This window comes from Lissotriton helveticus, chromosome 8 (genome assembly GCF_964261635.1).
Source record: "Lissotriton helveticus chromosome 8, aLisHel1.1, whole genome shotgun sequence".
In the NCBI taxonomy this organism is placed as follows: Eukaryota; Metazoa; Chordata; class Amphibia; order Caudata; family Salamandridae; genus Lissotriton; species Lissotriton helveticus.
In genome coordinates this window covers 137,577,748-137,649,836 of record NC_136069.1, presented here as the reverse complement: position 1 = coordinate 137,649,836, position 72,089 = coordinate 137,577,748, and the positions used below count along the sequence as shown (strand labels likewise).

General features: G+C 44.8%; 1 long non-coding RNA gene across 1 annotated transcript; it reads left to right on the top strand.

Annotated features, from left to right (window-relative positions):
• The first annotated feature begins 20,329 nt into the window (after positions 1-20,329).
• Positions 20,330-47,209, top strand: LOC144771509 (uncharacterized). Its single transcript, XR_013599315.1, has 2 exons — positions 20,330-20,544; positions 45,291-47,209. It is a non-coding gene; the product is annotated as an uncharacterized LOC144771509 (long non-coding RNA).
• Positions 47,210-72,089: the final 24,880 nt, after the last annotated feature.

Here is a 72,089-nt window from a genome sequence, read left to right as displayed (position 1 = left end):
ACCCTCCGCAAGGAGTATGATGCCCTGGCCGCTACAGTGAACAGCATCCTGCCGTAGTGTCCCTTGCCCCTTTTTTAGAGACTTTTGGGGGGTGGGATTTGGGAGTTGGGTTCTTTTTGGGACTTTTGAAGGACAATAGTTGGGGTTAGGGAGGGTCTTGCTGGAGATTATTTTGTTAGGGCTATACAAATATACTTTTTGAAACTTTATCTGAGCATACCGGTTTTTTACTGCTTTTGAGTCTGGTGGGTGGGGGTTTAACAGTAAGTTTGTTTTCCTGAAACTTAAGTCTGTGTCATTTTCTTCCTTTAAGTGTAAATGGCTAAGGGCCAGATGTAGGTAAATCTCATTTACCGATTCATAAATACCGAATGTTACCGATTCGGTATTTATGAATCTGTAAATGAGATTTAGGTAAAAATTCGGTATTTTTAACCGGAATCGGTAAGATTCGGTATTTACCGATTGAAGCCCATAGGATTCAATAGCAAATACCGATTTGGTATTTACCGAATCGGTAAAAATACCGAATTGCTAAGGGGGACAGGGTGTCACTTTGACACCCTGTTGCACCCCTGTAACTGGCTTTTGCGCCATGTGGCACACAGACATGCCCTAAGGTGTGCATGTACACAAGAATTTGTAATTTACCATGCAATTGTATTGCATGGTAAATACCGAATTCTTAAGGCCCTGTAGCACTGTTAGAAGTGCTACCTACATCTCGAAATACATATTCGGTAATTTTACCGAATGGTAATTTTACCGAATCAGTAAACTTTACAGAATCGGTAAAATTTTATTTATTTATTTATTTATTTTTTTGAAAACCTTTATTGTGCACGAAAAAGAACAAATACGGGCCCACAACCGTCAGGCCGGCCACGACACTTTGAAGCACAATTGCAAGCAATACATTTCCTCAGCGGCAGCGGATGACATAGCAACAATTAATAAACGTTACACTGAATAGAATCATGTCACCGAGGAAAAGGAGCATTAAAGGTTAATTTTAAGTTCGTTCCCAATCTAAACATAAATCAGTAAAGAATAAGAGATAAGGGGAACTGAGTCCACACATTAGAATCACAACATAGGCAGGTGGCATCATCATTGAGAACAACAACGGAAAATAAGACCACAGACAGTATGGCGGTGCAAAGTAAAACAACAAGATAATTAGCCAGCATTTACGCCCCACCTACAGCGCCACCCACTCCCCATCAACCCCTACCGCGGACCCAGAACAGAAACAGACCAAGAAAGCGCAGAAACATAGAAAAATAAGGCCCATAGAAACTAAATGAAAAATAAAACCCCTCCCCCCACCCTACACCAATGCGGAGGCTACGGCCTACCCCCCCCCGGCAAAGTGTCTGTCGCCCATTAAAGAACCCGAAATATAGACCAAGAAAAAAGGAAGAAAAAGGAAAGAAAACCCCTCACACTTGAAATATAGGGAGTGAGAAAAGAATAAACCAATCCACAACTCCCAGAAAAAGAGAAGGTGGGGAGGAGCCCACCCAATACCAGATCTCCCGGACTCCCAGCCATACAAAACCGTCACGCCGTGCAGAGCAGTAGATGCGGAAGAGATAGGTCCAAAAGAATGGCAGAATCAGTCACACTCAGATCCCCGGCCAGCACAAAGTACGCCCCCCCATCAGCAAGAGTAAAGAACATGACATAGCAATTACAAACTGAAGTGGGGAAAATCAGCACATTCAACGCAAGAAACATAGTAAAATGTTGTGCAATCTGGGTCCCCCACAGCCGGGCTAGCAAAACAAACGGGGAAAACACCCACAGCCCCGGCCCGTACAACAAAACCCCCCCAGGCATAGCCTCACTAAGAAGAGGGCCAAATCTATATGCTCTCGGTCACCCCGGCCACAAGTAAATCGTCCACCCCGAACACAACAGGACAGCCCTAAGCACACGAGAGAGTGGGGAAAGTCAGCACAGAGAACAGCGACACACAATGAAGAAGCGCCCCAGCCCGAATCCCACCCGCCAATCAAGCACACGGCCATAGAAAAAATGCCCCCTAGCCCTGGCCCGTCCGCAACCGTATCCCAGAACATGACTCCCTCAGAGGGCCCGCCCCCACTGAAAACAAAGAGACCAAATGGCCGTACTCAACATAAAGGAGATGGTCCTAGACAAAATGGACGCCACCGTTCCCAAACAGCGCCATCAAGCAAAAGGAGCTGCGCATTCAAAGCATCAGTGCGTTGCAAAGTACAATTTATCGATAACATCACAGAATAGGCGCAGTCGGCCAGGATAACCAGTTATTGTAGCAGCGGCTCCATGAATGCTGAGGGCGAGGCTGTTGGCCGCCTAGGGCAAGAGACATCGTAGTAGGGCTGGGGTAGTAAGATCGCAGTCCACAAAACCTTCCTCCCTGAACACCCAGTACAGTAGTAAATAGCAACACTAATACAGGCGGAGAAAGTCATCACGCAGTGCGCGCTCGAGGCATGTACAAAACAGTCCCATTCCCGTTCTCGCCAGCCAGGTAGTCGATGGCAAAGAAAAGCAGCCTAGCCTATCCCAATCGTGGATGCAACCCTGCATACAGTCCCCCAGGGAAACCCATCCCCTCGGATACAAAGAGACAATATGGCCGGCGAGAAAAGGTGAAACAGCAATTCACAGCGGTCAAGTAATCTGGATGCCAAAAAAACAAACAATCCCAGACCCCGGTCAACCAGCCAAGAAGCCGATAACAGGAAAGGCAGCCTAGCCCTGGCCCGAACGTGGATACACCCCCAGATGCGCTTCCCCAGAGAGGCCCACCCACCGCAGAACAAAGAAGCAAAATGGCGAGAGATAGAACGAAAGCAATATGGGAGCGCAAAATGGCCGCAAAGAGTCACCAGGAAATCCGTCGAATGTAGCAGAAAGTTCCACAGAGACACCAGGAGTACACGAGTTTGTAGGCAGCAAAGTCAGGGGGCACAACACAGGAGCAGACGGTAGAACCAGCAATGCCACAGATAAATCCCGAGGCGCACACGATAATAAGTCCAGCCACAATGTATCACTCTTCACTGTAAGGGAAAACAAAGTATCCCGGGTGGAGTTGTCAGGCGGGCGATCTTGGGTGCCAACAAAATAGGAAGCGGGCTCAGGTGTCCAACAGGCCGGAGAAAGCGCTGTGTCCTCGTGCAGTGTAGGCGGGGGCAGGCGGCAGCTTTGCGGAACCAGATCGTTATTGTCCCACCGCAGCGCAGACGCCATGTCATCTAGCTTGCCTCCCAATCTTCCGTAGCAGTGGTGCATCTTCGCACGGAGGTCGCACAGAGCGGACAGAACGGTGCCAAGAGAAAATATAGGCTGTCCCACAGGTCCCGGGGGAATCTCTCGAACCTCGGGCTCACCTACAGGCGGGGCAGCACAGGTCGCTGGCGAGGACGGGCGCATCTCCCCACAAAACATGTCAGCACACAAAGCCATTATGGCAAAACCCCGGGACGTTCACCAGGATAATTAAAGCACTAGTATACGCCCTTTTAATGCTGGCGGGGTGCTATGTGCCGTGTCAGGGAGACACGCAGTGCAGGTTAGGCGCCCCCTGACAATCCCGGATAGAGAGGCATGGGGTCAGGCAGTCCTGGGCAATCCAACATGGCCGGGCAATCTTCTCCCCGTACCTTCAGCCTCAAACAAAGGCGCCGTTCCGATGGGGTAATGCAGCTTCGTGAGCGCCGCCGTCCCTCCGCCCGCTTTGAATCCCTTCAGGTGGTTGGGCTCAGGCAGCGCCTCTCAAGGGTCACGCCGGTGGTCCAGCAGCCAGCGCCGACGGAGCACTCCGGCCGACAGCAGGTCTCCGAGGCACGGCAGGATGAGCCCGTACAAGCGGGGTCCAGGGCTACGGACTGGCAAGTGGCTATCTCCGGTTGCCGGGCAGGTCGAGGGTCCGGGAAAGCACCGCCGGGATCAGCGCCGCATCGCACCCACTCTGCCGTCAATTCCGCCAGGATCAGAATCAGGATATCGGCACGGCTGAAAAGGACTGGCGGAGCCGGGAGCCTACAGGTCTGCTCCGGTCGCCATCTTGGCTCCTCCCCCATCGGTAAATTTATCGATTCTGTAATCTGTAAGTGCCTCTCACAGAGTAAGTGATCCCCCCTTTCCCACCATGGATTTTCTTCAAATCACTTGCAATCAAAATTTAACATTCCCACGAGTGCTCTAAGACCCCAGAACTCAGTTGCAAAAATCAAGAACACCCCGAAACACATCCAATCCTGCTGCTAGGGCTAACCCTAACGAACCCTAAGTTACAAAAAGTGCCAAAAGGCTTTCCCGCATGGATGTTGTCCAAACCAGTTTTATCCAGTATTAGACCTTCCCAGCAATGGCCCCAGAGCCGTCAACCCAGGCGAAAACAAGTAGAAGACCCCCAAACGGCCAAAAAGCAAAAGTACAAAAATTGGGACTTAGTCACTTTTCTGAAAATTTCCAAAATCACTCAGTGCACGCTCTGCAGCTAGGCCCTAACCCCCTCTGCCTCCATGGATTTCCTTCAAACCTCTTGCTATCAACACTATTCATACCCAGCAGTGCTCCCTGACCCCGAAACCCACCCACAAACACCAGGAAGCCCCCCAAACAGGCCCCCGAAAACGCTACATTGAGCGAAATGTCAGAAAATGCAAAAACTTTTTCCTCATGGATGTTGTCCAAACCAGTTTTATCCGGTATTAGACCTTGCCAGCAATGGCCCCAGAGCCGTCAACCCAGGCGAAAACAAGTAGAGACCCCAAAACGGCCAAAAAGCAAAAGTACAAAAATGTGGACTTAGTCACTTTTCTGAAAATTTCCAAAATCACTAAGTGTGCGCTCTGCAGCTAGGCCCTAACTCCCCTCTGCCTCCATGGATTTCCTTCAAACCTCTTGCTATTAACACTATTCATACCCAGCAGTGCTCCCAGACCCCGAAACCCACCCACAAACACCAGGAAGCCCCCCAAACAGGCCCCCAAAAACGCTACATTGAGCGAAAAGTCAGAAAATGCAAAAACTTTTTCCTCATGGATGTTGTCCAAACCAGTTTTATCCGGTATTAGACCTTCCCAGCAATGGCCCCAGAGCCGTCAACCGAGGCGAAAACAAGTAGAAGACCCCCAAACAGCCGAAAAGCAAAAGTACAAAAATTGGGACAGTCACTTTTCTGAAAATTTCCAAAATCACTCAGTGCGCGCTCTGCAGCTAGGCCCTAACTCCACTCTGCCTTCATGGATTTCCTTCAAACCTCTTGCTATCAACACTATTCATACCCAGCAGTGCTCCCCGACCCCGAAACCCACCCACAAACACCAGGAAGCCCCCCAAACAGGCCCCCAAAAACGCTACATTGAGCGAAATGTCAGAAAATGCAAAAACTTTTTCCTCATGGATGTTGTCCAAACCAGTTTTATCTGGTATTAGACCTTGCCAGCAATGGCCCCAGAGCCGTCAACCCAGGCGAAAACAAGTAGAGACCCCAAAACGGCCAAAAAGCAAAAGTACAAAAATGTGGACTTAGTCACTTTTCTGAAAATTTCCAAAATCACTCAGTGTGCGCTCTGCAGCTAGGCCCTAACTCCCCTCTGCCTCCATGATTTCCTTCAAACCTCTTGCTATCAACACTATTCATACCCAGCAGTGCTCCCAGACCCCGAAACCCACCCACAAACACCAGGAAGCCCCCCAAACAGGCCCCCGAAAACACTACATTGAGCGAAATGTCAGAAAATGCAAAACCTTTTTCCTCATGGATGTTGTCCAAACCACTTTTATCCGGTATTAGACCTTCCCAGCAATGGCCCCAGAGCCGTCAACCCAGGCGAAAACAAGTAGAAGACCCCCAAACAGCCAAAAAGCAAAAGTACAAAAATTGGGACTTAGTCTCTTTTCTGAAAATTTCCAAAATCACTCAGTGCGCGCTCTGCAGCTAGGCCCTAACTCCCCTCTGCCTTCATGGATTTCCTTCAAACCTCTTGCTATCAACACTATTCATACCCAGCAGTGCTCCCAGACCCCGAAACCCACCCACAAACACCAGGAAGCCCCCCAAACAGGCCCCCAAAAACGCTACATTGAGCGAAATGTCAGAAAATGCAAAAACTTTTTCCTCATGGATGTTGTCCAAACCAGTTTTATCTGGTATTAGACCTTCCCAGCAATGGCCCCAGAGCCGTCAACCCAGGCGAAAACAAGTAGAAGACCCCCAAACAGCCAAAAAGCAAAAGTACAGGTGATTAAAGTTTTATTTATATTAACTGTGCAAAACAAAGAAAGACAGAAACACAGGAATAAAAGTGAATAAGTACGAAAAAGAAAATTTCTGATTCATTGGCTCATTTTCAGGGCTCGGTGTCAGGGAAGAAGAGTTCGTCCTCATACTCTGCAAATTCAGACAGGAGTAGGTCAGTGTCACCTAACACAGAAGAAATTCCCTCATCTAAGTTGCTGTCCTCCTCGTCTTCTTCCGTCGTGCAATCTGGTACTTTGTAATCTGGTGGTATGAGGTGCTCATTCATCTTGATCATTGTTAACCTCTCCACATTTTTGGGCGAGAGGCGGGTCCGTTTGCAAGTTACAATGCCACCAGCAGCACTGAAAACACGTTCAGAAGACACACTTGCAAGTGGGCAAGACAAGTAATGTATAGCCAGGTTGGTGATCTCTGGCCACAATTCTTTTTTCCCATGCCAATACGCCAATGGGTCAGCATTAACATAGACCTCTGTTGAGTCATTCAGATAGTCCTGCACCATCGACTCAAGGTTCTCCACGTTTCCTCCACTTTGATTACTTTTTGCTCCGACCTTTTGAGAACCAAACCCAAGCTCAGCTAGCCAATCCTCTTCATCACTCGATATTTCTGTTGTGTCTGGTGCAGATGATCCGTTTGCCGGTGTCTTTAACGGCTGAGAGGTCACTTCTGCCACAGCCACAGGTGCAAAAGTGGAGTCTTTTGACTGGGGATGGCCTGCTGATGCTGATTTACTGCCTCTTCCTTGAATTTGCTGCCGTTCTCTTTCAAACCTCATGGCTGACAAGGCTAGCCAATGTTTGTACTTTGTAACATCTTCATCACCAAAAGGAAATAATGCACTGCCTGCCAGCGCCTTTTTGTAGCGTGGATGCAGAATAGTAGCACAAATGTAATCCTGTTCTGAGTGGATATTTTGAAGACGTTCATCGCCAAGTAGGCGCTCTAATAATTTCTCCGTCAAAACATAAGCTTCTTGCTTTTCTTCATCTTTTTGAAACTTAGAAGACACCGCCTTCAGTTTGTGCTCCAGCATGCGCAACAATGGGATAGCTTTTCCCAAATTACAGTCCTCCCTGCTGACTGCACGCGTGAAGACCTCAAAAGGACGAAGCATGTCTGTCAGGCTTTTAACTAGCTCCCATTGCTCCGCATCTAGCCTCAGGTCCTTCTGAGCTGTACCCAGTGTTAAGAAATACTGATCGAGTACCGTAAACTGCTCATACAGACGCTCAAGCATGTAGAAGGTTGAGTTTCAACGTGTTGGCACCTCCTGGATGAGTGCTTTCACTGGCATTTGACGTTCATGTAGCAGGCGCCTCAGATGCTTCCGGGCCTTAAAAAAATGGCTGAAATGGTTGCAGATTTTTCAGCAGGTGACCACTAACTCGCATGCTGGACTGTCTTTATACAAGAATTTTCTAACAACCAGGTTGATACAGTGCGCCAAACACGGCACTCTGAAATAGTTACCCAGATCCATGGCCTTAACTACATTGGCGCCATTATCCGTGGAAACATAACCAATCTGCGTTTTTTTGGGGACAGCCAGTCAAAGACCTTTGTGTTAAACTCATTCAAAATGTTTTCTGCTGTATGACGTTTCTCCAAGCCAAACATGGCTAGTGTTGCATGTTTCCGAGCAGCTTTAAAAACTTGGTCCAGGTCAGCACCTGCGTTTAGCTTTGCTTTAACCCCTGAAAAAGAGACCCAGTGTGCAGTGATGCACATGTAATCAGTGCCTGCGCCACTGGTCCACATGTCTGTTGTCAGATGTACAGTGTGAACAGCACTCTTCTGCAAAGCTGCCCCAATCACCTTCAGCACATCTTCATGTAGTGCTGGAACCGCAACTCGGGCAAAATAGAACCAGCTAGGAACCTTCCATTTAGAGCAGAGCGCTGCCACTAATTCTAGAAAACCAACCCCTTCTACAAACGAAAAAGGGAGAAGATCCAGCGCTAGCATTTTAGCCAGCTTAGTGTTATAAAGACGCGCCGTTGGGTGGTTGCGTTCATATGGCGCGTCTGAAAACAACATGGTTCTAATGTTGCCCTGGACCATTTTACGGGATGATGATGATGACTTCTTTGACCCAGTTACGCTCGCTGATGACCTTTTTCGCATTGGTGTCTCACTCTGTCCCACACTCTTAGTGTGGCTCACAGGGGGTGTGCTGACAGGGGTACTGGGTGTAAGTGAAGCGTGTGACGCTTCTTCCTCCTCGTCATCATCAGATGGAACATCAACGTTTTCTCGACTTGCAATTCGGGCTTTCTTGATATCCTCTAGGTGCGCAAATCATTGGACAGTGTGCTGTCTCTCAAGATGACCTCTCTGGCCTCCAGTCCCATAGTTGGTACCAAGCTTACCACGACTAACTGCAAGCTTACAAATGCTACAAATGGCTCGGTTTTCCTTTTTTGTGCAAATACTAAAGAAGTCCCAAACTGCGGACTTGAAATGTCTGGGGGGACCAGAGGAGGCGATACTGGTGGTGGGCATGCTGCTAATGCCAGATGAAGTGGAGGATGAGTTTTACTGAACTTTACTCGGTTGTGCACTTTGCTCACCACTAATTGAGCTCGAGGTGGAATGGAGGTCCCTTCTGGCGAGGAAGAAATATGGAAGCGGTAGGTGGTGGTGTACTAGTTAACTTCAATGATTGTGGTGTTCCCATTGCCTCCTCGTCGACTTCATCATCACGCTCAGCAGCTTGTCGGGCTAGGGTCAAAATGTCTGTTTGCTGCATGCCCGCTGGGGCTTCAGTGACGTTAGTGATGACTGCGTCGTCGTCGTGAGAGTCTTCAGCAGCAGGAGTATACGCCACTTCTTGTTGAGCGTCATCACACTCCATAACTATGAGAGTTTCGACGACCTTCCTTTTACGCTTAGCTACCTTTGTCAGATCATGGTGTGCCTCAGCCTCACTCTCAGACGGCAGTGGTGCTGGTTCCCAAGTAAGATCCATATCATCAGAAGGAGGTGGGCTTGAAGAAGATGTAGACACCACCACCCTTGATCTTTTCCTTGCTCGGGATGTGGAAGACAATGAATGATCATCAGGAGGAGTGGCTTCCTCGAATGATACCTCGGCTTGATTGTCGATTTCCAGATGTGCCCCTACTTCGGGAGGAACAACTATTGTGGGCACTTGTGCCGCTCCATGCACCTCTGCTTGCTCCTCTCCTTGCGCCGCCTCTCCTTCCACATGTACTTGGGCTTGTACTTGCACATGTGGTTGTTGTTGCGGCTGTGGTTGTTCAACACTCGTCAGATGAGTTACAACAACCTCTGTTGATTGAGGGACATTGCTGCTACTTTCTTGCGATGAGCCAACATCACTGGTCGATGGTGATTGAACAAGTAGACTGGCTGCCTCTGCAGCACTCAAGGGCTTGGACGTGGGGGTGGTGGCACTGAGCCCAATGGAGCGGGGGTGCTGCTCCCCGCTTGCTCCCCAGCAGATCCCGCTGCTGCTGCAGGCGTACTTTTTTTTTATTCCCAAAAAATGTGGCGGGCGGCACACCAGTTTGCTTGGTAACTTGCTTCTTCTGCTCCTTTCTGGCATCTTTCTTGCTAGAGGAGCTACGGGGAACTTTTTTTGGGGCCATCTTCTTCAGATGTCACTCAGAACAGCAGGCCGCAGTTGCACAAGTTGCAGAGTTGTCTGTGGCCACACGTGACGTTGTGCTGCACACACACCGCAGCAGGACTTCTTCCTGGCACTGGTTGTTCTCTTGTGCACCTAAAAGCAATGGAAGACAGAGGAACATCAGCTATACAACCCAAAAAATCGACAAAAAACACAAAATTCAGCACAATCCCAGCCCACCCATGCCCTCAATGATGTTTAAATTCAAGAAGACACCCCACAGAAAGACTAGGCCCATGCACCACTCACTACCCCTGGGCATAATGGATGAAAGCTAGGCAAAATGGGTGCACCCCAAGCACATGTTGCCTGTACCAGCACTCAAGATGGCCACCACCACCCACATGGCCAGTCCACATCAACAGTACACACCAAAAAATCGAAAAACATACAAAAATCACCACAATCCAATGCCATCCAGGATGTTTACATCAAAGAGAGTGAGAGCCCACAGGCAGACTCAGTCCCTGCACCACCCACTACCCCTGGGCAAAAGGCCCCACCAGCAGCCCCAAAAAATCGACAAAAACCACAAAATTCAGCACAATCCCAGCCCACCCATGGCCTCAATGATGTTTAAATTCAAGAAGACACCCCATAGAAAGACTAGGCCCATGCACCACTCACAACCCTTGGGCATAATGGATGAAAGCTAGGCAAAATGGGTGCACCCCAAGCACATGTTGCCTGTACCAGCACTCAAGATGGCCACCACCACCCACATGGCCAGTCCACATCAACAGTACACCCCAAAAAAAACGAAAAACACACAAAAATCACCACAATCCAATGCCATCCAGGATGTTTACATTAAAGAGAGTGAGAGCCCACAGGCAGACTCAGTCCATGCACCACTCACTACCCCTGGGCAAAAGGCCCCACCAGCAGCCTAAAAAAATCGACAAAAACCACAAAATTAAGCACAATCCCAGCCCACCCATGGCCTCAATGATGTTTAAATTCAAGAAGATACCCCACAGAAAGACTAGGCCCATGCACCACTCACTACCCCTGGGCATAATGGATGAAAGCTAGGCAAAATGGGTGCAGGCCTCAGACACTGCCTGTCTTCAAAATGGCCCATTGCACCCCAAGCACATGTGGAGGGCCTGCCTGTACAAGCCCTCAAAATGGCCACCACCACCCACATGGCCAGTCCACATCAACAGACCACCCCAAAAAAAACAAAAAACACACAAAAATCACCACAATCCAATGCCATCCAGGATGTTTAGATTAAAGAGACCCCACAGGCAGACTCAATCCATGCACCACTCACTACCCCTGGACAAAAGGTCACAACAGCAGCCCCAAAAAAATCGACAAAAAACACAAAATTCAGCACAATGCCAGCCCATCCATGGCCTCAATGATGTTTAAATTCAACAAAACAGTTGTATCATGCACCCATAACTAACCCTGGTCCTACTGGATACTGTGGCTACCCACAATATATTTTGTTTAATATTCTGAAAAAGTTCCAAAATTGTAGTTGCAGCAACTGTAATGCCCCAAACAAACTTACTTGTGAAAGTTGATTTCTAATCCATAAGTGATCCAAAGAAAGTCAAAAAGGCCTTAAATCCAAATATCCAGCAGCATCCACAAAGAGTAATCCTTCCAGGTCAAGGTCCAAATGAAAGTGACCAGCACATGAAGAAAGCACTGGAAGGAGCCTGCTGTACAGGAGACTGTGGGGCACTTCCTTCCAAAATGGACTCCTTGCTAAAAAAAGTGCAGGCAAATGTCAACCTGAGGAGTGATTCTGATAAAAATCCTCATTTTCTGAAGGTTTATGCTGTTTGCTGGTGGATTTTTTGTGCGAAATTGCAAAATCTGTATTTTGCGAGTGCGAGATTGTTGCTGCCCGCCGCACCTACGTGTTCGCAATTGCGAACTCTCGCGATGCGTGCTGCTGTGCAAGGGGGCAAGGCGCGATGACGTAATCGCGGTCGACAAACTCCCGTGGGATCCCGCAGCAAGATCCAAAATGGCACAGCACTAGCAAAATATCGAGAAAAACAACTCGGCAAACGATGAATGACGGTAAGTGAACGCCGCTCGCCGCAAAATTGTATCACCAAGAAAAAAAATCCGCCGCGTGCGAATTTACGGATTTTCGGCAAATTCACTAGAGTTCGCGGATTGCGAATTTGCCGAAAATCCGGAAATTCCGCGAGCGGAACGGATTTTACGCCCATGCTTAATAGCAATGAATGTTTTCGCCTTGTTTACTCTGAGGTCTAATGAGGCCATAACTTGGGTATACGATGTTATAAGAGACTGTAAGGCCACCCCTGTCCTGGCAATCAGGACGCCGTCATCTGCATACGCCAGAATCGGTAGGGGCCTGTTTTCAAAAATAGGGACGTCCAAGGGAGCTCGAGACAGGGCGGCCTCCACCCCGTTAGTGGAGATGGAACAAAGAAACGGGGCGAGAACACAGCCCTGCTTTACTCCTCTCTCGATTTTAAATGGGCGTGTGCATTCCCCATTAGCACCATATCGAATAGATGAAGGGGCATTGGCTTATAACTGGCAGATGAAGCGAATTATCAATGGGTCGAACCCCATCTGTTCCAGCATAAGCCACAACGTTTGATGGGAAAAACAATAGAAAGCGGCAGAGAGGTCTATAAACGCCATATAAATTCTTCCCTTTTCATTTTCGTATGCTTGTCAATACAAAGTGACAGATTTAGACATTCGTCCGCCAACCCCTTTCCCTTGTGGAACCCATATTGCGCTTGTATCAATATGTTATTTTCTTCATCTCAGTTCTTCAATCTGGCTAATAAAAGCCGGCCCATAAGCTTTGCAGTGGTATCCAGAAGGGAAATGGGGTGGTAGTTCCTTGGAGAACCCCTATCCCCTTTCTTGTATACAGGAACTATGACACTTTGATTCCAGGATCCTGGGGGACCCTCAACTGCTATTTTATTGAAGACCTTTGTTAATAAAGGGACCCATAAGTCATAATGCTGCTGGATAAGATCTATTGGGATCCCATCAGGGCCGGGTCTTTTCCTGGTGGGCAAGACTCCAAACCTCTTCTAACCTCTTTTAGTGAAAATTTCAGAGAGCCTGATGGCATTTCATCAGGATCAGCTGAAGCTGGAGGTGAAATATGTTTTATCCAAAACTGCCTTCAAAATGGGCCACCCAGTCCTCCTCGCCTACACGAGAAGCCAAAGAAGGATCCTTAGAATCCTTAAAATAAGGGGCGTTTATGACTCTCCAAAAGTCCCTACTGCTGCCCATGGTCTCGACTTGCTCCTAGTCGCCCCAGGCCTTTTCCCTTATCTCCTTCTGTCTTTTTTCCCTGACCTGTTTATAATTAATGTGCAACAGTTTGAGCTCCATGGGGTCTCTGCAGTGGGCTTTAAGGGCCTTCTTAAGCGCTGCCCTTGCTGTCGAACATTCATGATCAAACCATCCTCTTTTTTGATTCGATTTCAGCAGTTTGGTACTAGTAAGTGCCATTCTTAATTTTCATAAGGAGTGCTATAAAGTGGGTAACTAGATGTTGGGACGTAGTATCCTGAACCAGACAAAGTATGATGTCTTCCCTTACTTGCACTAGTATCTTGTTGTCCAAGTACAGCTTCTCTACCTGTGCCCATTTTGACTGGTATCCGTTGTTTCTGGATAACAATAAATTCTCTGCTAACTGTTGGTGATTTTTTGCCTACAAGGAAGCTCTAAGGAACTAAGGAGGATATTGTGGTCGCTGTATGGTGTAAACATGCTCTCTAGATGGACAACTTTACGGCTTAGTATGGAAGAAGCTAAAATATAGTCAGTCGTTAACACCTGAGTGCCCCGCCTAAATGTTTCCCTTATCTTGCCAGATTTTATATTGTTAATTGTACCCAGGTCACTTAGATACAGGAAATTATTCAGTGGATCCATTATACCACACACCTTAGAGTTAGCGCATTTACATAAGTGAGTGTTAAAATCCCCCACTCAGATAATATGTGGTAGCTTTTTTTCCTAGTTCGAGCAACTCCCTGATTAGATCTTCGTCTACTTTACTCTTATTTCGCCCGAATTCATTGTTGTAAAATTTATTAGGATCCACGGTACCTCGATTTTTTAATTCAAGGAAAAATAACTGAAAGTAGATATTTGGAGAGCCAACTTGCCTTTTTTGGACTGGAATGGTATTAGAGATCAGGATTAATAGTCCCCCCTTTGCTCTACCTGATGAAGAGGGCACTGCGGGAGAATGAAAAGTGCGAAAACCAGGAAAAAAGACCGGTTCCCTAGCCCAGGTCTCCTGAAAACAAATAATCTCCATGGAGTACCATAGGTTAAATCACTGGTCATTATCTGTTTTAGATGTAATTCCTGCCACGTTGCAGGATGCTAAAGTAATCTTATTGTTATCCTTGTTACACTGGGTAGGGGCAGTCAGAGATATTGCCTGAGTTCCATTTGATAGACTAGCTGACATAGCTATTCTACCAGGAGGCGATGATGGTCAAAATTTCTAGATCAGAGAGAGGAGCAAGTCCATTGTGTAGCCTTACCCCCTGGGAAGTATTGGCGCCATCCACATATGTAGTGGGGAGACGGCCTAGCCTAAACCAACCACTGTTCCCTGCTCCTGGGTTTGGAACATATTTATAAAAGAAATGCAGTGGTAAGGATGTAATTTGAGTACTCCCAGAGGGCGACCTGTGGGGATTGGCTCGCACAAGAAGACCCACCTGAGGGTTGTTGAAATTTATCACCACACAGTCCCCCGAAATTGTCTTTGGAGAACTGCCTACCCACCCCACTTCCTGGCCATGATTTTTTTATTTGCCTGGTAGTGATTACTTATGTCCGAGTACCATAGATTATACTAAAGCCAATGAAGGCATTTGTCCATCAGTTGTGACGTTGATTCCAACTGATTTTCCCAAAGGGGTGGTACATTTGCCAGGACCAATACCAGGGGGGAGGTCTCTGGTGGTAAGTGGAGGACTATTGGGGTACAAACACCCATGCGGTCTTCAACAGGGGGGTAACAAGTGCCACATATACCATGAACCTGGTGAGGGGTCCATAAGATCTCCCCTGATGAAAGTAGTCGGTGACCTATGGGCCCCCTGTGCCGTGACCTGGTGGTTATGTGCCTCTCTTTGCAGATTTACATGACCGCCTATTATAGAGGACGGCCCGCTAGCCCTGATAGCCGTGGTATGTGTATTGGCCAGTGGTGGAGCAGATGGGATAGGTCTGACCTCACAAGGGAGAGTTGGGGATGCATCTGTAGGTGTATATGAACAATGCGCTCTGGATGATTTAGCCAAAGAAAGAGGAGGTATGTTACATGTTGTTAGGCTGGCCAGTCGTTGTTCGATTTGAGTTGTGTAAAAAAGTAAGTAGCCTCTTTGTATAAAAAAGGTAATTTATTCCAAGTTAAATAGAGGGAAGCACAGCACATCCGTTAGGTAACAGGTACAAGGTAATAATAACAGTTGGGACAGAATCTGGAACCAAGGATGTAAGATGCAGGCACGCATCACACATTCCAGGTTCCAGCACAATGGTAATCACAGTAAAAAACAAGCAGTGGAAAGGCAAGGATGCTACACATCTTACCCCAATAAAGAAGAAAATTAACACAGATACCTGCTAGGAGTTCTCTTGGGTCTAACATCAGATTTAACCCTAGAAGCAACAGACAAATCATTACGAGTAAAACTCTGGAGTGGTACATTAACTTGCACATGAGGAGAAACATTGGCATGTGCGGGAGAAGGCATATTGATCTGCGCTTGTGATGGTGGTGGAAGAGAGGTAGAAGAAACAGGACATCTTGCAACCCTACGAACGTTCCAAACCCTCCCATCTTGTGTGGCAACACAGTTTTTAAATACTTTGACCACTTTAATAGGAGGAAAAAACTTGGAGAAGCCTTTAACCAAAAAACCAGGTTTCTTTACTCTCACCCATTCCCCAACAACAAAATCATGAAGTTTAACATTCATTTTAGAATCAAAAGCCACTTTCATACACTGTTGTTTATCTTCAACACGTTTGGCCACACTTTCAATATCAACCCTAGGGTCATTTCTGTTAAGCTTTTTGACCCACCAAGGGCAAATGACAGACGATGGTTCTCTACCTTTCAAGAGTTTGAAAGGGCTCACACCAGTGACAGAATGAGGCGTGATGCGGTAGACCCAAAGTCTTTTCCTGACAACATCCAACCAAGAATCATCAGAAGAACCAATCCCAGAAATACAATCTTTGAGGACCCGATTAAAACGTTCCACCTGACCATTCTCCCTAGGTTCGTACAAAGATACAGTATGATGTTTAATACCACAGCAGTCAAGAAACTGTTTAACCTCAGAGGAGATGAGTTGTGTACCGTTATCAGTGACAAAAGTCTCTGGAAAACCTTCCCTGGCAAAGGTCTCTTTCAAAAAAATTAAAACAACTTGAGAAGAAATGCTATTTACAAACTTAACTTCCGGCCATTTAGAATGGTAATCAACCAAAACGAGGGCAAAGCGGGCATTGGAAGGTAACTGTTTAAAGGGGCCTGAGATGTCAAAAGCCACCTTTTGCCAAGGAAATTTGGGCCAAGCCACAGGTTTAAGGGGAGCCGAAGACAAATGAAGCATTTTGTCGCTGCTGATACACTGAGAACATTCCCTAACCATCCTATCAACCATTTTGTCAATGCCAGGCCACCAAAAGTTTTCTCTAACCAGGCGTTTCATGGATGACATGCCAATGTGACCTTGGTGAGCTAACAACAAAATCTTCTCTTGCAAAGAAGCAGGGGGAATTAATTTACCAGTCTTGAACAGAAAGCCACCAAATTCCTCAATTTCCGAAGCAACTTGGGAAAAGGAAGCCAAATCAGAGGGAATGGATTTAACATTAGGCCATCCACCCTTCACAAAGTCTAAGATTTGTTGACAAACAGAATCCTTTCCCATTTCTTTAAACCATTCCTCCTCGGATAAAGTGGAAAACTCCTGAGATATACAATCATCAATAGAAGCAACAACATCAACATCCTGGTCAATGGTAGAAACCTTATCAACACTGCATGGTAACCTGGACAAAAAATCTGCAGTCACATTGCTTTTCCCAGGAACATACATGATCTCGAAGTCATATTCCTGAAGACGTGAAGACAAACGAGCAATCCTTGCTGTCGAGTTCCAACCACCACCAGGGGATAGGATTCCAACGAACGGTTTGTGGTCCGTTCTCAAAACAAACCTGTTTCCCCAGACATAGTTTCTAAAATGTTCTACAGCCCAAATACACGCTAGCAGCTCCTTTTCAATAACGGAGTATCTCCTTTCAGTGGGGGACAAGGTTCTGGAAGCAAAGGCTACACACCATTCATCTTTACCCGCAGTTTGACTCAACACAGCACCAATGCCATACAAACTAGCATCAACAGTGATAACACATTTCTTACTAATACAGAAAGATTTAAGAGTAGGGGCATTAACAATCTCACTCTTAATCTGCTTGAAAGCAATGTCTTGCTTGTCAGTCCAGACAAACTTGGCTGAACTTCTGGTCAACTCTCTTAAAGGTTCCATCTTGTTGGCGAAATTTTGAATGAATTTACTATAATATTCGCACAACCCCGCGAAGGAAAGTAACTTTTCTTTACTATCCGGGGCTGGTGCCTTCATAATGGCGTCAACAAGATTCTTCTTCGGTACCACCCCCTCCCCAGAGAGAGTATGTCCCAAATACTCAACAGATTTGCAGAAGAACTTACACTTACTGGCTTTAATGGTCAAGCCAAATTGTTCTAACTTGGAACAAACTTCTTTAAGATGAATATGATGCTCATCATTATTCTTTGAAAACACAAGGATATCATCCTGAAAACATTTAACGAATGACAGGTCTTTAAAAATATGATACATGGCTCTCTGAAACACTGAAGCCGCTGAAGCTAAACCGAATGGCATTCTTTTGAACTGGAATAACCCATGAGGGGTAATAAATGCAGTAAATTGTTTGGAGTCCTCAGTGAGTTCGATCTGGTGATACGCAGATCTCAGGTCTAATGTTGAAAATACGCTAGCCCCATCCAACATGCAAAGCATTTCGTTAATATTAGGAAGTGGATGGCAGTCTGTAACTAAGCTCTTGTTGAGTGCCCTTAGATCAATACATAGCCTAATACTTTTATCAGGTTTAATGGCTAAAACAATGGGGGAAACCCATTCGGATGATTCCACTTCCTCAATTATGCCATCTTTCACCATGGTGTCCAGCATATCTCTAAGTTCGTTCCTAATGCTAATAGGCACTCCTCTTAACTTCTGTTTTACAGGGACAGAGTTAGGTTTAACTTTAATCTTATGGCTAAATCCATTCAATTTGCCTAACTTGTCAGAAAACACTTTTGGAAAAGTATGAGAAATTTCAGTGAATTCAGACGATTCTGTGGAGTCACGAGAAATTTCAGTGAACTCAGATGATTCAGTGGAATCACCACCAGATATAGCTAAAACTAACACAGGATCTTTAAGTCTAGGATTTAGAGAGACACCAAGCCTCGCTTGGTCCCTCCACCCCAAAACATTCACACCTCTCCATGCAATATAAAGCTTTATATTAGCAGAACTATTTTTGATAGTGAGCATAACTTCCTTAAAACCAATGATGTTGATCTTGGACCCATCAAAGTTGTAACCACGTATGTCAGGTTTCGATAAAGCATTAACATCAATTAGATCTCCAAAAGACTTAACACAATACTCGTGTGTGATAATGGTCCAAGGAGAACAGGAGTCCACCATTAGTTCTAACACTTTACCCAAAATGGTTACTGGGCTTTTTGGGGATGAAAGAGTATCAGCTAGGGATAAGTCAAATGACTCTTGTATAGCAATTACAATACCACTTTCCTTAATATCAGGATCATTACATGCTTCATCGTTGATATAAGACACATTACCAGAAGGACGTTTAGATGAAGAAAAGGAATACTTCTTTGTGTCTTGGAAGGGTCTTGCGGGAGTTTTACACATCTTGGAAAAATGACCAGAGCGTCCACACTTATTGCATTGCCTAGAAATAGCAGGACATTGTGGAAAGGAAGCAATATGGTCAGGATTTCCACATCTAAAACAAAAGAATTGTCTGGTCTTCCCATCATTTTTGTTGGAAGGTGCAACATTTCTTTGTTCCTGGGTTTTGACAACACTGACTTCACTAGTAGAAGTAGAACTACTTGCACAGGTGGAAGTAGAAGCTTTGTCTAATGTTTTTATCCACTTATCGGACTGTTCAAGAGCCTTAGCAGTACTAATTGCTATTTCCAAACTAGGATCACCTAATATCCACAATTTCTCTTGAACCTTCTTATTCTTTACATGCACAATGATCTGATCTCTGATCATTTCGTCTGTCATAAGACCAAAATTACAATGTAATGACAATGCACGTAGAGCTGTAAGGAAATCATCAAAACATTCTTTTTCCTCTTGGACTCTGGTATAAAACTTAAATCTATTCAAAGCGACACTAGTAACAGGTTTGAACCTGCCTTCAATTCTAGCCACAGCTTCATCATAAACATTAATGTCACCCCCAGATCTTACAGATGGTAGTGTTCTGAAGACTAATTGCCCTTCTGAGCCAAGACAGTGCAGAAATATGTTCTTTTTTCTCTCTGCAGACATGCGTTCTCCATCCATGGCTTTTAGATAAGTAAAAAATTCCTCCTTCCATCTTGCCCATGGGATGGGTGGATCACCCTTCGACTGTAAAAACTTAGATGGTGGATCAAATTGCATGTTAAAATAATAGTCAAATAATTGCCAGAGAACAATACAAGAAGCAAAAGTAATGAAAAAAAATTACCAAAAATATCCAGTAGATGGCAGTCTAATAAAGGAGAATAAACATCCACTGAAGATTTCCACAAGGAGTGAGAACGTGAAAACAGTTTTTTTGATCAAATATATAAATGTATTAGAACGTGAAAACAGTCTTGAAGCAATTAATGTAAAACACTGAGAGTAAAAAACCAGTGCCTTAATGTCTTCTATGTTATCAAACAGTACCTTAATGTGTACAGTTTTCAGTCGATGTACACGCGTTTTCTCACAGAAAACAAGGAAATCCTTCGTGTAATGTAAACACAGTGACTCTGCCGTTAGGGAGACCAATGCAGAAAGCCTTCGCACTTTGAAATGACGTTGTCAAGGCAACACAGTAAGCCTGCGTGAAACAATGCGCGATCATTCAGAATGACGTGATGACACACAAAGGCCGGTTGTCAGCAGCCAATGAAATATGGCAAAGGTTGGATAAAGTCGATTGGATAGGTGCATAAAGGCTGGTTACCAGTAGCCAATAGGAGACAGCAGGCACTTTGCTGACGTAGATCAGATGCCGTTTTTTTGACGAAGGAAACAAGGAAAACACGAAGAAATCTTTAAAAAGTAAAATACTTAGCGCAGTTTGACCGGATTTGAAGGAAAATCCGTGAAGAGAGTTCCGCTTCACTTCTGAAGTAGGTGAAGAGCTTTATGAGGTTGATGACGTGGATTCTTTGAATTTCTGCTCCTGTGCTTCGAAGAGATGTGGCAGAAAATAGATGAAGGTCCGTCGTCGCCAGTGTAAAAAAGTAAGTAGCCTCTTTGTATAAAAAAGGTAATTTATTCCAAGTTAAATAGAGGGAAGCACAGCACATCCGTTAGGTAACAGGTACAAGGTAATAATAACAGTTGGGACAGAATCTGGAACCAAGGATGTAAGATGCAGGCACGCATCACACATTCCAGGTTCCAGCACAATGGTAATCACAGTAAAAAACAAGCAGTGGAAAGGCAAGGATGCTACAGTTAGTTTGGCTAAGATTGGGTCTAGGAGTGTCATCAATCTTTTACTAACTTCTGCCCATAAGTCCTCATTGGTAAAAGGTTGTAGTGTCAAAATATTTTCTGTTTGAGTCATTACAGATGTTTCATAAGTCATTGTCGGGGCGATGGGTTGTATGCCCCTTGATTTTGTGGCACAAGTGGGTTTAATCTGTTTGCTGAGAGTGGATGCAGCTGCCCTACGCCGCTTTGTGGGTGGGGGTCAATTTGAGGGTCCGTTATAAACAGAACAGTTTGGGGAGAAGATTCTGCAGCCTCATCAGGTATGACACATGATGGTCCAGACATGGAGGGCAGATCCTGTTGCCCAAATAATGAGTCACCAGATATTATCGGGCAGGGTGAACAAGACTGTAACGAGTCCTACTGAACTATCCCCCTAGGTGAACTCAGTGGAAGAAGAAGAAGATTCAATGACAAATGCCTTTGGGTTAGCTCTATTTCATGGGTAAGAACACTGGCTGCTCTAGATAGAAATGCATCCTGCGTTGCAACAGAGCCTCCCCCCACCTTTTCCAGAGGGCCTTTACGCTTTCCCATATTATAAGGAGACACACCAAAAAGAATGGAAAATGAGACTGTACCTTTTGGTCGATGCAGGATGTTAGATGGGGGGCCCAGCCGAGCCTATCCGGGCTCCGACAGGCATGGACGGGTCCGGCCTTGGCTTGGGCGCATCCACATGCGTGTCCCACGCCGCGGGTGCGGAATGCGCCATTACAGCGCTAGCACTGGAAACCGAAGCAGAACCCGGTGGCTGGGGGAAATGGGAGATGTAGTCCACTCCCAAGGCGAGGACTCTTGATGCCCATCTGAAGCACGGTAATACGGGGAACGTACAGCTCTCCCCTCGCTCCTCCTTGATGGCGGCAACAGGAGGTCAGGTAGGGGGCAAAACAAGCAGCCGAGAAGTACAAACTTGCGGGTGCATGACGCGCCTTTACAGTGCGAGGACCGGAAGCAGGACCCGGTGACTGGGGGAGATGTAGTCCACTCCCCCAGCGAGGGCTCTTGATGCCCAGCTAAAGCACGATAATATGGGGAACGTGCAGCTCTCCACTCGCTCCATCTCGATGGTGGCAACAGAAGGTCAGGAAGGGGGCAAAACACTTAAAGTGTTTCGTGCTGGAAACAACATGAAAGTAATGCAAAGCAGTGTGCAGCGCTGCTTTGCATCTCTTAGTGCCAGGGGGGCGTACCATGGGTAGAGCATGGGTGTTCTCATGCAACCACCCAAGGTTTCTGGCGCTGAATCCAATTTACTAAATAAAGTAGACAAGGTTTAGCATCTCAAACCGAAACTGCTCCCTTCTGAAGTAGGCACAAGGAAGGAGAAATGCTTTAATTTCTCCTTCCTTTCCCAACTTTGTACATGTGCTGCACTGTATAGCATGCATTCAAAGAGGGAAAAGTGGATTAAGTAAGTCTAGACATAGTATTCCAGTACAAAACATATGCTAGACTCACAAATATACCCTTGCACCAAGGTGCAAAGGTGTTTCTGTGGTGATCAGCAGCTCATTCCAGCGCTGTCGCTAGGGTAAGGGGAGGAGAGAGACATATTTAATTAAATTTGGCGCTCTCCTCCTCTCTCCTTTTTACGCACAGCAGCATTTGCGGCTGCCTCACTGGTCTGCGTGACAAAGTGGTAAATCTGACCCATAATTTCTCTATGTCCTTGGGCAACGGGTAGCACAAATTGCCGCAGGGCCCAGGCATATAGCTGTTCATGCATTCACATGTAAGAGTAGCTAAGAGCGACTGATTAACTTTAGTTCCCAGGCAGTCCTGGATCTGAGGCAAAATCTCTCGTCTTTGTGTTGTCCTTGTGGACTTATGTCTATTGTCTTGTGGCCCGAGACTAAACAGACCTGCACACGTGCAAGGTCAAAAACAGAGAGACAAGAAGAATAATTAATCAGAAATAAGAAAGAGGTTCTAATAATGTTTCTGTATTCTTCTTTAATATTTTTAATACAGAAGAGTAAGGTGAGCCGTACACAACCCATATTACTTTAAACATCTCTCTGACTCGAGGGAGTTCATGATGCCCAAATAAATTATTAATTGGCCTTTATCGCTGGACATATTCTTGGACACGCAACTCCTGGTAATGCTTAGTCCAGGTCCATATGGAAAACTTGACTCATTCAATTGTTTAAGGAACATAACAAACCCAGGCATTCACCTTTTTCTGGATGAGGCTGTATACCAGTCTAAAACTTATTGTGACATATTAGTCTTGCTCTGATGAAGCCCTGTTTAGGGTGAAACACGTTGGCTGCACATGTAGTGGATTAAGAATATTAAAGAAGAATAGGGATACATTATTGAAGACTCAAGAACCTCTTTCTTATTCATGATTAATTATTCTTGTTGCCGGTTTACTCAGACGTGGGTCCCAGGCTCACTGTGCCACTTGAGTCAAGCTATCCTGACTGATGAGGGGTGAAACCCCGAAGCTGGTCCTAGGATGCTTGTTTCCAGTCCAGGGAGGACCTGGCCTGGCAGTTTGGGCTGAACTGTTACCATTGGGCACACGGTCCAGACTGATTTTCCTATGGCAGGGTTCAAACTGGAATGGCATGGTGAGCACAAAAAGGATGCATTCTGTCCATCAATTGTTTCTGCATTTACCACCCCGATTGGGAAGAGTATGCCCAGACGTGGGTCCCGTGCTCTCCATGCCACTGGAGTCAAGCTACCCTGGCTGATGAGGGGTGAAACCACGAAACCGGTCCCAGGATGATTGTTTCCAGTCCAGGGAGGACGTGGACTGGCAGTTCGAGCTGGGCTGTTCCCATTGGACACTGGGTCAAGACTGATTTGCATATGGCTGGGTTCAAACTGGAATGGCAGGGTGAGCAAAAAAACGATGGATTTAGGCCCAGATCTCTGTACTGGGTGTGAATGTATGACACTGTACTTCATTCTGTCCATCAATTGTTGTTTTTGCATTTGTCAATATTTCTTTGTCACAATATTTCCAACTCAATATTTGTGTTTGCATACCAATCTTGATATGGTAGAGATAAAGGTGGTATCGTGCATTAATGGAACTTGCCTGTGAATCCTGGTTTGATCTCGAGCGCTTCCACAAGACAAGCTAGATAAACTAGATAATCACCTTCCTCTTTCTATCTACTCTCTCTCTCTATTTCCTTGCTTTCATTCTTTCTTTTGTTCTTTATTTTTTTTTGTTCCCACCTTACGGTTGTGCAGTGATGACATGACTCTCTTTTTGCACTGCTCTTCACCCATATACCAACAAGTATATACTGATATCAGCATAATTCTATGGTGTGAGAAATTGGGTTGTTGGTTGAAGGAGGTGTTAGCCCTTCTCAAGCAACATTCACAATACATGTCAGGATGAACCACAACATGTTGCTAAGTTAACCTGTGCTTAATCTTTTGGTAGCTTGGAACAAAAGCAGTGAGTCTTAACTTAGATGCAATATGTAAATTATTTATGCAGCACTCAAACAACAATAAAGTGAAAACCCAACACAACAAAAATCTCACACTGATATAGAAAAGGAATAAAATGTAATACATAATTTGACACCAAAAAAACAAAATTCCGATCAGTAGAATCGGAGTTTATGAATTTTTAAAGTGAAAATTAGCATCTAAAAGATTAAATAGTTAACAGCGAGACCAGGGCAAAGACAAAAGTTGTGGTTCACCGCGATGGAGCATGGTTCGGATGCACAAAGTGGATTGAGCCTGGTCTTCACTTACTTTTGAAAAAATGTCTGAGAAGGTAAAGTTCAGCCGGGCAAGAAAGCCAGCGGTGCCCAAAGGAGGAGGCGTCATCGTCATGAAGCCGATGGACGAAGTCGCAGTGAAATTTTCTACATTAACACTTAGAGCCTGATTACGAGTTTGGCCATGTGGGAGCAGGCCGATACCCCAGCGCGCAACTCTCACAGAGACAAGTGCGTCTGCTGACTTCCCACCAGATAAGAAGTTTTCTGCTGGTATGGCGGGAGGTGCTTTTGTGGTCCCAGGCGGTGAGCCTTACATAGACAACGCAAGTGTAGCACTAAAACAAGTTCCTGCACGGCATGGACTGTTAAGTCCATGCTGTGCAGGAACTGGGAGTGCATGCTAACAGGGTGGCACAACATGTGCTCCCCTGCATGCATCCTAATGGCCCTGAGGTGTCAAGGCCCCCTGTAGGGCCCCCTTAGTTTCTTCATGCCACACTTTTCATGGCGGGGATCACTGCCATGAAAACTGTGGCAGTGACAAAACTCATAAAATGCTTAGCGGTGCATGGATCTCCGACAGTTGCGGAGGTCCAATGGCGGTCCAACTGCCAAACTCAAAATATGGTGGTTGCAACACCAGTGCATACCGCCACCACTGTGCCACCCAGGTTTTGTGGTTCACTGGCTGCCAAACTCTGAATCAGCCCCTTAATCTCTTTTTTGGATGTTAAAAATCTCTAGCAGGACAAAGTTGCAGACTGTAGCCGGTGTGGGCTCCACGAGACCTGATGCCGTTCTAGACAAGAGCTGCTGAAAATAATTTGCTGCTGTGGAGAAGAACCTAGTGGGGGGTACCGCAAAATCAGGCTGACAAATGTTGCACCTTGGGTGATTAGTGAGCAGGTAGGTCCCGGTCTTCTTCTGGGTTCTCAGGGCTTTGGATTTGGGCTATCTGGACACTTTTAGCACCACTGCTAAGGGTCCAGGACTAGAGGCAATGGACAGTTCCTCTATAGGTCCCCCTGCACCCACCTGGCGCCACTATATTCCTAGCTTTTAAAAATAAACTGATTAGAAAACTTTCCCCCGTATCAGCATCATTCATTATTTCCTAATAGGGGTGGGGCCTCCATGGAATTGTCTCCTGAGAGCAACAGGCTTGGGTGGTTGGGACAAAATGCTGAGGCTGTCTAACTGAACTGCGCATGTCACATTGACAAGTGCAGTTCAAGCTTCCACAGTCAACACTGACAGACAGCTGGGGAAGCAGAGAAACAGTCCCAGCACTCTCGGATGGAGCACTGTGTTCTCATGCCTCAGCCAATCCTGGCACTGCTCCTATGCTATTTACTATTATAGACAGCAAGGAGCAGAACTTGCATTGGCTCAGAGGGGGGCGTGGCGCTTTGTTTCCATGGGCCCTGCATGAGCTTCATTACAGCAAGACAGAAACAGGTGTATTTGTGAAGCATTGTCTATCAGCAGTATGATATTTCAAAGAAGACATCATTGGTAAGATTGCGTTTATTTCTCAGTACTCAATCCATGAAAATCTCTCTCTCTCTCTCCCAACCCTGTTCCCCTATAAGTGGCTACATTTCAATTGACACTGACACGTCTGTATAAATTGAAAACACAGCAGTGCTGTCGAGACACACACAAGAAGAGGCACAACATGGCACAATGTAGTAAGGAAGTCCACGCAGATATGATTAAATTCAAGAAGCTTTATTGAAGCTCCGTGAAGCAGCCACACCAGGAGCAGCCTGCATGCTGCTCAGCCCATTCTCAACTGTCACTTCCAACCTTTGAGCATTCCAAGCGCATCATCACTCCAACATTCCGTGAGCACACACACAAACACAATGGCTGAGCAGGGGATGTAAAAGGCATAAAAAGAACATGAGTAGAAAAACTACATATCCCCCTTTTTACAAAACGGAAGCAAAGGTCCTATACCTAACAGAGATGTAACGATAAATAACCCAGTGCAGAAAGGAATGCAAATGGTATAAGGGAAGTAAGGTCAAGAAAAGGACAGAAAGGAGCAAGGGAAGAGATGGTAGGATGAAAACTAGGTGGAAGCAATGGGCAAGTATACACAAATAGAAATGACCCATAATCTCCAACAACGAATAACAAAAGTGAAGAAAATAGTAAACATGCGAAATAAACAACAAGGAGCAGAAAAACATAGCTGCACCAAAGACTACCCCCAAACAAACCCACTGGCCAGGCAGGCAAGCAAGGAGGGAAAACGAGGCACAACACGAACTGGACACAAGACTGACACCCAGTCACCGGAAGAAGAGAGGAAAAGATGTCCTCTTGAACAAGGATAAATTAGAAAAACACTACAACAGAGGAAAGACTAGAGGCAGAGATAGAATACCAAACAAAGTGTATAGTTCAGGTTCCAAGGATGACAAGAAATAAAACTTCACGAGGATCACTGAAATAGTTTGAAAACAGAGGAGAAGAATAAAATACACACACTTTATGAAATAGTTTGTGGCACCTCTGTGAATGAATGTGACTGAATACTGAAGCTGTGTGTTTCCAAATAACAAACACTTCCCGACATATTTTGGCAGTGGGCTCTGCTCTAAACACAATTTACTGTGCACCTTTTGGACAGAGACTAACACATGAAGCTGCTTGTACAAGTCTGGGACTTGTATGCTTCGACTACTATTTAGCAGTCATTTTAAGCCTAAAAATCATACAGAGCTTTTGTTCTTCACTCCAAACTGCAGAGAGCTTTAATACAATGTAAAAAATAAATACAACCAAAATGTGACTTAATGGATGGAAAAGTGTTCCAATCGGATAGATGCAGGTGGGACAGCCCCTGCTTTGTTCATTTCATGAGCAGGAAGCACAGCAAGGCTCCCCTGACCATTCACAACACTTCAATGCAGCATTGTGGTTGGTAAGCACTGAGCCTCCCTTGATCATCGCAACACTGTAATGTAGCGTTGTGACTGGTCTGAGCGTTGTCGTTCAATGCTCAGCCAGGGAATGGGGGCCTGGGCATGTTCTCCACGTAGGCTGTAATGCTGCCTGCATGGAGAACAGAGAAAGTGCACATGACTGTTTGGCCGGACCCAGAGTGTCTATTCATATGCATTTAGAAGTGGGCAAACCAATTCTCCCCTGCCCTGCTACAAGAGCAGTGCAGCCCTGACCGGTCGCCTGCGAAGCAACACGGAAACATAAAATGATAAGAGCTCAAAGTTATTATCATTTCATGTTTCCTTTATTTGCACTGCTTATAAGCAGTGGAGAGACGTTCCTCCGCCATAGTGGATGAGCCACCACTGTGCACCCATGCTTACAGCAACAGCTACATAGGCTGGCCGAATATTTTCATTTTTCTTTGTGGTTTTGTTGTTATCCAGAAGCACCGCAGGCCCACAGCTAATTAGATCTCACTGAACAGGTGTTGGTGTTTTATCACTCTATCAAAATGCAAACCAGAAAAAACTTTTCCTTTCTACTGCTACCACACAGAAGAGATCAGCCAGTCACCTATTTGGGAAGCGCATCAACTTCCCAGTTTGGGATTTCATTTAAAAAAACAGTCTGAACAGTTTGTTTTGTCCAACTGTTTTCTTTTAAGCATGAGAGGTGGCAAACTCCCAGCATGCACTGATAGTGAAATTAAAGCAATACACTGAAATTATTAGACTGAGGCAGGCTTTTCCAACGGTTTATTGATAGAATCACTCAGTATGAACTAAAATTGCAGTTTCCTTATCTTTAGTTCTTGGATCTTGAGAGTATGGAATGACAAATGCGGATGTATTATTATATATTTTTTTGCTATTGATCACTCATTTTCGTTTTTAGCAGGTACTATAAATAATTTCACATGGAATTCCTAATTGTTTTATTTGACCTAGCAGTAGAGGGGACAAGTACAGAGCATTTAATTATAACAGTTTCCATTTAATGAGGGCATTTAAGATGCGTTGTTTAATATGACAGTCTGGAGTATTTATTTGATGTAACAGTACATTTGTGCATACAATATGTTGAAATGGAATTTAGATCCACACATCTACAGCATTGTGCACAATTTAATTTACTTCGATCCATTTTTCAGTCTGTCTTTTTGTCATATCCCTGACAGATGATAGGTTGCTTGGTGTTTGAATTTGGACATGAATGTTAATGTACATCAAACTGACTGAATGAAATCAGAAATATTCTACGGCAGCATCTATGCTGAGAGCTGAGCATTACATGTTATTAAGGGAGCCTCTTCCTGATTGAGGCTATAGACACACTGAAATTATTTACTGACACAAAGTACTGGAGCACTCTTTCAAGTTTTTAAATATTCCAAGGGTTACATTAAGAATTGCCTTATAAACCTCACCGTATTTGAAACAAATTCTTTACCATTTTGTTCTTTAAATGTCCCACTTGCCCATCTATTTTCCTAAAGTTCTAAGTTGAGAACACCTATGACTGGACCTAATGACAATTTAGCTTGCTTGTTTCTCACACTTCATATGTCAAACTCATCGCCAACCTTTACGCCGCACCACTATCAAAAGTCACCGGGCACCACTGCTAGTGGGGCACTACTTAGAGGGTCAGGACTCACTTAAGCTGGGTCCAGGTGTGGGTTCAAGATGGTTGGTGCCTTTTCTGTCCCTGAGGTTCTGATCAGGAGATCAGCCAACTAGCCTTTAGAGTCAATATGAAAGTCTTGGGTTCAAGCAGAGAAGCAGGTCTCAATCCGCAGAGCAATCCTCGGAGGGCACTAGTCAGGCTACAGGCAGCAGGGCAGTCATCTTGGTGCAGCAGGGCAGTCATCTAAAGTAAATGTAAATTGATACTTGTATAGCGCACTACTCACCCGCAAGGGTCTCAAGGCGCTTGTACAAATACCGCTGTGGAACCCATCCTGGCTTTCCCTGTGAGGTGTCCACTCCTGGGCATCCCCAAGGTGGAGACCAGGCATCCTTAGCGTTGTGGGGGATTTTTTTTTTGAGCCCAAGACCCGCCGAGGCGGGGAATTGAACCCTGGTCCCGGGCTAGACCTCTGCATCAGGGTCTGCCGCTCTAACCATTAAGCCACACTTCTCCACCATGCCAGGTATCCTTAGCGTTGTGGGGGCCGTTGTGGAGATTAAGCAAGCTATTGCCCAGAGTTGCAGAGTGAGACTCCATGATTGGAATAGGCACCGAGGTGAGAATTTTCAGGTCCGTGGAATTTTGAGCCCAAGACCAGCCGAGGCGGGGAATTGAACCCTGGTCCCGGGCTAGACCTCTGCGTCAGGGTCTGCCGCTCTAACCATTGAGCCACACTTCTCCTCCGCCAAAGTACACAGCAGGCGACAGTTAGCAGAGCAGTCCTCTGATAGTCCTCCACAGGTGCAGAAGTGAACTGAAGAGTGGGATTTACAGAGGGTCCCTTAGGTACCCCCTCAGCCATCAATCGTAAGCTATGGGGGCAAAGGGGCCCTGCCAGGGCCCCCAAGTCACTTTCCGACAGCCTTTCGTGTCGGACAGGCAGACACGGAAAGGCTGTTGGAAATCAGCATTGTAATCACAATGGGGGAAATGCTGTCCATAGGGGTGTACGATGAGGTTCTCAGCGACAGGAATACTATGCGAGTCGTTCGGAACCGAGTTGAAATGACGAACAGTTTATGTTCCTACCGCAAACATCGTAATCGGGCAGTCGGAATGTAAACCGACCGAGTCGGTTGGTAGGGCTTTGAAGTGGTCGAGGAGATTCTGACTGTTGGGAGGAGGATTCGTACATGACATCGTAATGTGGCCCAGGAACTGTTATGACAAGAAAATACCAACTTTCTAAGAGTGGCATTTTTAGAATTGTGATTTTAAATCCGACCTTACCATTAAAGAGGATTCTAAATTACAATTCCTTAGTCACCAAACATAACATCTCTACCTACTCCCAAACAAAAGTTAGCACTTATTGAACGCAATAAGGTAACCCAATGTTATCCTATGGGAGGAGTAGGCCTCAATGTATTCAAAAGCAAATGTGTGATTATCTCACTACCAGGACATATTAAACTTAAAAGTATTTGTTCAACTTTTTAACTACAATGCACCCTGCCCTATCAGCTGTTTAGAGCCTACTTTAGTGGTCACCTATATGTAATAAAAAGAGAGTTTTAGGCCTGGCAAGTCGAATTAGCAGTTTAACACAGGCTGCAATGGCAGGCCCGAGACATGTGTTAATGGGCTGCTTAAGTGGGTGGGACATGTAAGTGCTGCAGGTCTACTAGCAGCAAATAATTTACTTGCCCTGGGTATATGATACACAACTTTACTAAGGACTTGTAAGTAAATCACCTATAAGAATTACACCTAAACCAATGTTACCATATTTTAGGTAGTGACATCAAGCACTTTAGACCTGGTTAGCAGGGGTGAAGTGCACAGAGTCCAAAGGCCAACACAAGCAAATTCAGCAAAACAAGAGGGAAAAAGGCTAAGGGCATCATTACGAGTCTGTCGGTCCACGGACTGCCAGATTTGCGGGGGAGCGGCTGTGAGGTTCATCCAACCACCCTATTACGGCCAGGATGGGCGGTCCGCCAGGGACCACCTCAACTCCCAGGGATCAGAGATCTTGAGGCTGCAATATGCTTGGCGGGCCAGTTGTGGTCTCACCAAGAATATTACGAGTTTCCTCACACCACACTTTTCATGGCTGTTCACCCTTCCATTTTCTTCTTCCCCTGAAGACATGCACTTTCAGGAGCCTCTTAATAATGTGTTGCATGTGACTGGTGTGTAAACAGTATTCAAGTCCCATACTGCATCCTGACCAGGATTCTAGCTTCTAGTTTGCTATAGCCTCCTGTAATGCTATCCTACCTTGTGGTCAATTGAATATGTTGGGTTTATGCCCTCTGCCCTTTATTTAGACAGTGTATCATTTGTAAAATAAACAGATTAATAAATAGTAAGTGCTAGGGCTCAAAGTTTTTCTTAGCAGACCACCGCTGGTGCTGCCAAATTCAAAGGTTTCTGACAAACAAGGTTGCTATGTATGATTCCACCTCAAGCTTCTTTCTTCCGCCACTTTACACCGCATGTCACTTGTTCTATACATCCTCTCTATTTAACTCTTGCAGACTTTTTTAATCCCCACTTTTGTCACTGTTTGCCTATCATTCTCTTACTCCTTCTTTCACTCTTTACTCACAGTTTTTATCTTTCTCTGGGTCAATGTATTGTATTACAAATACATTAAATTCTCCAAAGAATGAGTGCAGGCACCCTTCATCTGTAAACATCCGCGCAAATTAAGGGTTGGGGACATACTAATGCGAAGAATTAGTAATATACTTTCTCTAGACCAATTTTGAATACATACCACTCCACTAGTTTTATATTCTAAATAAAAATGTGTCACTATCAGCTTTTCAGGAATAATTTTTTTCACAGATCAGCACGAGCAAATGAGATGTCTAATTTTGAGCATACAGATCAAAGAGGTGATCCTTTTTTCAGGTCTCTAGAAATGAAGGTCCACCCTATAAATGTCCAACTTTTCTCAAAAATGGGTGACATTAGAGTGCGATTATTTAATTTGATAATTTTTGTGTGAAATCCTTTGTTTAAATTGTATTTGTATGAAGTTGAAAAAGGTTGTGTTATATAATCAGTAGTTTGGTGTTCAGAAATATAAAAAATAGTTGTATTCTTTTAATAAATTCTATTTTTAAATACATATTTTTTTATAAAATAGAAGTTAACATTTTTCAAATGTTATTTATGTTTTCAAAGTTTATTTAATGTATATGTTTATATCTTTAAACATGTACATTTAAACTTAAAACATAAGCATACATAGATAAATAAATAAAACCTTTGTTAATACATTTTTATTAGTACATAAAACATGTAAATCATATTTAAATAGTATGGTGTTGTACATTTCCCTCTTTTTTCATTGTGTAACATTTTTTGAATTGTTTTATAAACATATTTTAACATAGGTTTTTTCAGGTTGGGAAAATTAGGAGGCGTAGTTCCCTTGAGGCAAACCAACTGTGATGCCATGCAATTCAGAATAACGCTCACCCCCACATCCTCCTTTTATGGGACTTTTGTTTACAGGCCCCCAGGGTCATGCACACTTGGACGATAATTCGTCCTCTAACAGACTTTTGTCAGACCTAGAGGCACGGAAATTTCCTCCCCAGCTTATGGGCTCTGCCACACATGAAAAAGGGCATATTCTCAACCCTATGTTTTCGAATGACCCCAGACTTCAGGTTCTTACTCCGATTCAAATCCCCTGGTCGCACCATTTCTTTATCCCTTTTTGATAAACTAAACAATCAATGCAAAAGCCTTCAGGGGGTCAAATATATCTAGGACCAAAATGGCTCAGGGTGGCACCTGAAAATTGGACCAATCATTTAAAATCTACCACCCCCTCTCCATCAGAAGACCTTGGTGAGGTACATAAACGATGGTCATATTGGATTAACAGCTCAGTAGACAATTGTTTTCGTAAACCCAGAACGGCAGCTCAACGCAACCACAAAAAAAGCTGTATGGGTCAACAGCCACCTTTCCTCCCAGAAAAAGAATTGCAAGAACTCAAAAGGAGCTCGAAAGGAGCTGGAGGAAACCCTATGACCCAGACCTTAAGTTACCATATAAAAAAGCCATCAGACAATATCATGATGACAATAAGCTAGCACAGGCACATTTTGATGAGGAGAGGATTAATAAGACCTCCAACTCCCCCAAGAAATATTCAAAATGTGAAATCACTTACCATGATTCTACATAGCTCTCACACACTTCACCCTTCAATAGAGAGATGCAACGAGCTAGCCACCTTTTTTTAAACAAAGTGATAAACATATATAACTCGTAACACAAGTCAAATTTGACTCTAAACTCTTGTTTGAAAGTCATGTCAATCAAGTTACCTCCCTGTCTATTTACATGCTAAAGCTTCTGAGAAAGATTCTCCCATTTATTCCAGCTGAGCTACTCAAACTAGTGTTTCAGCACTTGTTCTATCAAGAGCAGATTATTGTAATGGGCTTTTTATAAATCTTCGGAAAAAGCGCCTGTCTCAACTACAGGTGGTGCAGAATATTATGCCTCGGCTCTTGTTGAACATCCCAAGACACAGATCTGTATCAAGGGCGCTCAAAGATCTACATTGGTTGGCAGTAAAGAGGCAAATTGAGTTCAAGGCTCTGTGCATTGTTTTTAAATCCGAGCATGACATAGGGCCTGGTTTCCTAAAATGGAATTTACTACCCTATATTCCAGCCCGTCGTCTTCATTACTCCTTTGTACATGATCTGATTGTTCCCAGGGTCAAAAAATGTTCCTGTTCTAAACTCTTGTTTGAAAGTCATGTCAATCAAGTTACCTCCCTGTCTATTTACATGCTAAAGCTTCTGAGAAAGATTCTACCATTTATTCCAGCTGAGCTACTCAAACTAGTGGTTTCAGTACTTGTTCTATCAAGAGCAGATTATTGTAATGGGCTTTTTATAAATCTTCGGAAAAAGTGCCTGTCTCAACTACAGGTGGTGCAGAATATTATGCCTCGGCTCTTGTTGAACATCCCAAGACACAGATCTGTATCCAGGGCGCTCAAAGATCTACATTGGTTGGCAGTAAAGAGGCGAATTGAGTTCAAGGCTCTGTGCATTGTTTTTAAAGCCGAGCATGACATAGGGCCTGGTTTCCTAAAATGGAATTTACTACCCTATATTCCAGTCCGTCGTCTTCATTCCTCCTTTGTCCATGATCTGATTGTTCCCAGGGTCAAAAAATGTTCCTGGGGTGGAAGAAGGTTTCTGGTAGGCTCAACACAATTATGGAACTCTCTTCCAATGAGGTTGAAACAAGAAACACATCTGTTGGCCTTTAGGAAGGCTCTGAAGACATGGCTGTTCAGTCTCTAAGGTGCCTTCGAACCACCTAGTTTAATTCTGTTTGATGAGCAAGTGCTTTGATCACCTTGGGTTAATGTTTCGCGCTCTATAAATTTCTTTTTTATTTCATTCATTTCATTTCACAAGTGGCATATAGATAACTCTGAAGCGAGACAGGGCAGTACGGGAATGAGAGGCCAATTCCTCAGCCCAGAACAGCCTGGATCGCCATCACCCCCATCATTAGGTACCTTCCCAGCACAGAGCTAAGAACACACAGGCCACATCCTAAGTAACTTTAAATCTGGATATCCATTTGATCCCTCCGCCCCACATTTTACTTCAGGGTGGAGACCCCATCCTCTCCAAAATGGCTGACCTCATCTTGCTATCCCTAAACCTGGGCATAGTGCCTAAAGAGTGGAAGCATGCTACGCAGAAGCCTCTTCTCAAGAAACCTCAACTTGATCCCACAGTATTGGGAAATTTCTGCCACATCTCACTACTACCCATTTTGGGTAAAGTTGCTGGTAAACATGTCAATAGAATCATCTCTCAGTTCCTGGAGGAGATTAACATTCTGCACCAGACCCAGATGGGATTCTGCCCAGAACATAGCCAAGAGTCGGCCCTCCTATTGATTACTGAGAAATTGAAGTTGATACTTGACCAAGGAAGAGCTGCTGCGATTCTACCAACCTGTTTCAATATACTACGGATGGTTCATAAGATCATGAACCTAATCCCAGAGCAGGTTCGGTAGACAGTGATCCAGGCTCTAGTGGTCTTGTGACTGGAATACGGCAATTCGCAGTATCAGGGTTCTCCCAAGTATGTGACCAACAGTCTACAGGTTGTCCAAAACGTGGCAGCCAGGATGCTCCTGAAGATCCCCAGACAGGAATCAGTGAGAACCCCCCTGAAAAAACTGCATTAGCTACCTATTCAATCTAGGGTTAGGTTTAAAGTCCGCTGCCTAGCCCATAAAGCCATGCAGGGTAGAGGTCCTTCCTGGTAAAATCCCTCGTCTCCCCATATGTCCCAAAAAGGTCTCTCAGGTCCTAATCTGACTTCCTTATGAACATACCTAAGATAAGGAGAGCAAGATGGGGTGGGAGATCCTTTTCATACCAGGTCCCAAAGCTCTGGAACTCAATGACCACGGAACTAAGACTGGTCAAAAATTAAAGTTGTTTCGGTAAAAAACTTAAAACTTAGCTGTTTCCATAAATTCCACACCTCTACCTAATGCCCCTCTCGGTTAACCCTGGTAAGCCCGCGGGTAGCCATGTGCTTTTTAAATCCCATAAACATTAACATGAACATGTAAATGATTTAGAAATTATTTTATAATCTCAGTCTCTATATAACATTGATTTTGTAAGTTTTTGAAACTTTTGTAGGTTATTATTTATTTATTATTATGTTTTTGGCTAGTATTTCTGAGCAATCTACTCCTTTGTTGTTTATGAAGAGTTTGACTTTAAATTGTAGCATGTTGTACATTCATTTGGCTGGTCTGCTATGTTTAGGTGTAATTTGGCTAACAGATTAGTCCATTCGTAGTTGTTGGTAGCTTTGCTCTTTTTGTAATGCATCTATGAATTTATAGCGTGTAGGTTGGGTTCTGCCTAGTGTGGATTTGAAGGCAATGTAATGTTCTTCCACTGCATTGTTTCTTTTGGCTTCTTGTGCCAAAGTGCTGTCATAGCCATTCCACCATAGTATTTGGAATTTGGTTTTGGCGTCTGTGTCCGAAGCGATGCAGTCTGCTACCCCCCCAAGTGGCTTTGAAATAATCCATGAGGGGGCTTAGTTGTCTTTGTTTTATTGGTAGAAAGGGCGTTGTATTAGTAAATTGTAGTGGTTAGCTACCTCCATGACAGAGACATAGGCTGACTCTATCATTGTTTTATTTCAAAGGCAAATTGGATGTTTGTAGAATATTATATAAGTAGTGCAGATTGCTGGAGGTGTCTCCATATGCTGTGATTGAAATGTTAGTAACAGATTTGTATAGCTGCGTAGGGTTAATTTTTGAAATGGTTTGAATCATGGCTTGTTCAAAGTCTATGATTATATTTGTGGGTAGTAGTTTCTTTTAAGTCTAACGTGGTTTAAGTATTCATAGTAAGTGCTGCTTTTTTGTTTTGGTAGTAGGGCATATATAAAAGGAATAGAGAGAAAGTGGTGGTTGGTAAACTTGGCACACACACACTCAGGGCCTGATTATGATGGCGGTCAAACTGCCACCGACAGGCCATCGGACAGTTCCGGCGGTCGGACTTACTGCTGTTGGAGGGAAGACCGATTCCTGCTCCAGATCAGAGATTCTGATGGGACAGTGGTTCGAGTCGTATCCCTGAATCACTATATCCCTTTCTGACAGCCTTTTCACGGCTGGAAGACAGCCATGGAAAGGCTATCGGAAAGGTATATGGGTGCCCCCAAACAGGGCCCAGTCTGTTGTGGGCCACTGCAAAGTGGCCCTGGAGGCACATGTAGTGCTCAACACTCACCTCCAAGCATCATGTGCCATGCAAGACATGGTGCATGGCAAATGGTCCACAGACGTGCAGGAAGTGCTCCGGACCATGGCGGCTTGTACTGTAACCCTTGATATGGAGCGTTTTAGGACCAACAGTACGGCAGTCATATTGAAATGTAGTGGTCGAACCACTGACTGCTTGTTGGGGGTCTCCTGACCACTGCAATAGTGGGCAGCAGTCCGACTGACCGCAATAGTAATCAGGCCCTCAGTGTCAAACATAACAATTATCAATAGTACAAAGTAAAACAATTGGATGCTCAAAGAGGAAGAAAAAAACACCAATTTTTTCTTCAAGGAGGATAATGTTCATACACAAAGAAGTCAATCCCAAGCACTCCAACACAAATAAAAAATCCACTGCACTATGAACAGTTTTCTTATGTTCTTTTTTCGTTAACCAAAATCATCATATCTTTGTTGAGATTTCCACCGCAAACTAGCCAACATCCGTCTCTGACAATTGCATTCCAGTTGACTTCCTCAGGTCTGATTACGAATAAGTGTTCAAATCACCAACTCTAGTATCAAACAAACTCAGTTGTGTTTACAATGTCCAATGTGGCAAAGCTGTCTCTAAAGTAATTTCTAATGTGTAATTTGCCAAGTGGTAGAGTACGTCACAACTCTGTAGCTCCCCGTAGATAGCTTTCTCTACATATACAATACCAAAGTAAGGTATAGTGTGCACAGAGTCCAGTGGGTCCCCAGAGGTATAGCAGGGGCTAAATTAGATAATCACTAACAGCTCTATTTGTGGTAGTGTGGTCGAGCAGCTAGGCATATCAGGAGGGTGTGTTAAGCATTTATTGTATTCACTCAATCAAGGCTAATGTCACACACTCAGATACAGAATCCAGACCAATTAGGCAAGTATAAAAAAAGGTATACTTATGGTTCATTTATAGAACCAAGAAAGACTTGGTGCAGGTAGGTAATAAATACTGGCAAATGCACGACTGCTCAAGGAAATGCTGTTGTTCTTGTAAGTGTAACTGTTATAGGTTGATATCGCTTTTCAGAATACTTGGAATTTCACAATAAATACTTTCATTACGTTCAGTTTACTTTACAATAGTGCTCAGTATTCCCCATAAATCAGCTTTTACACATAGAACACTTTCTAAACCCAAAATATCCTAGTATGGGTCTCTGTGGGAGGAAATATGGTTATCGAACTCGGAAGTAAGTATTTGACTTGAGGTTGAGGTGTCAGGGTTAGGATCAAGGTTCCCAAGGTCCAAGTGGACACTCTAGTTACACCACCAGCTGCACTGGGGTGGCCGGGTACAGAGTGCAGGGGCCCAACGATAGCCAACGGGCTATGGGGTCCTTTGGTTAGGGTCTGCAGGCAAGCAACCACTTGGGTGTGTGAGCCAAGCTCCTAAGGTTGCGATCGCCTCTGCAGGGGGCATCGACTGATACAAGAACTGCACCACCAGCGGCACTGAGGGGGCTGTGTGCAGCAGGTAAAGTAGACAGGTAAAGCAGACATCGGGGTCCCTAGGTTTCTCAGTGAAATGTGTTGGATTTGGAAAGCTGCAGGCTTGGTCGGGGAGACTTCTTGGAGGCAACCCACAACTGGGGAGGTGACTGGGGATCTGGGCAGATGCTTGGACACTGTTGATTGGGCTACCCAGGGCCGGGAAGGTGTCGACGACTGGGGTGTCTTAAGAGTCGGTTTCAATAGGCTGCAATAAGTCACAGTCAGCTTCCGTCAGACAGACCTGGTTGGGCTTCGATCAAGGGAATAGTTGTCTTACTGCCTTTGGTCATGGTCAGGGGGACCCTTCAAGTAAAGGCAGCAGGTTTAGTTTTGAAGCCTGAGGGAGGTCTGTTAGGTTTGAAAAATCCCATTATTATTATATACTTATTCCATGCTCTAATAGGTTAGTAGTGTGCGGCTAAATGACGTTCCATTTGCATTCACGTTATGTAACCCACTGAGTTATCCTTGTAATGCACAAGCCTCAGTTAGCAAGTGTGACTCCATTTTGTATTTCGCAATCCCCATTAGGCTGTGTCTGAACTAGGCCTCATTATTTGTATTGCTTGCCTCCGCAGAACACTGAATTCAGCTCTTATTTCCTTCCCTGCTCAAGGTTGGATTCTGACTTACTACTGAATAGGCCATTCTACCCTTGCATTCCTATCCTTCCGTGCAACTTTGCTCCCACGTTAGGAGATGCCAAGCTCAGCACGGCAACCTTGAGACACTGATAGTATGTATACATCTGGCAGCCTATCCTTCTGTGCCTGCTTTGTTCACGTTCGTCATGAGCCTGTAACTTTCCACTGTGGGTGTGGTTTGGTTCTTGGAGGATTAATTATGTGTTGCAGACTGTTGGGGAGCCAGTCCCTCGGCAGACATCCTAGGGTGCCGGTCAGATTGGACTCCTCTGCAGAGTATTGCTAATAAAATGCTTGCTTATATTCCCTACTGTCTGACCGACTCTTCATTAGTTGGGAAGGCATAGCAGGTGGTTGTAGATAACCCAAGTGGCCCCTAAGGGCCACGTCCTTCAGTTGGCACCCGAACAGGGACCCGGCAAGGTGATCCGACTTGCCCGTAATCGGGTTGCAGGGTCGGAGGTGCCTCTGGTTGGTCGGGCGGATCCGGGATCCCCACATGATAAGAGCCCGGTTCTCTTGGCTTCCCCGCCCGTCTGATCGGGCGACTCCTCATCTAGTGGTCACCGGCTGGGGTCCTGAGAAGGGGAAACCTTGGATTTGACTGTTTGGTCCGAAGAGTCGGCGGTAGAGAATAACCTTGCTTAACCTGAGTACACCAGGTGAGTGATTTGATTCTTGGAAAAATGGCACCATTCTTGAACGGCACAAGCCTACGGGATGTGTCTTGGTACAGTCTGCGGACTGTCTTGGTTCAGTTTTCTGACTGCCTTCCTTGAAAGGCACGTGCCGATGGGCTGTGTCTTGGTACAATCTTCAAGCTGCCTTGGTGGGTTTGCAAACCCTTTAGAAGACACAGAGTATTTGTGAACAGTCTACCAGGCCAACTGGAAATTTGGCCTATTCTTGAAAAGGCCTGCAGCTGTTTGCGAAAAATCTGCCAGGCCAACTGGAAAGTTGGTCTACTCTTGAAAAGGCCTGGGGCTAGAGCCTGTCTTCTTGTCTTGGTGCAGTCTTTGGACTGTCTTGTCTTGGTGCAGTCTTTGGACTGTCTTGTTCCAATGCAGTCTCCGGACTGACTTGTGGTTTGATTGTTGTGTTTGGGTGCTATGAGGTTTGTGGACAGATGTTGGTGGTGGTGCTTGTGAAATGCCTGTTTGAGTGAGCAGCGATTGTGCTCTTCATGTGGAGGAAATGATGCCTCACCTCAGCAAGCTGTGTTGTGTTGGGTTTTTGTTTGACATGGTCTGAGGACTGTCTTTCGGATAAGTACTTGCAATTCCATTGCCAGGCAAAATGATGAGTGTGGCCCCTTCTAGAAAATGTCTGGAATGAGCTTAATGTATTCTCTTGTTGTCGTTGTGCTCTGCAGATGCCCACTGGAAGGAGGTTACCTCGTGCCTTCTGGTGACATTTACATTTTAAAGAATGGACAAAATAATAAATAATTAAAAATATGGTTTGATCAGAAATACTAGCAAGAATGCACATTTGTTTTCACATAGGAAGAGTACAACATGAGAAAAATGTATGGAAGTGATGTGTATTTAAATTGAAAACAGTGTTGTGATGATTCAAGGTAATGTATATTTATGCTGAACAGACACGCATTCTAAAGGTGCAGTAGGCAGTAGGAGAGTTGAAAAACACGCTCGTAATTCAGTGGCGCTGAATGTGTTCGGTCTCTCCATGAAAGTGGGGCAGAAGTTCTGGAAAGGGAAAAAGAGAGCAGTGTGTCAGTACATGGAGCTTTCCAGCTTCAGACATGAACTGCATTCTGAAAACTGGCCCGTAGAAATTCGGTGCAATGCTCAGAAGTTAACCTATGATTGATTTGAGTGGGTGAGTTTCATTTGGATTTGTCCACAATAGAACATGTATTTAATTTGGAAAACGTGTTTCAAGCACTCCAGGCAGTGTGTCTCTATGCTGCACAAAAGTTGAAAAAGATAGCTTGTGAATTCAGTGTGTGGCAGGCTTGCTATGGCCTTCGGTGAGATAAGGAAGGAATTCCCAAACAGGGGGCTCATTGAGCAGTGAGAGACTCAGAGCAGCAGACAAGAGAAGTAAGACGCTAGGGAGAGAGTTCTGTGAACCCAGAAAGGAAGGTGGGGGACATGCCCAGCTCCTGACACAGACAGGCAGAGATGCACAGCGTGGAGCCAGACTTTCCTGAAGGGCTGAGTGCCAGCAAAAGATGTTAATTGGGTACAGATCAAAAGAACAACACAGGAGCTAAAAATGTGTGACCCAGTTGGTTATTGGATTAATGTTCTCTGATCAGATTAGGGTGCATGTACAGTAAATAATGGTTTGTTTTCAAAGAAAGTGGATTGATGGTATTCTGAAGGATGAAGGGTACTATAGTGCTGGACAAGGAATGAGTTTATAAAATTAAATATGATGGCAGAGAGAGGGTTTGCTCAGAAAAAGTGTTTGCAGGGAATGAAAAGTGAGTTAAAATAAGCAACATCAAAAAAGCAGAAATAAAGGTGCCATATCAAAGATGTTGGAGTTTTAAAAGGAGAAATTACAATATGTGTTAGAGGAAGTTGCAGCAACAATAGGTTTATTAGAGAAAAGGTAATGCACAATTGAGTATGTACAGTTTAGAGTGGCCCAACAGGAGACAGCTGTAGCATTGTTTTCAGAAATGTCAATTTACAAATATCCCCCAGATTTTATTGCTTTAAACATTCAGCTGTTCTTTTCTTTCTGCTGTTTCTATTTCTGCTGTGAAGTTCAGGCTGTTCTGGTAGTTGTCAGAGGAAAGATGAGAGAGTGAAGGTGTTATTTAGATTTTAGTGGACAAGATTTGTGTCTTAAAATGTGATTGTTTATTTGCAGAATCATTTTTATTGTGTCTTTTGCAATAGCGACTTGGTTGTAGATATTGGGAAATAATTTGTCTGTATTGTTTCTTTCTGTTATGTATTTAACATAGTACAGTGCTATGCATGTATTGGTGGGTGTTCCAGACGCATTAGTTGTAGCACATTTTTGGGGCTCTCTTGCTCAAATTATTGGTCCTTTTTTATTGTGAATTTCTCATTTCAGTTAATGATAGTTGTGAGCATGCGATGGGTTTGACATCCTATTATCACTGCTCTCAGGCAGGTGAATGTCTGTAGATGGGCCTTAATGTAAGTAGAGAGTAGTGTTTGTTCCTCCCCCCCCGAGTTTTGAGTATGTGCCATCCACTTTGTGGGCAACAGGCGATGTAGAGCTGGGATTCCTACAGATTCCACGAGCCTTGTTGTGTATGATTCCGGATTTGGTTGAGAAAGGTGTTGGTGAGGAGAAGGCTGGAACATTGAAAGAGTCCCACTATTTCGAATGTGTTTAGAATTTGTGACTGACTTGTGTGCAGTTCAAAGGAAAATTACAAATGTGGCCCTCCAGTTGTCTCCTGCTCTAGCTAATATTATATTTCTCCTACTGCTCCATGTTTTTCTGTCGCTGATCTGAAGCACATTCTTTGGCAGTATTGTTTATGAAAATATATATGGCTGGTAAGAGATATAGGCTCTGCTGCGCCTTTTATGACCATGCAGAAAGACAGGGCATCTATACAAGGTACTTACTTGCTCATCGTTTTAGACACAGCAAAGTTGTAGGGACAGTACAGTTGCATGGTGTTAGACATGGCATTCTTGGTGTAGTTTCCCCTGACCTTTTGCCTCTAACTCCTATGTTTTGATGCTGTGCTGGTTTTCATTTTTGCAAGCTTAGATACTTTGGGAATTTTACCACTGCTGATCAGTGTCACAATGTGAGTGCTTTCTGTGTAAATTGATATTGTACTTGGTTCTCCCTGACTGGCATATTGGTTTTACTAGTAGATCCCTCGTGAAGTGCACTGATTGTGACAGGGCTGGTAAATAAATAGGTACTAGTAGGCTTGTAGCGCTGATTGTGCCATCCACATGAGTTTCCCGGAAAAGACGTCTCGGGCCTGCCACAGCATTGCCTGTGTGCAGTTTGTCCCTAGGGCACCCCTATGGTGGGCCCAATCCCCCCCCCCGGTAGGGGAGCGGTATATGTGAGGAGTGGGATATGTGCTGATGTGTGCTGGTGGGTGTGGCATGTCCTGGTGGTGAAAATATATAATTTTCCTTTTTCCCTATTGAAGGGCTGTCCTGCTGTTAGGACGGAATGGGGAATTTTTTAAACATTTTACGAGTATATCCTTCATAGGGATAAAATAGAAAATCGGAATGAACTCAGAATTTGATAATACATCTTTTAGTGAGTATGGTTTTTAAAGTCTGTGTTTGAAGACAGCACTTTTAGGAAGGAGATATTTTCTTGTCCAACTTTTCCATGCGTATCTGTCTTTTTGTGGATTGATTGTCTTGTTTCAGTGTGAGAGAGGAAGAGGATGTACATTTGGTATGGTGTCCTTTTATGGTGTATTCACTTTGTTACTTGAGTGTTGGTACAAATACTTTGTACATTGCCTTTCGGATGAGCTTGTCTGCTTGTACAAAGCTACTAAGGGGGGTGAATAGGAGTTGCCTAAAGTGTGTATTCCCCTTACCCTGACTGGAGGGAAGTGTCCCTATTTGGACAGAGGTTCCCAACCACTGCCAACTAGAGATCCCAATTTCTAATAAATTGTTCTTGTGTTTAGCTCTGAATTGCTAGGGAGTCTGCCTTTTAAAAGGGGTAAGTATTGTCAACAGGAAGCCACCTGCTTAGGTCCCCTACTGTCGAAGGGGGGGTAGGAGATTAGCTCCTTGACGAATTAACACAGTAAATGAGGTGCATGAAAAAGTCTTTTGGGCAACTAACAAACTGTGTATTTCTTTGGCTTCTGTGCTTGGTATATATATTGCTGTGTGCTGTTTTGTGTTGTAAGTACACAAGACGGATGTGCATTTTTCTTTGGCTTCTGTGTTTAGCACATATATTGTTGTGTGCTGTTTTGTGTTGTAAGTACACAAGACGGTTTGTTGTGCGCACTTTCTGTCTTAAACGCTATCACTAGAGACCTCCTGAGAGGTCTAGGAATCGTCATGACGGTGGCCGACTCAATAAGACAATCGTTTGGAGTTGCTTTAGCCACTAATTTCACAGATATGGTACTCCATGCTGTGAACATGACCTTGAATAAATAGAGACACCGGACCTCACCAGTGCATGACTAACTGGCTATAAAAAAGTACTGTTCGGAAAAATTATCATTATTAGAAGTATCATCTTGAAGTCAGCTATGTTACTGCCCCTCCTTTCTGTAAATTGATGGAATTGAATTGAAAAGAAGATGAAAGGACGGGTAGACTAGACTGATGTTCCCTTATCTGATCCTTCAGGGGAACTATAGTTTGATGGCTCCTGTTTAAATTCCCAGGTGGCAACACCACTATTGCTCATGTTACCGCAACACTACATACAGTTGCAGAGACATCACAAGTCCCTTATAAGTTAGCCTGTGTAATTGAGTTGACAGCACTTACTAGAACTGGTGAATTAGTAGGCCATAAGGAAAAAAGAAAAGAAAACAAATGTTGCAAGATGCCTTTGTCTTTCCCTGGTTATGATGACACTTGGCCCAGTTTGTGTACTCCATGGTACACATGATGCACAATACTAGGAAGGGTGCCTGTATGCCCCCGGTAATTGCACACCACACATTTTAGTGGTTAACACTTGAAGAGCACATAGCTCTACAGGAGCTTGTTTGGCACAACACGTTTTGCTGGAGAATTCATGTACTTGCTACATTATGCTTAATTAGTCAGTTATTTATATAATCAGTATCTCTGTTAAATTAGCAATTTAAAATTTTCCTGCCACAACTATAACTTGAGAGCAGGGTCAAAAATGCAATATTTATGTTCTCTTCCTTGGAAAAATAATTCTAGAGTTGTCTGCAGACCTGCTCAGCAGCTAAAGTTCACAAAGTAGAAGCTGTTTCGTGATCTCTATGACTTATTGAACACAAGCTTGCTAAGACAAGAAATGCAAACAAGCCATTGCTTTGAAATTCCCATTTTGAGGTTCTTCAGATTAATAATATAGGAATGGACAGATGCAATGATTCAAAGTATGTCCGGATTGTTCTTTCAGAGCTTAGTAAATGAATGAAAGCTTACCCGCTACTTGGTGTTGGGAGAGAAAACAATTAATTGTATAACGTTTTATCCTGCCAGTTAATTAAAACTCTGCATTCTACCCACTAATAGGTCTGTGACACCCTACAGTCATAGAAAGAGGGGGCCCGGACGTGATGCACAGCCTGGCTGCTTGTTATGGAACATCCATGAATATGATTGAGGCGGAGCTGCAGAGCAAAGAAGTGCTGGACAAGGCAGTACCACCGAAAAACAAAACAAAGAGAGGGGCTATCCAGGAGCCCCAGCCTGTTGGTCCACCTGTGCTTGAGTCCTAGCCCATTGACCCCAGCCTGTGGGATCGTCTGTGTTTCAGTCTCACCACCTGGTACTCCTGAGTCTGACCCCATTTTTCCTTGAACCCCCCTGTGCCCGGAGTATTGTGGCACAATTTGTGCCCCGACGGAAGAACAGTGCACCAGAGGGAAAGTTGAATGAGTAGGGATGGACTTCATGGATGAAGAATAGGGTGCAGGTACCCAGTCTACGGTGCCAGCGATAGAGTAGGGAAAAAGAGATTGGTGCACTGGCCTGGACACTAGATAGGATTAGTTGAGAGTGTCCTCCAAGGAGGGAGGGTGCCCTATCCTGAGTGAACAGGATTTTTCCAGAAAGAGCTAGACGAGTAGCTACACCGCCAGTGCTCAACAGTGCCTACGCCAGATGAACAAAAGGAGCCTGCCAGTGATGGCTCTCTGAAAGACACTGGAAAGAAGAGTTTTGCCCATCCCCCTGTCCCCTGGTCATCAATTATATTGTATTGCATTTCTCTCCCAATTACCATGTATCCTTTTGGTCATTCCATTATTGAAGAAGAGCACCTTTTTGCAGCCCCGCTGACTTTTAGCTTGCTTGATAACAAGTTTGCCTTGGATCTCTCTTTATATTGTTTACTTTCACAATTATGTTTTACCTATGAGGAAATGGTATGCCAGTTGTTGCCTCTCTTTCCTTTTTCCCCAATGTTTTTTGCCTCGTCAATGCATCATATATTCCATCAGCTATAACTTGAAAGTAGGTTTCTGCCCTTAGTCAAAAGGGGTTGCTAACAAAAAGAATATGCCCATGTGTACACAGTCTGCCAGCTTGTTGTGCCTGCTGTGTAACTACCCCGACTCTCAAGAAAAAGGATATCCATGCGATACAAATGCTAAGATTATGCTTCAGAAAGAGATCGATGGGTTGATGAGCATTGATGCAGACACGTTTTAGGTCAACATGTTTCTTATAGTTTACCTGCTTAATAGCAAGCATTTGAACACTTCTGAGTACTAAGATATTGATTATGTGAATGGAGATTTCCCCTCCTAATTAGAATTGTAAAGATCCTACCGGATATCGGTAATAAAGCATTAGTCACCCATGCTAAAAGGAGGGTCTGTTAGGTTTGCAAAAACCCATTCTTATTATATACATATTGCGTGCTATAGTAGGTTAGCAGTGTGCGGCTCAATTACGTTCCATTTGCATTCACGTTATGTAACCCACTAGGTTACCCTTGAAATGCGCAAGCCTCAGTTAGCAAGTGCGACTCCATTTTGTATTTCACAATCCCCATTAGGCTATCTCTGAACTAGGCCTCATTATTCGTATTGCTTGCCTCCACAGAACACTGTATTCAGCTATTATTTCCTTCCCTGCTCAAGGTTTGATTCTGACTTACTAATGAATAGGCCATTCTGCCCTTGCATTCCTATCCTTGTGTGTAACTTTGCTCCCACGTTAGGAGACTCCGAGCCTCAGCAGTGCAACCTTGAGACACTGATAGAATGTACCATCTGGCAGGTGGTAGCCCAGCCTTCTGTGCCTGCTTTGTTTACTTTCGGCCTGAGCCGGTAACTTTCCACTGTGGGCGTGGTCGGAGGTTCTTGGAGGAATGATTACGTGTTGCAGACTGTTGGGGAGCCAGTCCCTTGGCAGACTTCTTAGGGTGCAGGTCAGAATGGACTTCTCTGCAGAGTATTGCTAATAAAATGCTTGCTTATATTCTCTACTGTCTGACCGACTCTTCATTACTTTGGAAGGCATAGCAGGTGGTTGTAATTAACCCAAGTGGCCCCTAAGGGCAACTTCCTTCAGGTCAGGGGTCACTGGATGCCAACTTAGGATCTCCTGGGGTGATATCTTTGGATTAAGGGGCCACTTGGTCTTGGCCCGTGGCGGCCGGGTGCAGAGTGGTGCAGAATTGCGGGGTCCGGACATTGAAGGTTAGTTTTTGGTTTGAGCAAATCCGTTGCTCAAGGGGGACAGAGTCTATTAGTTGAGTGAAGGGCAGGTCCTCCGGGCTCTGGGGGTCTGCTGCTGTGAACACGCCAGTTTCTTTGCTGTAGGCAGGTAGGGGTTGGGTCAAGTCAGTTGGTGTCCTCGGTTTCTTCCCAGGTTAACTCAGCTCTTTGGTCCTTCTTCTTTCTTCCTCGAATCTGAGGAGGCAAGGTTTAGGGTCGCCTCTAAATACTAAATTTAGGGGTGTTCAAGGGTGTGTAGGTGGGGACCAATGGGCCCCTTTTTTGGGCTGAGTACACCCCCTTTTATGCTACCTTCGAGTGGGAGGGGGCATGAGTCTCTTCCTAATTGGCTGAGTCCCCTCTTCTTCAAGATGGGGGGTACTGAGATGTATTCTTTACCTTGCTTTCCTCACCTGAGGGGTGGGGTTGGCAACAGTGGGCACACCTCTCGTCCTAGCTTTAATTTTTTGCCGTTTCTAGCACCCAAGTGGGGGTCAGAACCGGTAGGAACCAGTCGCTGGGGGAAGCAAAAAGCAGAGACCGCATCCAAAGGCAGCAGGCCTTCGAAGCTTCCCCTTTCGTTGGGGCAGCCAATTCTGGGGGAGGAGGCATGACACCTCTTCCCAGCATGGGCTTTTATCCTGGACCCAGAGAGCTGAGGCTCTCTACCCAGGGGTTCATAAAACTTTCTGGTGGTGGCAATGGCGGCCAGCCATTCAGGAACCGCCCAGGGCAAGTTAGTTTTCAGGGGGCATCTCTAAGATGCCCTCTGAGTGTGTTTTATATTAAATCCCACACTGACATTAGTGTGAGTTTAATGTGCTACCAAACTTCCCAGTTTTTATTAAAGCTGTTATAGAGCTGTGGAGTTTGTAGTGACCAACTCCCATACATATATTCGTTATGGCTTTTCTCTACACTTACAAAGTCTATGAATAGACTTAGACACTGTAGGGGTACAGGGCTCATGCCTCTGTACCCTCACCTTAGGACTGGTGCACCCTGCTATAGGGCTCACTTACCTAGGCCTTAGGCAGTAGATTTCAGGCATGGCACACAGGAGTGTGTGCCATGTTGACTCTTCGCTATTCTCTGCACCAAAACACACAGCCTGCAGTGGCTGGGTTAAGGTGCAGGGCCTCTAAGGGTTGCACATTAGGTGCTGCAGCTGTCAGAGGCCTTGCTCGGTCAAAGTGCCCTTGGTACCATCGTTTTACAAGGGGCTTGCCTGTGGCCAGGGATTTTCCAATTCTAGATACAAAAGTACATTTTTGGGACAGAACACAGGCGCTGGGAACCTGATTGGCAGGGACCCAGAACACATCAAGTCGGGTTGCATCAGATGTCAGACAAAAATGGGGGGTAACCGTGCAAAGAAAGGGTGCTATCCGAAACTCACAAACTGCAGTGGCATTCTCATGCTTTGCCACGTCAGATATCATACACACACCTAGAATACACCTGTTCAGAAACTAAACACGGGTTGGTTAGTTTGTAGTAGAAATCTCAACAAAGATATGCTAAGTTTGGTTCACTACTAAAGAACACAAGAAGACTGTTCACAGAGGAGTGGATTTTTGATTTGTGACAGAGTGCTTGGGATTGACATTTTGGTGTGTGTATACAAAAGGGATATTTGTGTTTTGATATTCACTAGTGAGCGTTGTATATCTGACTGAATGTGTTGAGGCACATTTTGAAGGTCCGACACATAATCCAGGTTTGACAATGGCTTAGCTTTAGTAAGTTATTTGCTGTAGAGAATATTAGGGTTTGTTTATCATTGTTTAGGTTGTCATATAAAAGCAAAGGTTCCTCATTATGCTATTTCTTTGTGTTGGTATATTCTGGGGGCAGCAGGAATATTGATAGTGGCTTTTTTTAGGTTGGGCAATTAAATGTTTTAAAGTGAGTATAGGTGTTAGTTGGCCTGTAGTGTGTTCTGGGACGTTAGACAGTATGGGGCATATGTATGAACAAGTCCTTTTGCGATTCCCTAATAGCCATTTTTAGCAAATGGCTATTAAGGAATTGCAAAATGCTATGCATATAGGAATCGCAATATTAATTGCAATTCCTTAATATTCCTTAATTGCAAATAGCAAATCGCGATTCGCAATTAAGGAATACCTTCCCAATCATTACTATGGGCGTAGAGGCCCATAGGAATGAATGGGAAGATATTCTCAGTTTGCGATTACCAATTAGAGAATCGCAAATTGAGAATGCAATTTCAAGGTTGTAAGGGTGTCAAAAGACCACACATCACTTTTAAAAAAGCAAAAAAGTGCTTTTTTCAAAAAAATGACAAATTACCACAAACTGTCTGTTGGTGGTGATTTGCTATTTCTTATGTCAAATTCGCACAACTTAGGTGCTTTATACATCGCATTTAAGGAATTGCAATTTGCGATTCCTTAAATGCAATCGCAAATTAGAGAATCGCAAATTTTGCGATTCTCTAATTTGCAATGCCCGTTTGGGATGATACATCCCAAAAGGCCTTTACCCGTTTGCAAACGAGCCGATTCTGAGAATTGGGAAAAGAGCTTGATTCCCCTATATCTTTTAGGATTTTGGTTGTGAGTTCCTGGGAGCTAGTATTTGCCTCTCCTATATCCTGCAATACCTCCCTTATTTCTATTTCTGTTACATTTGGGGAGAAGTTGTGTTCTCTTACATGAATTACAACATCATCTTGTTTGGTGGCCCATAGCATGCATTAGAATAATTATTGGTACATTTCCAATGCACTTTTTCTGTCAATGCACGTTCTTTTTTGTAGGTGTAACTCATGTGACTTAGTAACCCGTTTCCTTTCTGGGATATTATATATTTGTCTCTGTACATGAAAGTAGTGCAATAGTATAAATAAATACAAGTTTTTAGAGTTTATATATTTATTATTTACATATAAGATCTTGTAACTACGTCTATTTATTATACTTAAATGTATGTTCTTTTTAAATGTTTCACACTGTTTTGCAGCTTTTTATGTGTTTGCCAGTGCTTTCTTTCCTGTTGGAAGACAAAAAGAGTCAGTTTAACTTTAAATGTTTATTTGTTGGTAGTTTGTAGAGGTTGAGGTTGTTAGGTTTATTTTTACTCACTATGGGGCAAGTTTATTTTTTAAATAATTTATATATATATATATATATATGTACTTATTTCATTATATCTTTTTTCTGGTTTGTGATAGGTGTTTTTTTCTGGAAGCTTATCACTTTTCAAAGTTGTAGTGTTTTCTTTTAGGACGTTTGTGCACAAATATAGAATTTGGAGTGTTTTTTTAATTATTTCCTATGTTACATTTTTAAGTTTATTTACAAGCAGGTTTCAGTTTACTTACTGGGTTAGGTAGTTGTCAGGATGCATATATTTTGTATTTAAGGGTCTCGCCAGTGAATCAAGCAGAGTTTCCTTGTCTTGCAGCACTTGTCATTTTTTAAGTATTTAGTTAATAATATGAGTGTGCCTTTTCTATTGTTGAGTTAATTGTTTGTCTGATTCTCACTGGATCATAAAACACCTAACAGCAGGCTCAGTAATATTCCTTCAAGTCTTGTGAGCCTCTTGCGAGATGGCTTTACTCCCTGAAGCTTGTGACATACTCTCTCAAGATTCTTGCTGGATCTCAACAAAATTGTAGGGAAATAATAGAATGTAGGACAGAGTATCCTCTCCACTGAGACCCATCTCATATATGACAGGTGTGTGTAACAGGGTGTGGGGAGAGACTGGCCTCTCTACACAGACCTCTGTCTCAGATGACAGGCATACATAATAGTGTGTGTGAAAGGACTGGCCTCTCCACTGAGACCCATCTCTTGGATGACAGGTGTCCGTTGTATAATGTTTGGATGGACTGGCCCCTCCATTGAGACCTCTCTCTTCGATTACAAGTATACATACTAAAGTTTGGGGAGAAAATGGCCCTCCACTGACACCTCTCTCTTGGATTATAAGTATACATAGTTGAGTAAGGGCAGAGATTGGCCTTAGATCACAGGTGTGTGCAGTAGAGTGTAAGGAGGACCAAGACTCTACAGTCTTGCATGATGGGTGTGCTACTAGCGTATGTGGAAGGTCTGAATTCTCCACAGAGACCTTTCTCTAGCATGAAAAGTCTGTGTAGTAGAGTATAGAGAGTAACTGCTGTCTCTGCTGAGACCCCTCTCTTGCATGACGGGTTTGCATAGTAGAGTGTGAGGAGATAATGGCCTCTTCCCTCAGATTTCTCTCTTACATGTGTGGATAGTATGGTGCTGCATGGACATCCCTTTCTGACCACACCACTTTCTCAGATAACAGGAGTGCTTAGTAAGAGGAGTACATGGAGTGCCCTCTGATTCCAGACCTCTCTCTCAGATGAAAGGTTTGCATAGCCGGGTGTATGGATAGAGACTGGCCTCTCCACTATGGGCCTGATTACGAGTCTGGTACTCCACAGACCATAAGACTCATGGGGGCACCCTGGTGGTGGTACTGATAGTCACATTACGAGTTTCTTCTCTGCCGGCGGTGTCATGGAGGTTATTACCTCTAAAATGACACCTCTCTTTTGGATTACATTTGTGCCTAGTATGCTTTGTCCAGGGAATTTCCTCCCTGCTAACTCCCCTCTCTCTGATAATTGGTGTTCATTGTAGGGTGTGGGAAGAGAATATACTCTACTCACAACTTTTACAAAGCCAATGGGCATAAATAGTAGTATCTGATAAACACCATTACCAGTAAGATACCTTCCAACAGTAATAAGTGTGCATACTAGAGTGTATTAAAAGATCACCTATTCTCTCCTAGGGTTTACGATCACCCAAGAGTCTAGTGGGATTGAATTTTTTTTTTTATAAATAAGAATTAACCGCATCATTTGAGATGTCATCAGTGATGTCACTGACCATGTCATGAGGGATGTAATATGTGAGATCATAAGCAGTGCTTTGCGGCGTTGAAGTTATAGTTAGCTGAGCTAACTATAACTGCTAAATTTCACTGGTTTTGTATGAGTGAAATCTGAGACTAACTATAACGGTTTTTTTTCATGCCAACTTCTTCATTTTTTTAATGCTAATTCCTAACTCTAACGTCTCTGTAACCTTTGATTTTTTCAGTGAAGTCCAAGGTTTTTTAAAATTCTATTTCCCATTAATGGAGGAAGGGGGGGCACCATCCAAGAGAACTTTATCCACCAACCAGTACTGTGCCGGGAGGCATGTTTGCAAAGTGGTGGAGAAAGGGGGCAGAGCCAACCACAAGCTCTCAGCATTCCCTCCGTGTGGGACTTACTGGGGGTAACAGGAGGTGTTCTTGGCCCCCTAGGGCCCTCAACATAGTAGGGAACTTCGTCCTCCAACCAGTAGTGCGCCAGGAGGCACATTTGCAGAGTGGTGAAAACAGGGGCCGGGGTCTCAAATGAACTCTCGGCAGTCCTGCTGTGTGAGACTTACTTGAGGTAACAGGAGGGGTTGTCGGCCCCCAAGGACCCTCACCAGCCAAGGGGACTTCATCCATCAACAAGTTGTGCACGAAGAGGCCCCTTTACCGAGTGGTTGAGAAAGGGGGCAGGGCCTCCAGGGACTTCATCTTGGGCCAGCCTTTAAAAAAAAGAATTTATTAGAGGAGGGTAGCAGTGCGGCCCCTCCCCCAGGTTGTGTTTAGGTATGACGACTTCATCCCCTGGGGCCCAGCCATTTACAAATGTGGGATGTGGCTGCACGGCTCTCCTCCACGGGCTGATTTCGGCCCTAGGGACTCCAACCATGGTTACCTGCGTGACCCCAGGGCAACCAGTTCGCACTGGGACCGCGGTGGGTGCTCAAGGCCCCCGCGGTCCCTGCCAGCTCCCCGCTCCTTTGTCAGCCAACATTGCTTTCAAACACAGGGAGCTGCTAAACATGCAGCTACCTGTGTCTGAAAGCAATTCGTATCTTTCCCTGCTCACTTGACAGCGGGGAGGGAAGCATACAACTGCTCCACCTCCAGCAAGCAAGAGCACTTCTCCACTCTTGCTGGCTGAAAGCCTAGTGTTTGATATGGCTTGGCGGAAGCAGTTAAAGCTTCCATCAAGCCACAGTAAAACAGCTGTGTCCCGTGGGTGGGCAGGCTGGAACATAGCAGGAGCCGGTTCAGGGGGGTGGTGGTCACAAGGGCCATTTATGGCTCCAGGAGAGGGCGGCTCAGCCCCCTCCAATGCAGTTCACAGCCCCAGGCAGGTGTTGGTCCCTGGGGCTGCGGGTGGCCTGCGCAGTCCTCCCTTAATTGGAAAGAATTGCCTTGGGGAGGTGGCGGTCACTGAGGCTGCGCTGCGGTGGTGCCCCACAGGCACCCCACATTAATTTCATGTTTAGCCCTGGCGAGGTGGCAGTCCCTGGGGAATGGGTGGGCCTAGATGGGCCTGCCTATATACAATATAATCTCTGCCCCGGGGAGGGCGGTGGTCCGTGTGGCGGGCAGGCAAGTTGGGCCCGCCCACATACATTATAAACACTGCTCTGGGGAGGTGGCAGCCCCCTGGTCTTTGATGAGGCCTAGGAGGAGGGGCCCCATATTTCCCCCTCTTATTTTTAAGATATGCTCATGAGACCTGGCCCACCCAGAGATTAATTAAAATGGGAACTTGCGATTGCTTTAAAAAAATAAAAAATCCTGCGAAATTGTGAATATATTTTTAAAGAAATGCTTTTTTGGCCTTGCAGGGTCCTCTGGGACCCCAGAACCAAATTTAGGGGCCCAGGGTATTACTATCCTGCCCCATTTCACTTTTTTTGTGGGACTTGGCGGAAGCTGAGTCCCAAAATGGCTGCTAATACTTCCTTGTTAAAGTGTTGTTAGCCAATCAGCACTCTGCATTTCTCTGCATGAACTTGTTATTTTTTAGCGAAAACTTTGAGGCAACAGATATCACTCACTATGGGGTCGATTACAATGGTGCTGATACCGCCACCGACAGCCTGTCTCACAGCCATCGTTTGCATGTTTTCCGCCCGCCATATTATAATGGCGGGCCGATGGATGGCGGTTGGAAAGCCCGACCGCCACGCATCCGATGGGCTCCTTGAGCCCGCCAGTGCAGGGCCTCATATTCCCTACAATGGCGGCAGTGTAGGGATTAAGATGCCCCTATCCACCCGCCTATTCATGGCGGCCACGAAAGGGACTTTGGGCGTCCGTAGAAGGCCCGCCTTCTTTCCTGGCCCTAAACTGTTGTTACTGGGGGCCACCCATGGTACCCACCTACATATCCCTGCATCATGTGGCATGCACTGCATGCTGCCTGCCACAGAGTGATTGGATATGTAAAGTGACCCTTTTATGCATTGCGGCGGGTACTGCAAACTTTGGCGTCATTTGATGAATCTGCGCAAAATTTTCAAAACTTATTTGCCAGTCATTTCAATTTTGTGGTGATCTGCCAAGGCTGGGGCAAGAAAAAGGGGGGGGGTCCCAAAATGCTCTTTCCCTATGTTAATTTCCATAGGTAACTTAAGACAGGGCTACAACCTCAACTGCTGAAAGGAATTACACCAGATTTGGCAAAAAGTGAGCTCTTGGTCAAGGAACAGAACTTTTTGTTAAATGGTGTAAATCTGTAGTTGCTTCTGTAGTTAATTCAAAGATTTTTAAGATATACAACTGAGGCCGTGGAGGATCCATGACCCCTCCCAATCTCATGCCTGAGATCTGATTGGCTGCCAGTACTTCAAACCAGGAAGTGGTGGCTACCATTTTGTTACTCGGTTGAACACGGTCACTAAAAAAATAACAAAATTCCATGATTCCAGACAAAATTGTTTTTAAAAAGCCTGTGCTTCATTTAATATAGGCTCCCGGGTGATCCAGGTCCAGGGAATATGTAAATAAGTAGGAGGGAGTCACACAGGCCCCCCTCCTAGAATCCTTAAAGGTCTGGGGACCGCCACCTCCTCAGGGCTAATGTTTTAATGATGTGGAGGCGGACTGCGACCTCCCTAGGGCTATAAATGGCAGAAATGCGGGAGGTGCTTAACCCCGCCGCTGCCCTGGGGACCGCTACCTCCCCGGAGCAAATATCATAATAATTTGGGGGGCTCTGCTACCTCTCAGCCCAAGGACTGCCACCTACCCAGGCACACATTTTTTTAAGAAAAGTAGGGAGGCCCTACAACCTCTCCAGCTGCCTCATAATAAAGGGTCTGCATTGTGGACCCCTGCCCCGGGGAACACCTTTACCTTGAGGCTAAAGTTAACATTAGAAGGGGACCATGCGGCCCCCCTCCTGGAGCCCTAGATGGCGCTGGGGACCGCCCCCCAGCGGCCGACTCCAGGAATGTCCCAGGGTGCCTACACCGGGACATTTCAGTTTGCTATGGCATGGCAAGAGCAGAAAATGCTTGCTTGTTGAAAGCAGAGCATGCCTGTTTTCTTGCCCGCTGTCAAGCGAGCAGGTAGAGAGACATTGCTTTGAGATCTAGGGAGCATGTTAGCAGCTCAGTGGCATGGCCACGTCCTTCCAAGGCCCCCCGCAGTGCCTGCTGGCTCCCCGCCTCCTGCGGGAGCCGGCATTGCTTTTGGGCAGAGGGAGCTGCAAACATGCAGCTCCCTCTGCCCAAAAGCAATTCTGCTTCACTTCATGGAAGCAAGAGCATGTTTCATGCTCTCGCTTCCATGATGTGAAGCAGAGATTGGCATAGCATGGTGGGAGCAGTTGCCATAGTAACCTGCAGTGTTTCAGGGTGGGAAGCATGGGCCCTTGATGGATGGCCCAAGGGGGTGGCAGTCCCCAGAGTCAATTACGGTCCATTGGGGGCCACGCGGCCCACCTCCAACAATTCTAAAGCCCGGAGGGTGGTGATCTCCGGGGCTGCGTGGGAGGGCCTACACCTTTATTTAAAAAATAAAGCCCCGGGGAGGTGACAGTCCCCGGGGCTGAGGAGGGCCTGCCTATCAACCAAGTCACAAGATGTCTGCAAACACTTCGCGGTTTAAAGATCTCAGGCTCAAGATTGGGAGAACCTCTGTGGTCATATTTGTATATCTGAGAAATCTTTACATTTCTCAGGAACTACTAAATGGATTTACACCATTTAACAAAAAGAGTGCACTCTGGACCAAAAGCTACCTTTCTGTCAAATTTGGTGTAATTCCGTTCTGCAGTTCGGACTGTAGCTGCGTCAACCGTTTCCTGTGAAAAAGTATTTTAGGACCCCCCTTTTCCACAATCCCCACTTGACAGATCACCCTGAAACTTTCACTACTACAGCTAAAATGAGTGGGCCATTAGGTTTGAAAGATTCGCGAAGATTCGTCACACGGCGCAAAAGATAATGGCGAAAGAAAAAACGCTTTTTTAATAGAAACAAGGTCCTAATTATGACTACTTACTGGTGACCCCCAGTAAGTAGTATATAGTATGTGTATATTTCTTTCTCTCTCTATATATATTGACAAAAGGCTTCCGTGAAGCTGAAATGCGTCTCTCGTTGTTCAGGATTGAGGGTGACCTGAAACAATAAAAGATGCCTTATTCCAACAGCCATTATTAGTGCAGACCCCCCCCCCCCCTGAAAGACGTGTTTCACCGTAGCTTTTTCAATGTCAATTTCCCTGTGCCTGCTTGGCAGTATTTCACACAACAAAGTGATACATGATTTTTCCTTGACACAAATGATGCACTATCATTCTCATACCACAGGCTAAACAGTTGGTGGCCATCTTGTAACATGGTATTCTGTGTGTTTATCCCATACTGCATATTTTGAGCAAAGTGCAAAAATGAATTAATAAAACTTTTAAAATCGTTATGCATTGGGATCAATATTAATTCATCCAGGCACTCAGTTAATTCCATCGCCAATTTATGTCTACATGAAAAATTCATTAGGGCTAAATTGAAATGTGGGTAATTCAAATGTATTGTGGAATGAAACCGCTGCTTGGTAAATGCCCATTGAGGGCACAATTATGATGCAAGTGGGATTGTTGAAAGATTGCACTGCTATATTTTTAATACAAAGCAACAGTTTGATTTATTTGACAGAAGTCTAGAATTGTATAATGAATTTTTCATTTAGACATAACTTGGCGATGGAATTAACTGGGTGCCTGGATGAATTAATATTGATCCCAATGCATAACGATTTTAAAAGTTGTATTAATTCTTTTTTATACTTACTCATTCCATTGTTCCAAGATGGTGCATTATTTGTAACTGATACGTGTTACAATATTCAGAAAATTAAAGTTTTCAGGGCAACCAGGGATAATTGTAAAAAATTGAGAAAAATATTAAATTAAGTAAAGCTTGCAACTTAAGGGAGTTTCACAATCAAAATATCGAATTATTAAATAATTCATATCAACTATTATTAACAAAGGAAAAATGTTCACTGTTCATACTGAAAGTATGGATTCATCATCTGTCAGCTATGCCCAAAAGCCTGACACAAAAATACATTATTATTCATCCAGGAGTAAATATTCATAAATACATTATCATTGTGAACCTGAAGAAATATCTAACAATATAGAGGCATGAAGACAGTGCCAGGCCAGTACCCAAAAGAATCATTAAATATATATTTATAAAGAACTAAGACTGAATAATCAATGGCACACCATTCTATTGTCATCCTATTGTGAAAGTGAAAATCACATATCATGAATGCATAAATATTCAAATATTAAAAAATGATAATGAATCTTTGAGAGCATTCAGAACAAAAGAGCCTGCTATGTATCCTACCAAAAGGTCAATTGCAACCATAAGAAAATATGTATTTACAAAGAATTTGAAAACATGTGAAAAGATATATGTAAACAAAAAATACTCCAATAAATGTGTATCATCAATACAGAGTGCTAACAGTCATCAAGAAAATAGATGTACACACAGTGTAGGAAATCCATATGAATACTACACCCCAATATGAATAGCCAACTCCTCATCACAATTCAAGCCACATCAATGTTTCGTATTGAGTTGACTAATGTAACGTGATTCCAAAACTCTAAACTGTTTTTCTCATCCACCCATTCTGATGTTTTTTGAGTCAGTCTGTCAATTCCATAGTATCATAATAAATCACTGTTTCCATTGTGTTTGAAGTAGAAATGTCGAGCCACTGGGTAGTAAGGATTGTTGTTTTTGATTGCAAGTAAGTGCTCCAGAATTCTCTCTTTGAGTGGCAATTTGGTGCTGCCTATATATTTTAAATTACAAGGACATTCTATAACATATACAACATAGTCTGATGTACATGTGATAAATTTAGAGATATTTATTAAATTCCCCGTGGGCAGTCCATATTGATCCCGATTAGTGCTAGACTTGCACGAACCACATTTGCGGAAACTGCATCCAGAGTCCAACAAAGTGTATGTACTATTCTTTACATTCAAATGACTATGTTCCATCATGTCAATAATGGATCTGGGCTTTCTATAAGTAATGGCTGGGGAATCTCCAACATTGGTTTCAATTATAGGATCAGTCATTAGTAGGTTCCAATGCTGTTTCATAAGGTCCTTTACCCTATATTATCTTTTATTAAATGTAGTAATTAATCTATATGTTTGTGATGTGCTGGCTTTGGAAAGTCTGGTAATGTTCTTTTCCCCAAAGAGGGCTTCCTCCTGTTTGATATATTTTATCTTATGTTGTGCTTGTGTTAAGACTTTTTAAGGATATCTTCCCTGTTTGAATCTACTTACAACATTCTCCTGTTCTTGCTTGAAATCCCTATCATCACTACAGTTGTGACAAGCCCTGAGGAGTTCCCCATAGGGGATACTCCACTTTGGGTGATTAGGATGATGACTTTCGGCATGTAATACACTATTCCCCGCTGCTACTTTCCTGTGTAGGGATGTAACACGTTTTTTGTCTTTCACCCAGATAGCAATGTTTAGATATTTACTATAGGTGTTACTAATTTTATGTGTGAAGGTCAGATTTAGATCAATTCGGCCCAATAGGTAGATAAATTCAGAAGCCAGGCAATATCACAATCCCACATCAGGAACAAGTTATCTACATACCTAATATATATTGGTATGTGTTGGGTGTACCTTGTTATCAGTCCAGACAACCAGCCAAGAACTAAATTTGCTTAGCTGGGGGCGAAGCAGGTGCTCATCGCTGTTCCAGAGCATTGACGATATATTGTCTCCTCAAATAGAAAGATATTGTTTTCCAGAAAATATAGCATTATTTGTTTAAGCATTATAGTTTGCTCAAAAAGAGCAATGGAGTGATTACGGAAATAACATGTGTGTTTCTACTCCCTTCTTTTGTTTAAAGCATGTATAAAGGGTACCGACATCTTATGTAATTATTGTGTATGTGTCCTCCCGTGTGATATAATATATCCTTCTTAAAAATCAGTACTATCCCTACAATATGACCTCAAACCTGTAACATCGGGTGATAGGAAATGGTCTCAGAGCATGGCCATGTTTTCAAAAAGTCCGCCATTGAAGGAAGCAAGTGGCTTTCCAGGGGAGTGACCGGGTTCTTATGGATTTTTTAAAGTAAATGCAGGCAAGATATTCTAGGATGTTCAACTTGCCAACATTTATTTTCATCAAAATCCAACAAATCTTTCTGGTGCCATTCCCCTGACATCCTATGATAGACATGTATTGATAGCTTATATGTCTCCCATATTGTAAGTTTGTAGCAATTTCTATCTTTCAGTTTGCATTGGGCTTCAGCTCTATAGTATTGGTATTAAATGGCTTTATTTCGATATAAAAATATCATAAAAGCAGAAATACAACAATTTTAAGATCACGTAAAAACAAATACATTCTATTTCCACAGATAAAATCGTATAAAAACAGATATTACAAGCATTAAATAGTCACAGAAAGCCTATTCAAACGGATTAACCATGCCCATTTTAGAAACTTAGACACATAACATGCAAACAGGGTGCGAGTGTCAGATTTTAGAATACACAGCGCCTCTCTGTACTGCCGGGTACCTAACTGTCTGCATAGGGGTTTGAGCCATCTCCGCCTTGGCCGTGCATATGCAGGACATTCAAAGAAAATGTGAGCGACCGTCTCTACACGTAATGGGCAGGTCGCACAGGAGGAGCGCAGGTGAGAAAGTTTCCAACGGGAAATAAAACCACCTACAGGTAGTGTCCCTACTCTAAATTTAAAATACAAAGCTCTATCAGTAGGGTTGGAGATAATGTCAAGATAGGGTTCATAAGCCACCACTTCCTTCATCTTCACAAATTCCTCCGTGGATTTACAATGTTTCACATCAATGGAGTTGTTACGAAGGATCCAGCTCCAGTAAAGCTTCTTCAGAACAGCTTTGGGAGGAGCGGTCCTTGCTTCCAAGCATCCCCAAGGCCCAAGGCTCCTAGCAGCCGTTTCATGTCCCTCAGCCACTTGATCTTGGGCCAGCCCTCCAATGATATGACCTCTGCTAGGGCCTCAGCATATGAGGCCAACTCGGGCACTCGCCACAGTCATGCCCAGAGCAGCAAAGGGCGAATTTGGGCTTGATCCTTGATCGATCTGCAACCCAAGTCCATTAGAACGGGTACTGTAGGGGTGCTCTGCGGGAGAGCCATCAGGTCTTTCAGAAATTTACTCTCTGATCTGGCTAACACTTCGAGATTACATGTACCCCACAGTTCCGCCCCATACATAGCAGCACTAACCCCTCTAGCTTGGTAAATCTCCAGGACTGGGGCTATAGGCTTAGTTGTGGAGGAGCGTTGCTCCTTAAGTAAAGCGCCGCCCACCCTTTTATGGGTTAGAAGCATCTTTTGAATGTGCGAGTTCCAACGCATTGAGTCTGAGAGACGGATGCCTAAATAATCAAATTCAGACACCCTCTCCAGAGTCGCGGAATTCAGCACCGGGGGCGGCCCATTTTTTTGGGCGGGTTTAGGACCAGGAACTTTGTTTTATTAGTGTTTATTAACAGGCCCCTTTGCGAGCAGAACTCCTGATAACTATTAAGAAGACTCTGCAGGCCCACGGGAGTCTTTGAGATGAGGAGGGTGTCGTCGGCAAAAAGCAAGGTGGGGATGCGCTTGCCCGCCAGAGAAGGTGCATCTGCAGGATGTTTTAGCAGATGCTCCACCAGTCCGTTCACATAAAGAGAGAACAGAGTGGGGGCAAGCACACATCCCTGGCGAACACCTCTTTCTACTGGGATCTTGCCAGTTTTTTCGCCGTTGTTGCCCCACCGCACCTGTGCATAATTATCAGTATGTAACCTGATCAAGAGGGACAGGATATACGAGGGCAACCCCATCTCAGACAGGACTCTCGATAACCCCTCCCGTGGTACTAGGTCAAAGGCAGTCTTCAGGTCTATAAAGGCCAGGTAAAGACTGCCCTTGCCCAGCACCACCACCTTCCAGTAGAGAAGAACCAATCTAAAGGCCTGTTCGATAGTCCCTGTGCCGGAACGAAAACCGTCCTGAAGATCTGATAGGATGTCATTCTCATCTATCCACTGGAGGACCCTACCCAGTATTACTTTCCCCGCTACCTTTTGCGATGAGTCAATTAGGCTTCTGGGCCTATAATTGGCTGGGTCGTCCCAGCACCCCTTTTTAAATACCGGGACAACCTCAGCCCCTTTCCAGGACTCTGGGACAGGTGCACCATTATTGATGGCGTTTAGCAAGGATGAAACCAGCTTTTCCCACTCCTTCCTATTCGCGCGCATCAGGTCGCCCGGTATCCCATCAGGCCCAGCTGCTTTGAGGGGCACCAGCGACTTAATTACCCTTTCAACCTCTCTTGGGGTAAAGGGATCACCCAATGTGTCTCCCAAGGGGTCGACTGACAAGATGGTTCTGTGAGTGGTTGCCTGGGAAACCCCCTCCATTGAGGTATAGAGGGACTGCAAATGATTGTACCATGTGTGGGCTGGAATGTTACACGTTATAAGGGTACAGTCTGGTCTGTCCCTTGTCCTTACCAGGTTCCACAACGCTCTAGCATCTCTGCCTTTGCTTGCTGCCATTAGATCAATCCAGTACCTGTCCTCCCATTCTTTCTTTGCTGCATTGATGGTCAGATTGTACTCCTTTCTAGCCAACCTAATCTCCACCGGGGATTTGCCTTTAACAGCTGAAATCAAGGCAGATTTTGTCACCCTATATTTCTTGGTGAACCAGCCTGGTTGGTTCTTGAGTCTATTAGCTCCACCCACTGTGAGAGGCCTACTTGAAAGTAGGAGAAGATCGCCCAAAGACTTGATTATATTGCAAAAGAGGCCCGACACTTCACTGTTCGTCAGGGCGGTAGAATCCAGAATAGACAGAGAAGCTACTAAAAGAGCCTCCATGGCTATCATTCTCTCCCCATCCATAACTACTTTGCTCCATCTCAGACGCCTCCCACAATTAGAGGGCTGTACTTCCAGAGTTGGGGCCAATTTTGGCTACATATGTACTCCCTGCTCCCCACCTCACAAGGGTAGCAGGGCCAAAGAGAGGGGGTTATGGTCGCTATCGGCTGAGGTAAGGACTACCATATCATAGACAAAAGTCCAGAGCTTAAAGTCGAGGAGAATATAATCTATCCTCGACGTGTGATTGGGCCTATTATAAGTATGGGCTCCGGAGGTGTCTGAGGTCTTCCTCCCATTCGCTGCCCTCAGACCAAATTCCAGGGACAGGGAATTAAGTTGTACAGCCCGCTGGGACCACCTCCGGATAGGCGGAATGGTTAAAATGGGAATACCTCTCCTAACGTCTTCATCGGCAGTATCCAGGATGTCCTCCATCGCAAGGGGCTCAAACGTACAGTTGAGGTCCCCGGCGACCAGGACATGTGATCTATCAGGGCACTGCCTAAGAAGATCTTCCAGGCCTGCAACAATGGGGGACTGAGATCCTCCTTTCGTGCCCCTAGCATAGATGTTGATAATGTGAAGGGTAAGCCCTCTCCTGGGCCCCCTAAGTGAGATCCTAAGAAGATCAGGGGAGTTGGTCTCGTGCTGCTAAATTTGGCACCCAAGTGTGACATCAACCCAAATAAAGAGACCACCAGAGGGGCGACCCTTCCATGAGGAGGGGGGAACTGCCGGTTTAAAAAACGTTGCGTATCCCGCCTTATGGCAGGGCTCCTTACTCCATGTTTCTTGGAATATGCAGATTGAATAGGCCTCCACTAAGGAATTCCAGTCAGGTAAATCCAGTTTCCTAGAGATGCCCGCGACGTTCCAACTAAGAATCCTAAGAGCAGGAGCCACCGAGGCCGGCCCCCCTCGGGGCTCAGTCCTTGTGGCACCCTCCCTCCCCAGACTAGTAAGAGGAGAGCCCTCCCTCATGGACCCTCCGATGTTAGTCGCGCGATGAGTGGGCGCCAGATCTAACAGCTGCCTGGTGCTAAGAGTTAAGGTAGTAGGAGAGCTACCTAGATCAGACTGTGATGGTAAGTTAGGACTAGTTGCCACACGTTCACTAGAGTGCTGAGGCGTTATTGGGACTATAATTTGAGGGGCACTAGGCTGGGGATCTTGGTAAGACAGCTCAACCCCAATGACAACATTCTGTCTAACCCTGACCAATCTCTTGGGTCTGCATAGTATCGAACCACCCCTACCTACAACTCCGGCCTTGAGTGGGCAAGTCTGTGCGAGACCGGTGGTAGGTCTCTTCACCTGAGTTGAAGCGCCTACACAGTCCGTGAGTCAGTCGACTCCCTCTAGGCCCGACAGGGACTCGAACCTGTTAAACAGTGGAGGAAAATATGGAAGATGAGACACCCTATCAGGAGGAGGACCTCTACTGTGGTTACTCCTCCGCGGCCCAAGTGTGTGGAGAGGGGGATCGCTGCGTCTTTGGGGGTAAAAATATGGGAGACCTAAAGTTTGAACATCACCCACTCTTCCAAATCTAGGTTCTCTATGGATAAAATCTACCACCCACGGGTCCCTAAAGTTAATAATGACACAGTCACCTTCCAAATCCTTCGGGCAATAACCCACCCAGCTGACTCTTCTAAAGTTTAGGATCTCGGTTTTGTACTGGGGGGGAAGCTCTGTTCTTATTTAGCCAAAAACAACTTTATTCTTTAGCTCCCTAGATGTTTCAGTTTTCCCGTCCCCGATAGTTGAGACTCCCGTCAAAATGATAGTATAGGGGGCTGACTCTGGTGGAAGGTTGACGCAAGGCAGCAACTGCTTAACACATTCGCTGCCCTGTGTGCCCCCCCCCAAAGACTGCCTGTCTTTAGCAAGTATACGGGAGGCTGGCTGAGCTCTCGGGAGAGGACCTTCCTTAAGGGACCTTCCCTTGGCAGATGTCGAGGGGTTATTACCATCAGAGGATTTCTCCTTTTGTGGACGTTTTGGTAATGTGGACAAGGGGTTATTAGCAGCAATCTGGGCCATCCTCGATGAGACACTAGACCTTTTTTCCTGGCAACCAGTGAAAGTCTCCATTGTGTTGTCAGGGACTTTTGCTAGTTTTCCCAGCATAATTGAATTGGTTATAGCCAAATTCTCTAACTGGTCCAATTTGGTGTTAATCAACCTTGTGCATCCCAATAAGGGTAACATCAGGGATTTAATAAGAATTTCTATTTTGCCCAAAAGCTCTTCATCCGTACTATGGATCGGGCGTAAGTCGTGTAAATCTGTAAGGACCTCAGTGGGATTTTGTGAGAGTATTGGATCAGAGAGGGGTAGAACTGTATTGTTGTTTTTAAAAAAAATCTTTGCAGCCCCCCTTGATGTGTAATGTCCCCTCTTTTCCTTTTGCTAGGTTTGGGATTAGATGGGCCACTTACAATTGGGGGTTGTGGGATGGGGCTAGATGGATTAGACAGGACACCAAGGCTATTAGATGAAATATTTGTAGGTGAACAAGATATAGAATCTATATCGGAGCTGCCAACCTCAGCATCCGGGGCAATGGACGCCAAAACATTGCTTAAGTGGTGATTAATGATCGGACCTAAATTACTTGGGGGTGGGGGAGAGGCAACTTGGCCAATTTTGCCCAGAGACGAACGCTTGCCTGATAAGAGATCGATAGATAAGCGTTTCTCGGCAAAAGCAATTTCCTTTTCAAGAATACCTGTAGCCCGCTTAAAAAAATGAACAAGGGTTCCGGTTACCACCCCACTCTTTGATGAGACTTGTACTATTCTTTCCTTCCCGGAACGTAAAGACATGCTTGCTGCAGGGCACGGTATTGTGAATCAAAAAGTTACTACTAGCTGTATACTAGGGAAATTGATACAATTACCCCGGACCCCCTATGATGCTGGATTTGCTCGACTTGGTCCGTAATTCAGATGGAAGAGAGGGGGCCCAGCCCAGCCTCGTCCGGCCCTGAACGGCCACAAATGGTCCCGCCCTTGTCCCGGGACGAGAAGATCCTGGAAATAGGGCACACGAGGGCGGGACCAGGTGGTGCTAGTCATGCAGGGACTCCTGGGAGATCGAGTCCCTGCCTACGCCAATTGCAGCCCCCACACAGCCACAGTTCCTCACGGGATGATCTGCCCCCAAAGGACGAAGTCCAAAGCAAAAGGAAATGCTCCCTCTGGTCAGATGAGCGAAGCGGCGAGTTGTTAGGGAAGTCCGCTAGCCGCTAGTGAGGTCCGCTGGTAACAAGGTAGCTGCTGTACCAAAACCCGCTGCAGTCAAGAGAGTAGTCCACAGGTGAGGGGGGACAGTCTGACTTTATCCACACGGGGGCCTGTGGGCGGGGCCGGCAAGGAAGGCGGGACCAGTTGGTGCTAGTCGTGCAGGGACTCCTGGGAGATCGAGTCCCTGCTACGCCAATTGGAGCCCCCACACAGCCACAGTTCCGCACGGGATGATCTGCCCCCAAAGGACAAAGTCCAAAGTAAAAGGAAATGCTCCCGCTGGTCAGATGAGCGAAGCGGCGAGTTGTTAGGGAAGTCCGCTAGCCGCTAGTGAGGTCCGCTGGTAACAAGGTAGCTGCTGTACCAAAACCCGCTGCAGTCAAGAGAGTAGCCCTATAGTATATTAGTTCCATCACCACTATATTTCTGCTTTTATCAAATGGTTTTATTATAATAATTGATGAATCATTGGTCAAATTATGTAGGGCCTGTTTGTGTGTATTTGTAAGATTATCTCAGGTATATGTATCCCTCTACTTTTTAAGTTTCATCAGTTCATATGTCATGCCACTGTGAAAAGCCTCTATGTTATCATGTGGTGTATTGTGGTTAAATTCAGGTTGTAAACCACTACATTGTGTAGTATCTGTCATAAAACCTAAGTTGTGTAAACTTTCACCTGTGCCATTAAACGATTGACTGTCATCATTACATTCCAAATTATGCAACAAAAGAATAACATCAACATCTTGTAACTCAGAATTAGACAGAGTAGGATACTGAACACATCATAGTATCTTAGATTTGACATTGTTATTCATTTTGAACAGTTTCTGCAACTTCACTTTTCTTACAAATAGGAACAAATCAGTTCTTGGACTAGTACAGTCAAAGTTCATACTAGGATAAAGAATATATGCTTAATTGCAGTACCGATTCTTCGTCGAGAGTGAGTAGTCTGTTGGATAAGTTTATTACTACTTTGTTCTCACTGGGGGGCCCAAATATGATAGTGGGCGATCAGACCGCCGCCCTCTATCACAGCGATCAGGAGACTGCCTGACAAGCCGGCAGCAGTCCGACTGCCCAATTACGATGTGACTGTCAGGCTGGCGGTCACAAAGTGCTCATTTTCATGATGGCTTATGCTGAGGCCCAGGAAAAGGGCCGCAGCACCAGCCGCCATGTAAAAGAGCTCCTTATGTCTGTGGAGGCATTACATGTGCCCCAGTGCTACTTTGCAGGGGTCCGCGAGGGATGGGGTCCCTTGTTGGGCCCCCAAAGCCCCTTTGCATCAGCCCACCACCATGAAAAGGCTGTCGGAAAGGGACATTGTAAACCGGACGGAAATGCCTGCCTGCCTTGGCACCGCCTCCATTCGGGATCACATTCCTGACAAACAAGGGCTATCCGTCGGTGGAGGTCCCACAACATCATAATGAGGCCCTTAGTGATGGGTTTGGCTGATCGTCCTAATCTGCTTATTACTGCCACCCCTCCTGGTTGGCCTCTTCCTCTTTTTGAACCTCTTCCTCTGCCCCTCCCTCTACCTCTTTGTTTGTTGCATGGAGGGATTTCTTGTTTTTGTTACAACAAAATTAACAGAGCAGTGAGCCTAAATGAGCTGTGCCTCCCCTTAGACCTAGAGTAAGTAATTCTAGAAGCACAGTATTTTTGGTGATCACTCACTGTATGCATCTGCTGCTCTAGGGTGCAACCATATAGCCACAATGTATTGAAAAAGAAACCAACAGTAAATGTTCATTAATTTTTTTTTAAATCAGAGTATAGTGTATTCCAAATGTTCATTGTTCATTGCTAGGGTGTATGTTATAGTTAGCTCAGGTAACTATAAATGCTGAATTTCACTGGTTTTGTACAAGTGAAATCTAACTATAACGTCCATGTAACCTTTGTTTTTTCAGTGAATTTCTATGGTATTTTTTAATTGCATTTCCAAACCAAAAGTCCCTGTAACTTTTAGTTTTTTAAATGAATTTCTAAGGTTTTTAATTGTATTTCTTAAGTGTAACCTGTAACCTTTGAGAGTGAGTGTGTGAGCGCATAAGTGTCTCAGTGGGTGTGTGAGTGAACGTGTGAGTGTCTCACTCGGTTTGTGAATGTCTGAATGGGTGTCTGAGTGGGCACCTGAGTCTGTGAGTGGGTGAGAGATCGTCTGAGTGGGTTTGTGTGTGCCTCCATGAATATTTCAGTCAGTCTGTGAGTGACTGCATGAGTGTCTGAATGGGTGTGTGAGTATCTCAATGGGTCTATGAGTGAGTTCATGAGACTATGAATGGGTCTATGACTGGGTGCATTAGTCTCTTAGTGGATGCCTGACTCTCTGAGTGGGTCTGTGAGTGGGTGTATGTGAATATGAGTGAGTCTGTGAGTGGCTGCATGAGTGTCTGCGTGGGTCTACAAGTAGGGAATGAGGGTCTTTGAGTTGGGCATGAGTCTCTAAGTAGGTCTGTGACTGGGTGCATGAATCTCTAAGTGGGCCTCTGAGTGGGTAGCGTGAGTCTCTGGGTGGGTCTGTGAGAGGGTGTAAATATGAGTGAGTCTGCAAGTGGCTGCATGAGGGTCTGTTAGTGGGGCATGAGTCTTTGAGTGAACTTTTGAGTAGGTGTGTAAATCCATGTGGGTCTGTGAGGGGGTACATGAGTCTCTGAGTAGGTCTGTGAGTGGGTGCATGAGCCTCTAAATGGGTCTGTGACTGGGTGCATAAGTCTCAGAGTAGGTCTCTGAGTGGGTGCCTGAATCTCTGCTCAGTGAGTGAGTGAGTGTCTGGCGTGCTCCGTCTCTGGCCTTTTCTGTGGCGGGTAAGCAGTGATGCAGGCATAAAGCCGTTTTTTGCATACCAATTGACACGCGCACCTCTTCACGCCAAGTTCACTCTCTATTTTCTTCCGGGTCACGGCGCATCGCGGTCTGCATCCTCATCATGCTGGTGTTCGTCGTCTTCTTCTGACTCCTGCTTTGCAGTCTCATTCTCTTCTTAGAAAGCGCTTGATTATCCTACTCTAGTCAAATCCTGTAAAGACAAAGAAAGAAAACAAGAGAACAATTAAAGTATTAATACCAGCTATAGAGTGGTAACGCGCTAGCTTAATTTTAGTCTATCCTTTTTAGGTTTAAACCTATAATAACTGATAAAATCTCACCAAAAGGGAAATAGATCTCACAAGTCTAAATGTAAAAGCACTGAGAAAACACTTGCACAACCACAAACTAAATGCCATTCAAAGAAAGGAAAAGGAGAGCAAAATAATATTTTTTATTTATTTCTGAAGGGGCCAATATAATGTAACTTTAGCAGCAAGAAAGACTGGGCGAACATTATTCTGCTTGAGTTTTGTTGTTTTGGGAATGTTACTAAACTATTGTTCGTCTTCCTTTTGCTTTTTCAGTTTTGTGGTCTTTGGTCTAAAGATGCAGGATTTAGAAACATGTTTTAGGTCTTATTTAATTATTTTATAAACTATAGAGAATCAGGAAATATCAAAATCATATTTGATATTTTATCTACGTTTGATTCTTTCACTGATAGGTATAATAGCTGGTTTCATAAGAATCTTTCCCAATATGCACCATCACATTCATCCACAGACTGAGAATGGGTAAGCCCACTTTTCTAGCGGGTCAGTATTGGTAATAGGTGAATTGCCAAACACCCCAAGCTTTAAACATTAATTGCAAGGTGTAGTGAAAGGTATATGTGAAAAAAGTGCTGTCACCAAGCATCTAGGATAGTGGTGAAAACGTTTGGAAAACATGGAATGCAGTGTCACTTGGAACGCTGCTACAAAAAGTTCTTACCTAGTTCAACAAAGATTGGAGTGATATTGTTTGCATTTGCAGTGATTCAGCTATAAATATGAAAAAGTTGTGTGATGACCTGTCAAAATCGATACCTGAGCTGGGCTGCTTCCCTGTAAGAGGTCCTTGCCACTTGCTAGATGGTGATGAAAGCAACATTTTAATCTTCAGAGTTAATGAAGAATGCTATTGACTCTGTTTGTTATGCGCAGGAACTAAAACGCAAATATTTCTCATGTTTTGCTTTGTGTGGCATCATAGTAAAAGTCATCCCAACTGTATCATTTATCCGGCAGCTCTCAGCTCTAGAGGTGCATGTTTGCAGCTCCCTCTGCCCAAAAGCAATACCGGCTCCATCAGGAGGTGGAGAGTCGGCAGTGACCGCGGTGGCCAAGGAAATCCCCAGGGTCACCAATGAGAGGCCAAGTCCCAGGGGATGGGGTCCCCAGGGCCAAAATCGGCCTGGGGAGGGAGGCCGTGTGGTTCCCCTCCTTTAACCTAAATAAAAAAAATAAAAGAAATGGTCAAGCCCCAGGGGATGTTGTTCCCGGGGATGAAAATGGCCTGGTAGAGAAGGGGCTGCACCCTTAAAGAAAAGAAAAAATTGGCCAGGCCTTGGCAATCTGCCAATGCGCCTCTTGGCGCACTGCTGGTGGAGGCTTCAGGACTAAAGTGGACTTCATCCCCGAAGAAGCAGTGCACCAGGAGGCGCGTTAGCAGAGCGTTGGAGAAAGGGGGCATGGCCTCGGATCACCTTTCAGCAATCCAGCTGTGTGGGGCTTACTGGAGGTAACGGAAGGGTTAGTTGGCCCTCAGGGACCCTCAGGAGGCAAGGAGACTTCATCCCCCAACCAAGAGTGCGCCATGAGGCACGTTTGCAGAGTGGTGGAGAAAGGGGGCATGGCCTACAACCACGCCCAGCAATCCCACTGTGTGGGGCTTACTGGAGCTAACAGGTAGGTTAATTGGCCCCTAAGGACCCCTAGCAGCAAAGGGGATGTCATCCCCAAACAAAGAGTGTGCCAGGAAGCGCATTTGCAGAGGGGTGGACAAAGGGGGTGTGCCTGCTTTCAGAACTCAGCAATACTGCTATGTGTGACTTACTGGAGGTAATATGAGGTGTAGTTGGCCCCCAAGGACGTACTTGGGATCCAACTACCCCTCCTGTTATGTGCAGTAAGTTCCACACAGTGGGACTGCTAAGAGGTCTTCGGAGACCAAGCCCCCTTTCTCCACCACTCCGCTAACGAGGCTCCTGACGCACTGCTGATTTGGGGATAAAGTCCACTTTAATCCTGAATGCTGGTTGGAGGCCCACTCCCCTTTCTCCACCACTCTGGAAATGCCATTTTTTGTTAAAAAAACCTTAGAAATTGACTGAAAAAAACAGTTTTCAGGGACGTTAAAGTTATAAATTAGCATTTAAAAACCCTTAGATATTCACGGAAAAAGCCAAAGGTGAGAGGAACGTTATATTTAGTCTGACATTTTACTCGTACAAACCAGAGAAATTCTGCTGTTATAGTTAGCTGAGGTAGCTATAACTCATGCCCCCGCAATGCACTGCTTATGACCTCATATATGACATCACTCATGACATGGGCAGTGACATCACTGATGACATCAGTAATGACATCATCCACAGCAATTCTGACGCACCCTCTCATACCACTGTAGAATCTTTTATACACCTACTGCCACTCTCTCACAACCATTCACATACATGTTCACAGACCCATACCAGTACTTACACACCCACTCACTGATTCATTGATCTAATCACACAACCACTCGCTCACCCATACTGCCACTCATAGGCCCACTCCCTCACAAATACAGCCATTGACATATCCACTCATACAGGCACAGACACACTGAGTGAGTCACTCAAAGAACTACTCACACACCTAGACACTCACCCATACAGTCAATCATACAGCCACTTACTTACCAAACAGTTACACACACACACACACACTTACTCATACAAATAGGAACACATACTCACTCAGCTATACAGTCACTGACAGAAGTATGCACTCATGTATATGGCCACTCTCACATTCACTCACTCATGTACCCTGTCGCTCACGTATACTGCCTTTCACATACTCAGATATTTGGCCATACTGACACATGCACTCAATCACTGACACAGCCATGCAGACAATCACTCACTCATACAACTTTTAACACACGCAACAGTACTCCCTACAGCCACTGACTCACCCACTTACTGATCCATATAGGCATTCACACACCT